Here is a 72,089-nt window from a genome sequence, read left to right as displayed (position 1 = left end):
GTTTGTGCAGCTCTATATGGGGCAACTATCTGTATGGAGTATCTTATGGGGCCATAACGTTTGTGCAGCACTACATGGGGTAAATATCTTTATGGAGCATCTTATGGGGCCATAATTAACGTTTGTGGAGCATTATATGGGGCAAGTGTCTGTATGGAGCATCTTATGGGGTCATAATCAAGGTTTGTGCAGCACTATAGGGGCAAATATCTTTATGGAGCATCTTATGGGGCCATAATCAACATTTGTGCAGCATTATATTGGGCAAATGTGTCTATGGAGCATCTTATGGGGCCATTATTAGCCTTTATGCAGGATTATATGGGGCACATTTTAATATGGAGCATCTTATGGGGCCATCATAAACTTTATGGAGCATTATATGGGGCTCCTGATTCAATATGGATATTCAAAAACACTTAACCTACTGATGTCTCAATTAATTTTACATTTATTGGTACCTATTTTTACTTTTGACATTTACCGGTAGCTGCTGCATTTCCCACCCTAGGCTTATACTCGAGTCATTAAGTTTTCCCAGTTTTTTGTGGCAAAATTAGGGGGTCGGCTTATACTCGAGTATATATGGTATTTAGTATCACTGCATTCATAAAAGTCCAATCTATCAAAACATAAAATAGATTAATCCCACTGGTAAATGGCATAACGAGAATAAAAATCAATACATCAGAATTACATTTTTTGAATCCCTGCAACATTGCAATAAAATGCAATAAGAGATCAAAACATCGTATCTAGCCCAAAATGGTATTAGTAAAAACGTCAGTTCAGGTTGCAAAAAAATAAGCCCTGACACTGCCCATATCCGGAAAATAGTAACTTACAGACACTGTCAGGTTGGTGGCGTTATACTGACTAAAATGATACCTGGGTTGATGAAATCCGCTTTGTGGTTGTTGTTTAATCTTTATTTTCAGCTTTGAGTTAATGATATGCTTGGGCTTCAGAGCGACCTGTGGTGCTCTGCTTACATATTCATCTGTAATTGTTTCTGACAAGTCACTGATCCCTTAATGACCTTCCCCTTAGTTTACATAGTGAATATTATATATTTTAAAAAAAAAATCCTTTTCTGCAGGTAGGTGCCGGTGGTGGCGCCTGCACTCACCATGATCGCATCCATATTGTGCATGTAATTATTATTTTTGATGGTTGATAAATTCCTAAAAAAATTTAGAAACAGTTTGTAAATGGTGCCAACCCCACTTGTGAACCGATAGCTGCTACTGTGCAGCCGGCAACGGCGCCATCTTGCTAGAGAAAAAAAAAGGCTCCTCCAAGATGATGCCGCCGGCATCTGTGCAGTAACATCTATTGGAACGCTGATAGCTGCTACTGCACAGGCGCCGGTGGCACCATCTTGCTCTAGATTAAAAAAATTGTCTCCATTAAGATGGCATCGGCTGCGCCTGTGCAGTACATCTATCGGTGATACAAAAGATGTTACTGAGCAGGTAACAGCAGCCCCATCTTGGAGGGGCATTTTTTTCTGTATCAAGATGGCGCCTGCGCAGTAGCAGCTATTGGATCGCCAATAGCTGCTACTGCACATGGCCGCTGACATTTTCACATTGATTTATTTATTTTTTTCGAAATTTATAGATACCATCAAAAATAATAATTACAAGCACAATATGGATGTGATCATGGTGCAGCACAGGCACCGCCACCCCATCTGCCTGCAAAAGCGGATTTAAAAAAAAAAAATATATATATATATATATATATAACATCTATTATGTAAACTAGAGGGATCAGTGACCTGTCAGAAGAAGCCATACTGGTGAATACCTACACGAAGACCCCCCACAGGCTGCCCTGGGGCGCGAGCATATCATTAACTCAAAACTGAAAATAAAGATTAAACAACAACCACATGACGGATTTCATCAACCCGGGTATCATTTTAATCAGTATAATGGCGCCGACCTGACAGTGTCTGTAGGTTACTGCGCACAGTCCTGCTGACAGATTTCTTTTCAGGAGTTAAGGAAACATGCTATATACAAAATATATACAGTACATTTCAAATTGAAAAGCTAAAATGTTTTTTTCGCTGTTTTTCACATCAAGTTTGCTAATGACTGAGAAGTTATACCAAGTCAGTGATTAAGAAGTATGTAAAACTTTATTGCTGCAAGCCAGAAAAGTATAATACTGCAATTGTTAAATGACTATTTCATTTATGTCCTCATTCCAGGAATTTCTTCTGTATTCCATGCATAACATACTGTGAAAATTAATTATTATCAGCAAGTAATAAGTAAATGATCTATTGAAATTCTTTATTTAGATTTCCAATAACATAAAAATATAAATATATAAAAAATTTTAAAGTTGAAGAAAAGGGGTGGGCAAATGTTCCATTTCGGCTCTCATTAATGTTAACAACTTTGCCATGCTAAGGAAACCCCAGTAGAAAAATATGGTAGGCACTATGTGATATTTTGTGGATTGAGTGCTCAATGGTAGACAGATTCCAATTAGCATAGAAAATAATACGGCACATTCAAATTCAAATATGATAATGTATTTATTTCATTTTCAGCAATAGGCTTGTATGGCAGAAAGGTCCAGCATTTCGGTTACATGACCTTGTTCACGGCCTACAAAAAATGCTTATTCATTATGCACATAAATAAATAATAACTGCTAATTCCATGACAGCCAATCAAAACAAATAAATTCACAGACAAAGTATAATTCTATGTCATGATTGCAAAAGGAATTCACAGAACATGATATTAAATAAATATATATATATATCCAAATGCTTGCATAGTAAATCAGAGCATTATATTAATATTAGAGAACCGCACAATAAAGTTAAAATAAAATAGAGATCAGAAATGAACTTAAAAACACAGGAGCCATGATGAAAGTCATGTGACCGATACATTGGTCTTTTTCCACCACCGACCCATTGGTAAATATGAAATAAATACATTATTTTATTTTAATTTATCCAAACTTAGTCCATACCTCTCACTTGTTGTCATCGAAACACTGCTATCTGCAGCTCATATGCTTTGACCTCATATGCTTTGACCGACCATGCACGCATGCGCAGCTTGTGTCCCGTGAGTCTTCTGCCTCCTGTTTCTCTATGCGGCTGACATGTCAGGTCACATGACCCTGCCCTGATGCTGGCGGTCACATGACGCGGGTGTCAGAGACTTCTGAGTTCCTCCTGGCTGTGCATGCGGCAACTTCCCCCGAGTCTCTGCCTTTTGGCCACCTATCATATTTATACCCCTCCAGTTCATTTGAGCATCACCCCCTGACCAAGGATTTTGTTCTGAAACGCATGTAAAAGGGGGTGTGCACCGAACTTGAACAAGGACCACTATCTGGCAACCATTGCTGCTTATCCACATTCCCTCTCCTTATACACAAAAAGAAAAATCTTCTGAATATTTACTATCTACTGTTATCACTCATTGCTTTTTGGAGAGGCCTCATGTGATGCACAATCATCCACCATATAGTGAACTTTTGTCAAATGGCACATATGATAGTAATAATGAGATTACTGTGGTCTTATATAACAGCTATTTCACATTGTATGTTTTCTGTGGTCCCCCTTCAAATTAACCCATATACCTCCATGTATATTCCTGCTTTTATTATTCCTTTATATTTCATTATTGTGTTTCTCTTGTGCAGGGACTCTGATGAGTACAGTGCTAACTATTGCCACCCATTGTCTAAATAAAGGTGTTTTATATTATAACTAGATGGCAGCCCGATTCTAAAGAATCGGGAGTCTAGAATCCATATATACTTTATTTATTCAAATGTAAGAATAATACAATTAATAAATAATAGTAAGAAAGAACAAAAATAATAGGCAGTATATGGAGAAAACACCAAACAAAAGTTCAAAATTGGTGTGGAGCTTGAAGAGCAACGTCACTGGGCCCGCCTCCACGCAGTAGAAACTTGCTGTGAGGTAAAAATTCAAAAATCACACCAAAATGGCGGGCGGAGTGTGTCACAGTATGGCACGTTTCTGATTGGTCGCTCGCAGCAGGCGGCAACCAATCAGACACTGGACACTGTTGACGTCACTTATCTCCGGACATTAGCTCCGGACATTAGCTCCGGACATTATCTCCGCACATTAGCTCCGGACATTAGCTCCGGACATTAGCTCCGGACAAAGCCATGGAAGTTGGCACAAATTGCAGGAAGTAGTATTCTAGGCAATTATATATTAGATATTTTGTCCCACATTTATTCTTCTGATCCATGTTCAGTGTCCTTCTTTTGGGTTTCTTTCTTCTTATTTGAATTTGGTAGTGCTGTGGTCTTTTCTATACCAAAGAAGCAGTGACCATTGCTTCCAGCATGTATGAGCAACACCACTGGGCCTCTAGAAATCTTGCAGATGCTGATGGCTTCTGATAGGACTTGACAACACTAAAAGCCACAAATCCTGCTCTAATGAACTTCGACATTCCAAAGACCAAGGCTCTCTGTCCAGCCCAGAAAATGTAAGAATAAAAACTATATACCGTGCTCAGTATAAATGAGTACATCCCAACAAATTTTTCAGAAAATCTTTAGTTTCCTTTCAGAATCAACATTTTCTATAGGATATCATACTACAAAATACTCCTACAAATGTAGGCCATTGGTTACAAACAAGATTTGTCAAAGATTTGTCATTTTGTACACTCAAAAAACTCATTTTTACCTACAAAATAATTAAAGTCCATGTTGCAAATCTAAAGCTTAGATTAAACAAATCTAATTACCAAGAATTCAACCACAGGTCTAATTATTTATTAAACTGGTATCCAGTAGCCAGTTGACTATAAAAGGGTGTTACTTAACATAGAAAACCCCTTTGCATTTCATGCTTTCAACAATGGCACCAAATGGAAGAAAAATGTCACGTGACCTGAGAAAAACAATACTTTTTTCCACAAAAAAAGTTGAAGACTACAAGAGATCAGCAAAGCTTTAATTAGTCAAAAGACTGTAGAAACAGTTAGACAAAAATAGTAAACTGGAACGGCAATCATTTCACAGAGACATACAGGCTGAACATGGGTGTTAAAAACAAAACAGGCAATTGTCTATGCTGTGAAGATAGGAGATGTGCAGGATCTGAAACAATGGATACTGGAAGCCTGTGCTAGTATTTCTTCTGCGGTGTTGCTATCAGTGTGTGAAGAGTGGGAGAAGAGGGTTGCATTGACAATCCAACACAATGGGCAGCAATTTGAACACATTTGCAGGATTCATTTTTTCCCAAAACAACGGATTGCGACGGATTGCTAAAAACGCAAGTGTGAAAGTAGCCTTAGAAACATCAGCCTTTCTATTATATATCTATAGATATATCTATCTATAGATATATTTATAGATAGATATATCTATAGATACATAGAAAAAAGAGAATTAGAGCAGCACAAAGAAAAAGTCCGGGTTCAGAGCCCCCCAGGCAAATACCAAACCTCAATTATAAAAAAGAAAAGATGGAGGCAGCACACCGTTTGTAGTGAAAAAGAGCTTATTTAATCAGCCCAGAAAGCGACGTTTCGGTCCCAAAAGGAACTTTTCTCAAGCCTATAGATACATAGATGTATCTATCCATATATCTGGCTGCTTTCACACATTAGGTTTTTGCCATCAGGCACAATCCAGCGAGTTTTGAAAAAAACATATCTGGCGGAAAAAACGGATCCGGAAGAAAAAAACGGATCCGGCGAAAAAAAAACCAGATCCGGCGGAAGAAAACTGATCCGGAAGAAAAATACTGATCCGGCGGAAAAAAACGGATCCGGGAGAAAAATCAGATCCAGCGGAAAAAAACGGATCTGGTGGAAAAAAAACAGATCCTGCGGAAAAAACAGATTGGTGGAAAAAATGGATCCAGCTGAAAACAAACGGATCTGGCGGAAAAAAAACGGATTCATTTTTTTTCAAAACTCGCCCAATTGTGCCTGACGGCAAAAACCTGATGAGTGAAAGCAGCCGTATATATGGATAGATACATCTATGTATCTATAGATACATATATCTATGAATACATCTATAGATACTGTAGATAAATCCTTAGATAAGAAAGGTCGATGTTTCTAAGGCTACTTTCACACTTGCGTTATAAGCAATCCATCACAATTCGTCGTTTTGGGAAAAACACGGATCCTGCAAATGTGCTTGCAGGATGCGTTTTTTACCCATAGACTTGTATTAGCGATGGATCGCGATGGATGGTCACACTTCGCATCCATCGTGCAACGGATCCGTCGTGTTTTGGCGAACCGTCGGCACGAAAAAATGTTCAAGTGAAGGTTTTTTTGTCCGTCGCGTCCGCCATTTTCTACCTCGCATGCGCTGCCAAAACTCTGCCCCCTCCTCCCCGGACTTCAGAATGGGCAGCGGATGCGTTGAAAAACTGCATCCGCTGCCCACGTCGTGCACAAATTTCACAACGTGCGTCAGTACATCGGCCCGACGCATAGCGACGGGCCCGTACCGACGCAAGTGTGAAAGAGGCCTTAATGAGTGTTAAATTAAAAAAAACGGAACAAAACGGCGTGGGCTCCTGCGCAATTTTCTGCGCCAGAGGGGGAAAGCCGACGGCCGGGGGCCGATATTTGTAGCCTGCTATGAATATCAGCCCGCAGCTGTCTGCGTAGCCTTTACTGGCTATTAAAATAGGGGGGACCCCCCAAAAAATGACGTGTGGTCCCATTTTTTGGACCCACTACATCGACGACATATTCCTGATCTGGCGTGGTACACCATCTGAACTTGAATTATTTTTTCAGTCTTTGAACAATAATGATTATAACATACATTTGACTTATAATTACAGCTTTCAACAGATTGAATTCCTCGATGTCTTGGTCAAAAGGGACCCCAATGGTCTTCTACTCTCGGATGCCTTCCGTAAGGATACAGCAGTGAATGCTGTCCTCCATGCCAGCTCCTCTCATCCACCCCATGTTATCAATGCAGTGCCAGTGGGTCGGTTTCTTCGGATTAGAAAAATATGTCCTACCATGGCGGATTTTGAGTGTCGTGCAATGGAAATGAAACCAAGGTTCTTGGAGAGGGGATACAGCAAAAGAAGCATAGGAAAAGCATACAATCGAGCAAGGAATATGGATCGCCACCAACACTTATACTCCTCTAATAAAAAAGCAGCAAGTAATCAGGTAAGACTGGTAACGACGTACAATTCTCAATGGGGGAAGCTCTTTGAAAGTGTAGAAAAGCACTGGCCAGTCTTACTTGCGGACCCAGTGCTAAAACAATACCTGTCCCAGAAACCCTCACTTACTGCACGAAGATCAAATAATTTGAGGGATATACCAGTTAGGAGTTTCTATGCACCAAAAGAGCGCTCCCAATTATTTTCGTTGCAAAAACAACAACCAAGGCCTCCATGGGGCAGCAAACCATGTGGAAGGTGTGTGGCGTGTCCCAATATGGATACAGCAACTGATTTTGTGTCTTCTGATGGATGTAATTTCAAAATCACGCATACAATAACATGCACCACAAGTGCAGTTATTTATTATGCTTATTGTACATGCACAAAAATCTATGTGGGTTTGACAACAAGAGCTTTGAAAGTGCGCATTAGAGAACACGTTAGAGATGCTCTTGCTGCGAAAGATGAGGAGAATTTGGAGTCATTAAAAAGTATTCCTAGACATTTTAAAGAGCACCATGCATGTGATCCCTCCCTTCTCCACATTAAGGGCATTGACTGTATCCCTGTAAATCCACGGGGGGGGGGGGGATGGTAATGTGAGTTGGATCTTGGCTCAAAAAGAATCACGGTGGATTTGGGAATTAATGGACCCTTAAACCAAATGGGTTAAATGAGACTTTGATTTTTGCGCTTTTTCTTTGAGTGGTCGTTTTTATGTATTGGTTTCATTGATCTTTTTATGTTTTAATTTTTATGCTGATTTTAATTATGTATTGCTATATTGCAGCCACCAGTGAGTTTCCCCTCTATGAATTTGGGATGAATCTTGACGAGTACAGGAAGATCCCTCTCATCTTGATGCACTTTATTGCACCTGCACTTTATATGTAATTCTCTATGCAATATATCTAAAATGTGTTCTGATATGTACGTCTGTCTGGGTATTTTTTGCCCTATGATGAGTACATCCTTCATAATGTGGTGTGAGGCAGTGACTCATGTCACAGCTAGGGGTCGCTGCGTGTTCTCCCCAGGTTGTGCATGCAGACGGATGAAGTCCATAGGTGTGCATGGGAGTCACGGATTTCCGGTCCGGGTTATCCATGTGGCTGAAGGCCACAGGTTTGTGTGTGTTAAAAGCCCTGCAGTAAGAGGTATGGGTGTGTCTGGTGTCAGGTGTACATCAGTGTCAGTCTGGTGTCTGCTGGTGTGAAGAGCAGAGGTCTGCAGAGCGCTGGCTGAGTGCATGGAGGCACAGGCCAGCGGAATAGCCTGGCACCCGCAGCATATATAGTGATGCAAGTCGTCCATGGTACTGGTCTCGGATGTGGACAGTCCTGTGCCCGAAAGAGTCAAATGTGGACAGTCCTGTGCAAGGAGGTGGATGTCCTGTACTCGTAAGAGATGGGTGTGGGTAGTCCTGTGCACAGAGGTGGATGTCCTGTGTCCGAAAGAGGATTAGCATGTGTAACGATTGCAAACAGGCGGATATGGTGCCCGGCTGCTATCTGGAGGATATCCTGGGCTGTGTAAGGCTGTGTGAGTAAAGAGACTGTAAGAGACTGTGATACAGTGATGCAGGACACTCACAGGAACCAGTCGGAGGGGGCTGGCATGTGTAGTGTCTGCAACATATGAGGCTGTGTGTTTGGAGACTGTAATATGGCGTGCGGTCACCAAGGGAAACTAGACAAGGGAACTCTGGCCTGTTTAGGGACTGCAAATCTAAAGTCATAGGCTATGTATTGCTATGAACTGGTGTGAACTGAACACTGATAATATACACTGAAGTTATATGCATTTGTGTGAACTGAACTTTAATGCTATGAGAAAACACATTAAAGAGACTTTTGTGTTTGAACTTTGTGGGTCACTGCCTCTTCACTGCGTACGATGCTACCGCATCCTTACAGTGGGAACTGACACCTGCTTATGATTGTCATTAGGCATTCTGGCGGTTAATGACCCAAAAATGAAAAATAACCAACCTTGTGCCCTTTAAAAATAAATTTATTTTTTTTAGCCTATAATTACCTTTAAAAGAAGTAATTCCCTCATAAGTAATGACATCAATGTCTTTGCTATAGAGGAACTGCCCTCACACTTTTACGACATGAAGCAGAAATTGTGCTGAACTAGGGAACCCAAAGTATCTGTGTAAGCTGTAACAATAGTTCCAGTACCAAACAGCAGTTAGGGTACTGTTGGCTCACATTGAGGTTTGTGTGACTCTCAAAAGATATGCCTCCTCAGACCATCACTGAAACACACGACCAAACAGATCATGCCAGGTGATGCTGCTGCAATCAGCATAAGCTTCACCACGGCATCTCCAGACTTTTTTATTTCTGTCAGATGTCCCCAGTGTTAATCTGCTCTTATTTCTGAAAAGAATAGGGCACTAGTAGCTGACTTGCCAATTTTGGTGTTTTTTAATGTGAATGCCAATTAAAATATTTGACACTGGGCTGTGAGGCTAGCTGCCACTAAAGAATGTTAAGTGCTCATTCCACCATCATGGATAGGTTGGTCATAAACATGTACATCTGTGGCACACTGGAGTTAATTTTGTAGGTCTGTGGCATGACTCCTCTTTTTCTTCTTCTTCGCACAAAGGAGTAAATATTAGGCAGGACTGCTGCAGGGTTGATGCATTTCTGCAGTTCTGTCTGACTCTCCTTATCTAATGGTAATGGTATCTGTTTCATGCTCTTGGGACTATGTTTGGAGATAAAGCAAACCTTCTTGTCATGGCCCAAAAGCCTGTGACATTCTGGAGGAGCTTGCAATCCTGTGCAATCTGAATGGGCTGCACATACTACTTCATACTACCAGTAGTGACAAGGACACTAGCAAAACGCTAAACTAGGTAAGATCAGGAAAGAAAAGGAGAGGGTAATAATTTGGGGTCACCCCCTGCATTAGGTTCCCATTGCATTAATGGGTTAGCGCTAACGGACAGCGTTGCATGGCGAAAATGTCGCAATTAACGTCGTGCAACGAGTCCGCTAGTGCACCCATTGACAGCAATGATATTTCTGCCTGTAGCGCATCGCTAGCGCGTGCCATTTTTGGCAAAATAAACATTGCGTTAGCGCAATCCGCTAGCGCTATGCGCTTAACAGATTGCCCTAATGCAATGGGAACCTAGCCTTATTACCATTCTAGGTTTTGAAGTCATAATGTTACCTCTCTAGTGAACCTGTTGTCACTTCATATGCAATAAAGCAGGTGAAAGTAATTCACAATCGCAGACGTTTCGTAACTTGGTAGAGTGATATACTTGAAGTTTAAATGACTTGGGGGTTATACTACGATGGGCAAGTGTTCCCTGGAACGTTTTGTGTACTTTTAGACTTTTTTTCAAATGTATTTCAAACACATACTTTTTGACTGTTTGAAAATGTATTTCAGGGAACTGGCAATCGTATACCCTGTTCTTTTTCCGGAGCCCATAGAAGTGTAAGATACCAGCATAACAAAATTAAACTTCTAGCAATCATTTTTTATCATCTAAGGTAAATAAACATTCGCCTTTCAGTCATTCATTAGATAAGGATCAGTTCCCCAGTCAAACAGCTCTAACGGCTTGAAAAGAGAAACATTTTATAATCTTGACATCAGCGGTATAACATAAGCTTTGTTATCTTTTCTGCCCCTCATTGGTTGCACAGGGAGAGTAATCTGAGAGATTCATGCACAATATTGTCTTTTTTTTAGCTCATGGACACTATTCTTAGCAAAACTTGTTTAAATGTCAAATTATGCTGCCTGGTAATTAGCAGAGACGTATTTGGTGTTCATGCTGCCCTAGGCACTACTAGTAAATTCGACTAATGGTATGAGCATACGTCTTTTTCAGATGGATCTCCAATGTAAAAATGACTTACTGTTCATATGTTCAGTCTTTTGAGCTTCTTTTAACTGCTTCAGATTTCCATTAAAGTGAAGCGGTTAAAAAAAAGTGACCAGTCCACTCTTCGTGGAAAGCTGTCTGAAACAAAGTCATTTCTAGCTTTTTTCTTCCTGAGGCGAAATTGAAATGGTGCCCATGCCTAAGGTGCAATGTAAACCTTCTGTGAATAAATGTCATTTTTTTTTATTTTCACTTTTATGGTATGCATGGTAAAAGTTACCTATGTACGATTGAAAATAATATACGATACTTAGCTAACATGTTTTTTGATAAAAAAAAAATAGTAAGCCAATAGTAAGCCACCCCACCACTCCATGGTGATTGTAATTGGGACAGTCTTAACTCTAATATTAAAAACCTTACCGTTAGTCAAGCGACATTCATGTGGATAAGAGCTGAGAAGGACTGGGCCCAACTAGTGGACTAGTAGTGCCCAGCTGAAAGGAAAAGCAGGCCACTCCTTTATATGCACAAGATGCAAACAGACAGAAAAAAATAGTTCAGTGGCCGGTGTGAATGTGCGCTTGCACACTGCATGCACACTAGTTTATAACCCAGTTCATATCTTTGGTTTTTATCTTAGTACGATTACACCAACATCAAATTTTCACATTTTTTTTCTTTCTGCCAAAATAAAATTTTTGTTTGTGATGCCATTTTTGAGAACTGTAACATTTTTATTGTTCTATCCATTACGCTTATTTTTCGCATGTTGATCTGACATTTCTATTTATAAATATTTGGGGTATACAGTATAAGACAATTTGATTACTTTTTCTGCATTTTTCTAGGAAAGTGACATGACAAAAAGACAGTTATTAGCTTTTTGATTGTTTTTTTCTCCTATCTGTGTTAATTGTATTTATATTCATACTGAACAAATCCCATGCTGCCCCTTCTCCCTACTGAGCCCCATATGCTGTCTCTTCTTCCTTCCAAGCTGCCCTCTCTCCATATTGAGTCCACCCCATGCTGCTTCTTCTTTATATTTAGTCCAATAAATGCTTTCCCTTTTCCATTCGAAGCCCCATGCTGTCTCTTCTCCATACTGAACCTCACAATAATTTTCCTTCTCCATACTAAGCCTACTCTATGCAGACCCTTCAACATAAAGAGCTCAACTCATGCTCCCCCTTATCTATACTGAGTCCCGAAACCTGAACACTGCACCTTCTCCATACTGAGCCCCTCATGATGCCTTCTCTCATAATAAGCCAATGTTGGCCACTGTGGTTGTCCCTTCTCCATACTGAACCAACCCCATGCTTCGCTTTCTCCATACTGAGCACACCACATGCTTCTTTTCCATATCGAGCCCACCCCATGCTGCCCCTTCTAAATACTGAGTCCTGCATGCTGAACTCTCTCAATACTGAATCCTCCCTTTGCTGATCATTGTCAATACTGAGCACCCTTCTCTATAAAGAGGTGGTGATGGCGAACTCAGTCGAGGGGTTCAAGAGAGGCCTGGATGTCTTCCTGGAGCAGAACAATATTGTAACATACAATTATTAGGTTCTGTAGAAGGACGTAGATCTGGGGATTTATTATGATGGAATATAGGCTGAACTGGATGGACAAATGTCTTTTTTCGGCCTTACTATGTTACTATGTTACTATGTAACATCTACTCTATGCTGAACCCTCCATGATTCCACTGCTCCCTAATGATCCCTCTCTATTCTTATCCTTCTCTATACTGAGTGCAAAGGAAAAGAAAGGGGTAGATACTGTATGTAATTCATTATAAAAAAAAAAGGTGGCGTCATAGAGAGGAGGGCAGTTTAAATATGGTAGTCAACAAATCAAAACAGTCCCAGACGATGGGTGTGTGCGTGTGTACCAATCATCGTACGGGGGCATGGTCAAGGTCAGGGACAATCCGCAGCTTCAGGGAACCACGCCACGCCACGTCACCGGAAGTGTCGGGGACATGTGGGAGAACACATGACCCGGAAACATCAGGCACGACAGCGTGGATGAAGGAGGGACAAAATGCAGTAGGGTAAGTATAGACCGGAGTTGGAGGGGGCATGGTGTGACGCATGGGGAATATGACACTGAGGGGCAACCATGGAGACCACATCATGCACCCATGGCAACGGGAACACATGGAGGAGCAAGTGACCCGGCACCAGAAAGCATAAAGACACAGCCCAACAAGGAAAATCCAAGGCAACACTGCCACACATGCATGCCGCCATCTCCAAGTCGGATAGTGATATAGATGGAAGGGAAAAGTGGGGTGACATGTAATGGTGAAGTAAAAGGGGATAATGTTGCAAAAATAACATGTCATAAAAGGAATGGGATATGAACATGGAAAAATGGACATGTAAATAAATGGAAGGAAAGGGGTAGGTAACTGCAGAATATGAACAGAGATGGGAAAATAGGGAAATAACAAAAATATATATTGGGTAAAACATTAACTACACACCATAAATGAGAGTATATATTGTAAAATAAGAGATTTTATTAAAAACCAAAAATAACGACACACAGTGGTCAGGGAAAGGGAATACAACTTTCAGGGGTGCACAGTATTCAAGGTCCAAGTCCATTTGGTCTCACATTGTGCAAGTTTTCACTAATGTTGCTACCCCTGATTTTGGTAGTTATTTTATCAACTAGATGGTGGCCCAATTCTAACGCATCAGGTATTCTAGAATATGTATGTATGTATATAGCAGCCACATAGTATATAGCACAGGCCGCGTAGTATATACAGTCATGGCCAAAAGTATTCACACCCCTGCAATTCTGTCAGATAATATTCAGTTTCTTCCTGAAAATGATTGCAAACACAAATTATTTGGTATTATTATCTTCATTTAATTTGTCTTAAATGAAAAAAACACAAAAAGAATTGTCCTAAAGCCAAATTGGATATAATTCCACACTAAACATAAAAAAGGGGGTGGACAAAAGTATTGGCACCCTTTGAAAAATCATGTGATGCTTCTCTAATTTGTGTAATTAACAGCACCTGTAACTTACCTGTGGCACCTAACAGGTGTTGGCAATAACTAAATCACACTTGCAGCCAGTTGACATGGATTAAAGTTGACTCAACCTCTGTCCTGTGTCCTTGTGTGTACCACATTGAGCATGGAGAAAAGAAAGAAGACCAAAGAACTGTCTGAGGACTTGAGAAACCAAATTGTGAGGAAGCATGAGCAATCTCAATGCTACAAGTCCATCTCCAAAGACCTGAATGTTCCTGTGTCTACCGTGTGCAGTGTCATCAAGAAGTGTAAAGCCCATGGCACTGTGGCTAACCTCCCTAGATGTGGACGGAAAAGAAAAATTGACAAGAGATTTCAACGCAAGATTGTGCGGATGTTGGATAAAGAACCTAGACTAATATCTAAACAAGTTCAAGCTGCCCTGCAGTCCGAGGGTACAACAGTGTCAACCTGTACTATCCGTCGGCATCTGAATGAAAAGGGACTCTATGGTAGGAGAACCAGGAAGACCCCACTTCTTACCCCGAGACATAAAAAAGCCAGGCTGGAGTTTGCCAAAACTTACCTGAAAAAGCCTAAAACGTTTTGGAAGAATGCTCTCTGGTCAGATGAGACAAAAGTAGAGCTTTTTGGGCAAAGGCATCAACATAGAGTTTACAGGAGAAAAAAAGAGGCATGGCATTCAAAGAAAAGAACACGGTCCCTACAGTCAAACATGGCAGAGGTTCCCTGATGTTTTGGGGTTGCTTTGCTGCCTCTGGCACTGGACTGCTTGACCGTGTGCATGGCATTATGAAGTCTGAAGACTACCAACAAATGTTTCAGCATAATGCAGGGCTCATTGTGAGAAAGCAGGGTCTGTTCTGAATTCTGTTATCGAACTCCCTCCTGTGGTCATGAATGGTACTTCGGCGAGTTCTGTCCATGGACTCCCTCTGGTGGCTGTGAGTGGAGCTGCTGCTTCTGAGGTTCCTTCCACAGGTGACTTAGTTTATTCTTTGGCTGGCTGCTCTATTTAACTCCACTCAGATCGTTACTCCATGCCAGCTGTCAATGTTCTTGTACTGGTTCAGTTCGCTCTTGGATCTTTCTGGTGACCTGTCTACTCCAGCAGAAGCTAAGTCCCTGCTAGTTAATTATTTGTTCATTGTTTTCTTGTCCAGCTTGCTATCATGATTTTGCCTTGCTAGCTGGAAGCTCTGGGATGCAGAGTGGCACCTCCGCACCGTGAGTCGGTGCGGAGGTCTTTTTGCACACTCTGCGTGGTTTTTTGTAGTTTTTTGTGCTGACCGCAAAGATACCTTTCCTATCCTCAGTCTGTTTAGTAAGTCTGGCCTCCTTTGCTGAAACCTGTTTCATTTCTGTGTTTGTGACTTTCATCTTAACTCACAGTCAATATATGTGGGGGGCTGCCTTTTCCTTTGGGGAATTTCTCTGAGGCAAGATAGGCTTTATTTTCTATCTCTAGGGCTAGTTAGCTCTTAGGCTGTGAAGAGGCGTCTAGGCAGAGTTAGGTACGCTCCACGGCTATTTCTAGTGTGTGTGATAGGATTAGGGGTTGCGGTCAGCAGAGCTCCCACTTCCCAGAGCTTGTCCTGTGTTAGTTTAACCATCAGGTCGTTCCGGGTGCTCCTAACCACCAGGTCCATAACAGTGGTCTCCCTCAGAGGTCATGGGTCTTCCAGCAGGACAATGACCCAAAACACACTTCAAAAAGCACTAGAAAATGGTTTGAGAGAAAGCACTGGAGGCTTCTAAGGTGGCCAGCAATGAGTCTAGACCTGAATCCCATAGAACACCTGTGGAGAAATCTAAAAATGGCAGTTTGGAGAAGGCACCCTTCAAATATCAGGGACCTGGAGCAGTTTGCCAAAGAAGAATGGTCTAAAATTCCAGCAGAGCATTGTAAGAAACTCATTGATGGTTACCGGAAGCGGTTGGTCGCAGTTATTTTGGCTAAAGGTTGTGCAACCAAGTATTAGGCTGAGGGTGCCAATACTTTTGTCTGGCCCATTTTTGGAGTTTTGTGTTAAATGATCAATGTTTTGCTTTTTGCTTCATTCTCTGTTGTGCTTTTTCATTTAAGACAAATTAAATGAAGATAATAATACCAAGGAATTTGTGTTTGCGATCATTTTCAGGAAGAAACTGAGTATTATCTGACAGAATTGCAGGGGTGTGAATACTTTTGGCCATGACTGTAGGTGTACTACACGGCCTGTGGTATATACCATGTGGCTGCTATATACATACATATATATTGTAGAATACCCGATGTGTTAATATAGGCCACGCAGTAAATAACACAGCCCACGTAGAATATAGCACAGCCCACACAGTATATAGCAGCCACACAGTATATAACACAGCCCACGTAGTATGTAACACTGGCCACGTAATATATAACACAGCCCACGTAATATATAACACAGCCCACATAGTATCTAACAGTGGCCATGTAGTATATAGCACGCAGTATAGAACACAGCCATGTAGTATATAACACTGTCCACGTAGTATATAGCAGCCATGCAGTATATAACGCAGCCCACGCAGTATATAACACTGGCCACGTAATATATAGCACAGGCCACGCAGTATAGAACACAGCCCACATAGTATCTAACACTGGCCAGGTAGTATATAGCAGCCACGCGGTATCTAACACAGTCCACGTAGTATTTAGAGGTGTGGGCACCATATCCCTGTTAAAAAAAAATAATTAAAATAAAAAATAGTTATAAACTCACCCGGCGGGATCCAGCGTAGATCCAGCGAACCTCTGGCGATGCGCGCGGTTGCCGCCATCTTACGTTCCCAGGATGCATTGTGAAATTACCCAGATCACTTAGCGGTCTCGCGAGACCGCTAAGTCTTCTGGGTAATTTGCAATGCATCTCTGGGACCGGAAGATGGCGGCCGGCGCGAGCGCATCGTCGGACTACGGAAGGTGAGAAGAGCAGGTTTGTTTTTCTTTTTATTATTTTTAACCATAGATCTTTTTACTATTGATGCTGCGTAGGCAGCATCAATAGTAAAAACTTGGTCACACAGAGTTAATAGCAGCGATAACAGAGTGAGTTACCCTCGGCATAACGTGGTCCGTTACCGCTGGCATTAACCCTGTGTGAGCGGTGACTGGAGAGTAGTATGGAGCGGGTGCTGACTGCGGGGAGTATGGAGCGGGCGCTGACTACGGGGAGTATGGAGCGGGCGCCGAGCACTGACTGCAGGGGAGTAGGGAGGGACTAATCGGACTGTGGCCATCGCTGATTGGTCGCAGCAGCCATGACAGGCAGCTGCCGAGACCAATCAGCGACTTGGATTTCCATCACAGACAGAGGCCGCGACCAATGAATATCCGGGACAGACAGACAGACGGAAATGACCCTTAGACAATTATATAGTAGATGCCCCGAACCTTGAACTGAGAAAAATCACAATTATGATGAGTTTGAAGCGCCTTGGAATTGTTTTCAGGGCAGTGATGTTGTTCTCGTTTTCTGCTGCCGAAACACCGAGAACATGTTCATGGATACGTACTTTCAATTGTCTTTTGGTAAGGCCTGCATATATCTTAGGCATGGACACGTCGCAAAGTAGATTACTTAGTTGTGCATGTAATATGATGTTTGATCATATACTGTATGTCCGTGAGCCACTAGAGTTAGTGAAAGTGTTGATCTGTTCCACATTTGGACAGGCTACACATCCAACACAAGGAAAACGGCCAGTAACAGGCTTGGAGAAATCATCCAGAAAGGTAGCTAAAGAGGCTGCTGACTAGTGGCTTTTTACAAGATGGTCACATAGATTACTGGCACAACAAAATCTAATCTGAGGTTTGTCAGGCAAATATTTGGACAAAATAGGATCGACCAAAAGACTAGGCCAGTATTTTGCAAGGCATTGTCTCATGTCATCAGCTTGGGCACTGAATTTAGTAAAACATTGGACTTGATTATTGGTTGTTGTGAATTCCGTTCTTGGACTCCCTCCGGTGGTTGTAAATGGCACTTTTGTGAATTCTGCCCTTGGGCTCCCTCTGATGGTTTTGAGTGGAACTGCTGCTCCTTGGGTTTAGCTTTAGCAGCTGCTTTCACTAATCGTCTCTCCTGGCTCTGCTATTTAACCTGGCTCTAGTCTTCAGCCTATGCCACTTGTCAATGTTCTCTGGCTGGATTCACATCTCTGCTTGGATTCTCCTGGTTTCCTGACCAGTTCTGCTAAGATAAGTTCTGGCTTTGCTCATTTCAGTCCACATGTTGTGGACTTATTGTTCTGTGCATTCTATTTTTGTCCAGCTTGTCATTATGGATTTTTTCTGTTAGATGGAAGCTCTGGGAAGCAGATTTACCCTCCACACCTTTAGTCAGGTGTGGAGATTTTGTAAACTCTGTGTGGATTGTTTTGTAGTTTTTATACTGACCGCACAGTATCCTTTCCTGTCCTATCTATCAAGCTAGACTGGCCTCCTATGCTAAAATCTGATTTCATCTCTGCGTATGTTATTTTCCCCTCCTCTCACCGTCAATATTTGTGGGGGGCTATCTTTCCTTTGGGGATTTTCTCTGAGGCAAGATAGGTTTCCTGTTTCCATCTTTAGGGGAAGTTAGATCTTAGGCTGTGCCGAGGGGTCTAGGGAGCGTCAGGTACCCCCCACGGCTATTTCAAGTTGCGCTGCTAGGTTCAGGGTCTGCGGTCAGTACAGATACCACCTCCTTCAGAGCTTGTCTCATGTTGTTCCTAAACCACCAGATCATAACATTGGTATCGCTGTTATGAACAGGTAATTCAGAACCACAATGGACATTGAAGTTCAGAGCACACAAAGTGACCTGACAATTACCAAAAACAAAGGACGAGCTCTGAGACGTGGGAACTCTGCTGACCGCAATCCCTAATCCTAACACACCACACTAGAGGTAGCCGTGGATTGCGCCTAACGCTCCCTATGCAACTCGGCACAGCCTGTGAAACTAACTAGCCCTGAAGATAGAATAATAAGCCTACCTTGCCTCAGAGAAATTCCCCAAAGGAAAAGGCAGCCCCCCACATATAATGACTGTGAGTAAGATGAAATACAAACACAGAGATGAAATAGATTTAGCAAAGTGAGGCCCGACTTACTGAATAGACCGAGGATAGGAAAGATAGCTTTGCGGTCAACACAAAACCTACAAACAACCACGCAGAGGGGCAAAAAGACCCTCCGCACCGACTAACGGTACGGAGGTGCTCCCTCTGCGTCTCAGAGCTTCCAGCAAGCAAGAAAAACCAATATAGCAAGCTGGACAGAAAAAATAGCAAACAAAAAATAACACAAGCAAAACTTAGCTTATGCAGGAAGACAGGCCACAGGAACGATCCAGGAGGAAGCAAGACCAATACTAGAACATTGACTGGAGGCCAGGATCAAAGCACCAGGTGGAGTTAAATAGAGCAGCACCTAACGACTTAACCTCACCACCTGAGGAAGGAAACTCAGGAGCCGCAGTACCACTCTCATCCACCAAAGGAAGCTCATAGACAGAACCAGCCGAAGTACCACTCTCGACCACAGGAGGGAGCTTGGCCACAGAATTCACAACATATCGCGTTCCCTGACAGAGTAGAGAAGTTGATTGCGTGAGAAATGTTTAGCTCTATGAAAAACTCTCTTAACCATACGGTGGCTGTAACCACGGTCATAAAATCTAGACCTAAGGTCCTGGGCCTGTATTTCAAAGTCTTTATCAGAAGAACAAATTCTCCAGAGACATAGAAATTGACCTGTTGGGACCCAATTGATCATAAAGGATGGATGCGCAGATGAGGCCTGTAAAAGCGAATTAGCAGAAGTGGATTTGCAAAATATATCCTTCTGTAGGGTATGCCACGTTTGATTTTGACATCAAGATAGTCAATGGAAATCTGATCAGCATTTTAAGTCAGATGGATGTTAATGATGTTTTTATTGAGTAGAGATGAAGGATGCCAGTGACTCAGAGGTGCCCTGCCAGATCAAGAAGATGTCATCAATGTACCGATCCCAAAAGAGGATGCAATACATCAATGACAGCCAATCTGACAGGAAGAGGTCTCTCTCCCTTAGCCCCAAGAATAGATTGGCATAGGATGGTGCAAAGGCTGCACCCATCACTGTTCCTTGGAGCTGCTGGTAGAATGACCCATTGAAAGTATAAAAGTTGTGGGATTGGGTAAATTTCAACAGTTGAATAATAAAGGATGACATACAGTAGATGTGGAAGTGTTGGAAGATGCCAAGAAAATTTTTTGTAGCCTGTATACAATCAACATGGCATATGTGAGCATACAGGGATTCGACATCACATGACAAACAGTGTATTGTCCCCAATATGTAATCCGTCAATCTTCTTCAGAAATGTCGTATCTATTGTGTGAGAGGGAAGGCACTCCACCAAGGGTTGAAGTTTGACATCTATAAATTTATTCACATTCTCAAAGTAGTTGCCTGTACCGGAGAGAATAGCTCTACCTGGTGGTGTCTCTTTGTCCTTATGTATCATCAGCAATAGATATAGAGTGGGGATTGTAGGTTCTGAAACAAGCAGCATTGAAAATAGTTCTCTAGAGATAATACCATTGTCTTTGACCTGTGTGAGTAAATTATGAAGTTGTGTACAAAAATTGGTGGAAGGGTTGTATGTGAGTTTCTTTCAGCTATAGTGCAATGGACACTATTTAAACACCCTCAGGGTTATCAATGAAAATAGCTTGGAGGATATCCCAATATTAAAATGTAACTTTTATTAATAAGATTAAAACCTGGACAAGCAACCAAAATAACACACAACCAAAAAATCAAACGTGCTCATGTGAATCAGTGCTCAAAAGTTAAAAATGGTTCGGTCTCACCAATGATTATGGACGAGTAGTCACAATAATATTCTTCTCAGTCTCCTTTGATGAGAGTTGGTAGTCCAAATATTGGGATAGGGGGTTAGGCGTAGGGTTATTTCTTTCCTTCCCTGTCATGTCCCGTTATGACTCCTGTCCTCAAAAGGACAGGCCCCAAGTGATCCCTAACTATGGGCATCACCAATAAGAAGACATGTTCAAAATTCTCCCAATGCGTTTCATATCCAATAGCAGAGACTCATCAGGGGAGTAAGGGTACCGTCACACATAACGATATCGTTAACGATATCGTTGCTTTTTGTCACGTAGCAACGATATTGTTAACTAAATCGTTATGTGTGACAGCGATCAACGATCAGGCCCCTGCTGGGAGATCGTTGGGGAAAGTCCAGCACATCGCTGAATCGGCGTGTGTGATGCCGATTCAGCGATGTCGTCACTGGTAAGCAGGGTAAACATCGGGTTACTAAGCGCAGGGCCGCGCTTAGTAACCCGATGTTTACCCTGGTTACCGTTGTAAATGTAAAAAAACAAACACTACATACTTACATTCCCGGTGTCTGGTCATGTCCCTCGCCTTCAGCTTCCCGCACTGACTGGTGAGCGCCGGTCAGCCGTAAAGCAGAGCACAGCGGTGACGTCACCGCTGTACTTTACGGCCGGCGCTCAGTCAGTGCTGGAAGCTGAAGGCGAGGGACCTGACCAGACACCGGGAATGTAAGTATGTAGTGTTTGTTTTTTTACATTTACAACGGTAACCAGGGTAAACATCGGGTTACTAAGCGCGGCCCTGCGCTTAGTAACCCGATGTTTACCCTGGTTACCCGGGGACTTCAGGATCGTTGGTCGCTGGAGAGCTGTCTGTGTGACAGCTCTCCAGCGACCAAACAGCGACGCTGCAGTGATCGACATCGTTGTCGGTATTGCTGCAGGTCGCTTAGTGTGACGGTACCTTAAGGCAAAAGAAGGTGCCAATAGGGCACTATAGGTATTCAAGTAAATGTCCATGCATATTAGGGGTACCCCTGGGTCAGAACCGGCCCTATGTGTCTGCGGCCTAAAGTGAGTCCCGCTTCATATCATGTGGACTGGATTTTCCTGTTGGAGCGAGGAAATATTGTATATGCATATATATATAAAGAACAGACACACCTTCACATTTAAAGATTTTGAAAATTGTGCATTCACACTGAAGGCATCAAAACAATGAATTAACACACGTGGAATTAAATACTTAACAAAAAAGTGTGAAACAACTGAAATTATGATCTTATATTCTATGCTCTTCAAAGTAGCCACCTTTTGCTTTGATGACTGCTTTGCACACTCTTGGCTTTCCCTTGGTGAGCTTCAAGAGGTAGTCACCGGGAATGGTTTTCACTTTACAGGTGTGCCCTGTCAGGTTTAATAAGTGGGATTTCTTGCCTTATAAATGGGGTTGGGACCATCAGTTGTGTTGTGCAGAAGTCTGGTGGAAACACAGCTAATAGTCCTACTGAATAGATTGTTAGAATTTGTATTATGGCAAGAAAAAAGTAGCTAAGAAAAACGAGTGACCATCATTACTTTAAGAAATGAAGGTCAGTCAGTCCGAAAAATTAGGAAAACTTTTAAGTGTCCCCAAGTGCAGTGGCAAAAACCATCAAGCGCTACAAAGAAACTGGCTCACATGAGGACTGCCCCAGGAAAGACAGACCAAGAGTCACCTCTGCTTCTGAGGATAAGTTTATTCGAGTCACCAGCCTCAGAAATCGCAGGTTAACAGCAGCTCAGATTAGAGACCAGGTCAATGCCACACAGAGTTCTAGCAGCAGACACATCTCTACAACAACTGTTAAGAGGAGACTTTGTGCAGCAGGCCTTCATGGTAAAATAGAAGACACAAAAAGAGCACAGCGAGGTCAAAAATACTCTGTTGTAAAGAAGTCACAGTAAATGAGCAAGTGCTAGTCAAAAAATGAAAAAATACAGGGTATTTAGTTAATACTTTTTTTGCAAAAAAATGTATATTAAGCTGCTCCACCAATCGCCAAGGTATACCCATAATAGAGCAGTCCTATCTAATGTATATATTCCCTATCTGATGTATTTAAAAACCTGATCATCTGTATAGTACCTGTATAAGCAGGGTTCAGAGAGAAAATATCCATGTGGACATGCAGGATGGAACAGCTTTAGTGCAAATGGCCCACAGAAGAGTGGTGGACTCCCCAGTCTTGTAGAAACAAGAGAACAGTTATAGAACCAAAAACGCATGGGCTACTTGCACAGTGAACAAGTCTGTAGAAACCTGTTCACACCACCAAGAAACTTGAAGACACAAAAAGAGCACAGCGAGGTCAAAAATACTCTGTTGTAAAGAAGTCACAGTAAATGAGCAAGTGCTAGTTAAAAAATGAAAAAATACAGGGTATTTAGTTAATACGTTTTTTTGCAAAAAAATGTATATTAAGCTGCTCCACCAATCGCCAAGGTATACCCATAATAGAGCAGTCCTATCTAATGTATATATTCCCTATCTGATGTATTTAAAAACCTGATCATCTGTATAGTACCTGTATAAGCAGGGTTCAGAGAGAAAATATCCATGTGGATTTGTATTTGGTTCTATTTTTGCTTCATGGTAAAATAGCTGCTAGGAAACCACTGCTAAGGACAGGCAACAAGCAGAAGAGACTTGTTTGGGTTAAAGAACACAAGGAATGGACATTAGACCAGTGGAAATCTGTGCTTTGGTCTGATGAGTCCAATTTTGAGATCTTTGGTTCCAACCACTATGTCTTTGTGCGACGCAGAAAAGGTGAATGTATGGACTCTACATGCCTGTTTCCCACCGTAAAGCATGGAGAAGGAGGTGTGATGGTGTGGGGGTGCTTTGCTGGTGACACTGTTGGGGATTTATTCAAAATTGAAGGCATACTGAACCAGCATGGCAACCACAGCATCTTGCAGCAGCATGCTATTCCATCCGGTTTGCATTTATTTGGACCATCATTTATTTTTCAACAGGACAATGACCCCAAACACACCTCCAGGCTGTGTAAGGGCTATTTGACCAAAAAGGAGAGTGATGGGGTGCTACGCCAGATGACCTGGCCTCCACAGTCACCAGACCTGAACCCAATCGAGATGGTTTGGGGTGAGCTGGACCGCAGAGTGATGGCAAAAGGGCCATCAAGTGCTAAGCATCTCTGGAAACTCCTTCAAGATTGTTGCAAGACCATTACCGGTGACTACCTCTTGAAGCTCATCAAGAGAATGCCAAGAGTGCGCAAAGCAGTCATCAAAGCAAAAGGTGACTACTTTGAAGAACCTAGACTATAATGCATAATTTCAGTTGTTTCACACTTTTTTGTTAAGTATATAATTCCACACGTGTTAATTCATAGTTTTGATGCCTTCAGTGTGAATGTACAATTTTCATAGTCATGAAAATATAGAAAAATCTTTAAGTGAGGTGTGTCCAAACTTTTGGTCTGTACTGTGTATATATATATATATATATGTACAAAATATACGTACATTTTTTACTTACGCCTTATTCTTTCTTAATGTCTCAGTAATTTTCATATTTTTTAACTATTTTATCATTATCTTTTATTTTATTATTTCCCTATTCTGCCATCTCTGTGAATATTCTGCATTTACCTACACACTGTACATGATATATGAGTATATATATATTTTCTAAAGGACACAGATGTGTATTTCTCACAAGTCATACTGATGGTCCGTGTGGTGTGAGAGGTTTTCTTGCACCCATACACTTTCATTGGCGATTCGACAACGGATGATGGGAGCTGCCCCATAGATTAACATTGGTCCGAGTGCTATGCGATGTTTTATCTCTTAGCACTCGTCCTTATTATACGGTAGTGTGACTCCAGCCTAAGGGTAAGTTCACATAGGGCGTTTTTCTGCAGCAAAAACTAATCTTCTTGGCAGGAAAGAAGCTGCGTCTAAAACGCAGGTTTAGGTGCATATTTGGTGTTTTTCGTGCATTTTTTTTCTCTTTGTCCTTGCTAATGTCCTTGAATCTTCAGTAGCAAAAAAGCAGCAAATAATGATACCTGCATTTTTGCTGCGTTTTTTCAACACCCATTCAAGTCAATGGGTGAAAAACGCTGGAAAAATGCTGAAAGAAGTGACATGCTCTATGTCCAAAAATCGCAGCAAAGCACAAAATACTGATCACACAAAAAACCCAATGTGTGTGCATGAGATTGCTGAAATCTCATAGGCTTTGCTGGTACTGTAAAATCAGCTGAAAATTAGCATAAAAAAGCAGCAATATAGAGCATCAAAAACGCCCAGTGTGAACTTACCCTTAGGCCGGGATCACACACAGCGAGATACGGCAGAGTCTCGCAGGTTAAAACCCAGCTCTGGCACCGGCACTCCGGAGCGGAGCGTGCGGCCGCGCAGCAATACATGGAGCCGCACGCTCCGCTCCGCTGTGACGGTGCCAGAGCTTGGTTGTAACCTGCGAGACTCGGCCGTATCTCGCTGTAGTGTGACTCCGGCCTCAGAGTGATTTTTGGCCGTGTGGCCGGTGTTGTAACCACTATCGCAGTCTATCCCCAGGTCACTGTTGCAGATTTCAAACTTTGCTATGCAAAAGGGTGAAATGTACAGGTTAGGCCACATTCAAATGTCTGATTTTTTGCTTGCACCGAGTGGTCCGTGGAAAATTTTGGAGAAATGTCTGATTTTCATCTGAGGGTCGGATCAAAATCAATAACGCACGTTAATGGGTTTGTGAAAAAAAATCGAACTGCACTTCAATGACATCTGATTTTCACAGACTGTCAGAATAATGAAGGTGTGGAGACTTTTTTTAAAAAAAATAATTCTCCACGTATGAGCAAAATAACACTCGGACCACACTCTGATCAGAATAATCTGTCCAATATTCTCGTACATGAAAAACAAACGAGGCCTAATCCGCAGCAACTTTCTCCTCTACAGGTGCCCTAATGACCGGCTCAGGAAATGTTTTCAACTAATTCACGTTCCATACTGGATCTAAAATGATATTTGTTTCTCCAAATTCCCTCGCGGTCTGGGTCCTCTGTCCTGCTGTACCAGGCCGGGACTCGTTTTCTACAAGGTTATTATACTAGTTGTTGGTATGTATACCTCTTCTCACATGTAATGGAATAAATGGCGCTATAATAATAAATACTGTGACCCTGACTGACGCCACACACGATGGCGGGAGGGTCACACGCACGGTCTCCACACTGCAGGCACATTACTGCTTGCTGTGTCAGGACAGGACTCAGCCAGTGCTAGTAATATACATAACAATGCATCAGACAAGGGGAAGGGCTCTTCCTCTGCAGCATCACAGCACACACTCTGCTGCCCAGACACAAAGCATTCTGGGATTTGTAGTAGAAGTCACTTCCTTTGGTAATCTCTTCCTGACTGTGATGAGGGAAGATACTGCTGTGCCTGGTGTTTGTGCAGCTACGTAAGTTTCCCAGAGCAGAGATTCTCCAGGTAATGTCCCATGCTGGAATACTGGGCCATAGCTGACAGTGTCTGTGTGTGTGACAGGCAGACACAGTGTGCTAACAAGGCTGCACCTCTTGTAGCTGGGGGCTTCCTGGGAGGGGGCAGCTGCTGGCCTCACTGACACAGGTGGGCTCCTCACTTACCCTATGCTTACAGAGAAATGTCAGGTGCTCTTATTAATCTGTACAGTATCACCTTAGGATTAACTTTAACCCCTTTACCATCTCGGGGTTTTGCGTTTTGTATTTTTTATTGCTCTCCTTCCCAGAACCAAAACTTTTTCTTTTATTATTATTACTTTTCTGTTAGTATGGCCATGTGAGGGCTTGCTTTTTTTGTGGGACGAGTTGTACTTTTGAACAAAACTATTGATTTTACTATATCGTGTACTGGAAAATGGGAAGATAATTGCAAGTGTGGTGAAATTGCAAAAAAAGTGCAATATATATATATATATATATATATATATATATATATATATATATATATATTTTATTTATTTATTTTTTTTTTTTACTGTGTTTCCTAAATGCTTAAACTGACCAGCCATTCTGATTCTCCAGGGCCTTGGAAGCTTGCAGACACCAACCATATATAGGTTCTTTTTAACTTCTGTGGTTGAGGGGAGGGGGGAAGACGGCGCCACTTTTTGTGATCTGGGGCTGGGTGAAGGCTTCTTATTGGCGCACTGAGGTGACATTTTTACTGAAACCATTTTGGGGTAGATATGTTGTTTGAATTGTCCTTTTATTGCAATGTTGTGGCAACAAAAAAGACAGTACTTCTGACATCTTAATTTTTTTTTTCATTACGCCACTTATCGATCAAATTAATTATTTTTATATATTGAACGTGGCGATCCCAAACGTGTAATCTTTCTTATTTTAAATGGGGGGGGGGGAAAGGGGTGTAAATTGAATGTTTATATTTTGAAAAAATTCTTATATTTTTTTTAACCTGTTACATGCTTCAATTGTTTCCTTAGGAGACTAGAAGCTGCACTCATCTGATCGCTTGTACTACACATAGCTCAACTGCTGCCATGCTATGTGTAGCAAAAAATCATCATCTGCTATGAGGGCCAGCCCGGGGTGGCACTCATGGCAGATCGGTAATGATAACCACAGGGGTCTCCTGCAGTCCCCAGCTTGTCATGCCAACCCATTGGTGCCCTACAATCATATGACTGGCGCCGATGAGCTGAGCTAACAATTCTCATCCTGTTTGTGTGAGTTAAATGGCGCTCTCGGAGATTGACAGCAACATTTAACAGGTTAACAACCAAGCGTGGATTGCAATTTCACCAGTGGTTGTTAGGGACACGTGACAGCTGATCAGATCAGCTGTCATATGCTGAAAAAGGTATAGCATTGGAGCCCGCATCAAAAGGAGGTGATTTATAACATGCCTCTTAGTGATGAGCAAATATACTCGTTACTCGAGATTTCCCGAGCATGCTCAGGGGTCCTCCGAGTATTTTTTAGTGCTTGGAGATTGTTTTCTTCGCCGCAGCTGAATGATTTACATCTGTTAGCCAGCTTGATTACATGTGGGGATTCCCTAGCAACCAGGCAACCCCCACATGTACTTATGCTGGCTAACAGATTTAAATCATTCAACTGCGGCAAGAAAAACTAAATCTCCGAGCACTAAAAAATACTCGGAGGTCACCCGAGCGTGCTCGGGAAATCTTGAGTAACGAGTATATTCGCTCATCACTAATGCCTATATGTATAGGGGTTGGAGTAGATGTAAAAATATCTTTTTACATAAACATCCAAATTACTCTTTATCGTTTTTCCTGTTTAGTGTCCTCACGACAGAAGTGCCCCTACATCAGATAGTAGCTACCACATGGTTATCTTAAAGGGGTTGTTCATAAGTCTTTCTGACAAATTATGGCAGAGAGAGGTGCACGGTTTGTCACGATTCCCCTGGTCTAAGTTGTATACTTGAAGTAATGTGCTGTCTAGACATGTTCAGCTCATCTTAAAGGGAACCTGTCACCCCCAAAATCGAAGGTGAGCTAAGCCCACAAGTATCAGGGGCTTATCTACAGCATTCTGTAATGCTGTAGATAAGCCCCCAATGTATCCTAAAAGATGAGAAAAAGAGGTTAGATTATACTCACCAAGGGGCGGTCCCGGTCCAGATCTGATCCGATGGACGTTGCGGTCCGGTCTGGGGCCTCCCATCTTCTTACGATGACGTCCTCTTCTTGTCTTCATGCTGCGGCTCAGGAGCAGACGTACTTTGTCTGTCCTGTTGAGGGCAGAGCAAAGTACTGCAGTGCGCAGATGCTGGGCCTCTCTGACCTTTCCCGGTGCCTTTGCACGGCAGTACTTTGCAGACAGAGAACGCCGGAGCCGCAGCGTGAAGAGGACGTCATCGTAAGAAGATGGGAGGCCCAAGACCGAACCGCAATGCCCATTGGACCAGAACCGGATCGGGACCGCCCCTGGGTGAGTATAATCTAACCTCTTTTTCTCATCTTTCAGGATACATCGGGGGCTTATCTATAGCATTCCAGAATGCTGTAGATAAACCCTTAATTCTGGTGGGCTTAGCTCACCTTCGATTTTGCGGGTGACAGGTTCCCTTTAATAGAAGTGAATTGAGAGAAGTCAGATTAACCTATATGAGGTCATGCACACAAGTGGAAATGGCCACCCTTTAACTCTTTCACGACCTTGCCCTTTTCCATTTTTGCGTTCTTTTTTTGCTCCCCTCCTTCCCAGAGCCAAAGCTTTTTTTATTTTTCCGTCAATATGACCATGTGAGGGCTTGTTTTTTGCGGGACAAGTTGCACTTTTGAACGACATCATTGGTTTTAGCATGTTGTGTACTAGAAAACGGGAAAAAATTCCAAGTGCAGTGAAATTGCAAAAAAGTGCAATCCCACACTTGTTTTTTGTTTGGCTTTTTCATAGGTTTGCTAAATGCTAAAACTGACCTGCCATTATGATTTTCCAGGTCATTATGAGTTCATAGACACCAAACATGTCTAGGTTATGTTTTATCTAAGTGGTAAAAAAAAAATTCCAATGTTTGTAAAAAAAAAAAAAAAAAAAATTGCGGAATTTTCCAATACCCGTAGCTTCTCCATTTTTCGTGATCTTGGGTAAGGGCTTATTTTTTGGGTGCCAAGCTGACGTTTTTAATGATACCATATTGGTGCAGATACATTCTTTTGATCGCCCGTTATTGCATTTTTTTTTTTTTTCGTTTTGCCATGCTTCAATAGCCTACATGAGAGGCTAGAAGCTGGCATAGCTGGATCGGCTCTGCTACATAGCAGTGATCATCAGATCGCTCCTATGTAGCTGAATTACAGGCTTGCTATGAGCGCCGACCACAGGGTGGAGCTCACAGCAAGCCAACATCAGCAACCATAGAGGTCTCAAGGAGATCTCTGGTTGCTATGCCGATGCATCGCTGACCCCCGATCATGTGATGGGGGTCGGCGATGCGCTCAATTCCGGTCGATGGCTGGAAGCGCCAGTTAAATGCCGCTGTCGGCATTTGACAGCGGCATTTAACTAGTTAATAGCGGCGGGTGAATCGCGATTTCACCCGCCGCTATTGCGGGCACATGTCAGCTGTTCAAAACAGCTGACATGTCCCAGCTTTCAGGTGGGCTCAGCGCCAAGGGATGAAGCTGATTTAAAGCCAACCTATCAGCAAGACTGTGCTACAGACACTGTCAGGTTGGTGCCATAAAACTGATTAAAACGATACCTTAGTTGATGAAATCCGTCTTGTGGTTGTTTAACCTTTATTTTCAGTTTTGCATTAATGAAATGCTCGTGCTCCGGGGCGGTCTTCATATGGTGCTATTCATCAGTATGGCTTCTGACAGGTCACTGATGCTTCTCTGACCTGCATCCTATTTTAGGCAATGCATATACTATTGTGGGCTTACAAAAAAAAAAATTACATCCAGCAAAATGGGGTGGCGCCTGCGCAGTAGCTTCTGCACTATTATATGTATTATTAAACTGGAGGGCAGGTCATTGAAGGATCAGTGATCTGTCATAAGCCCATGCAGATGAATATATAAGCAGAGCACCACATGAAGACCCCCCCCCCTTCCCCTCCCCCACAGGCTGCCCCCGAGCATGTGCATATCGTTAAGGCTGGGGTCATACTTGCGTGTGCAATGCGAGAAACTGGCACGAGTCTCTTGCATCAATACCCGGCACTGCCACCGGCACTCGGGATAGAAATACATGCAGCCGCATTCTCTGGTCCTGAGTGCCAGCGGCTATGCCAGGTATTGATGCGAGAGATTCGTGCAAGTTTCTCGCATTGCACACGCATGTGACCCCGGCCTTACTGAAATCTAAAAAAACAGATTAAACAACAATCACAAGATAGATTTAATTAGTATAACGACGTCCATTTGACACTCTGTAGGTTACTGTGCACACAATCCTGCTGACAGGTTCGCTTTAAGGCCATGTTCACACGTTCCTGATTTCCATCCTTTTTTTTTCTGCACTAAAAACCGCAGCTCTTGGCAGAAAACGCAGGTCCTTTTTTTGATGCGTTTTTTGATGCGTTTTTTTATGCAGTTTTCTATGCAGAGTCTGTGTGTTTTCTAGGGAGTTTTTTAGGGTTAAAATGGCTGAAAATACCCTACCCCTAACCCTACCCCTAACCCTACCCCTATTCTAACCTTAGTGGAAAAAAAAAAAAAAATTCTTTATTTTTTTTATTGTCCCTACCTATGGGGGTGACAAAGGGGGGGGGGGGGGTAATTTACTATTTTTTTATTTTGATCACTGAGATAGGTCATATCTCAGTGATCAAAATGCACTTTGGAACGAATCTGCCGGCCGGCAGATTCGGCGGGAGCACTGCGCATGCGCCCGCCATTTTGGAAGATGGCGGCGCCCAGGGAGAAGACGGACGGACGGACACCGGGAGGCCGGGTAAGTATAAGGGGGGGAGATGAGGGCACGGGGGGGCGTCGGAGCACGGGGGGGTGGCATCGGAGCATGGGGGGGTGGGATTGGGGCACGGGGGGCAGCCACACTGCAGCGGTTCTGCACCACAAACCGCAGTAAAACCCGCAGATATATTTTTCATCTGCGGGTTTTACTGCAGGTTTGACCTCACAATGGAGGTCAATGGGTGCAGAACCGCTGCAGTTTTGCAAAAAGAAGTGACATGGTACTTCTTTTTTACCGCAGCTATTCAGCGCGGCTTTTTTTCCCGATTCCCGCATCATGTGCACAGTGGTTCCTGTTTTCCATACAGTGTACTGTACCCTGCATGGAAAACAGCTGCGGAGCCGCAGCGGCAAAATCGTGGCGGTTCCGCAGTAAGAAAAACAAAGAAAACTAATCTATCCAATAAACTTTATTAAACAAAATAAGGATAAAAGACTGACACAACACCCAGACCCCTCTAAATGGGGGTGGGTCAATTAAAAAACCTGGCCCAAAAAGATTGTAAAGGGCAAAGGGTGGGAGGGACAACGGGGCCGATAGCAAAAACCCTACACGTCCCTACAAATATTCCCTGCCTGTCTGCGGAGGTTCGCACCCTCTTGGACGCAATATGGCGCCCCCGCTCACCGTCGACTCACCCTTAAGGCCCTATAAGTCCCTCTACATGTATAAAGATACTATACCACAAACAACACCCAATACATGGCCTAACCAAACTCGGGACCAAAAAAAGAGAAAAAACACCAGGTAGTGATTCACCAGTAAAGACAAACGGTCTGACCGTACCAATCCCTAATGCTAAAGTATAACGCCTGAAACTAAGGCTAATACACCCTAAGGAGTCCCTAACCGAGTCTCCCTACCTGTCAGCGGAGGTTGGCACCCTCTTGAACGCAAATGGCGCCCCCGCTCCTCGGCGGCTGCCCCTATTAACCCTGGCTGAATCCCTAAAAGAAGATATATCGGGATACTAAATACGGGTGGTGCCTTAGGGGCTATACTAGTGACCCAGATAAATAGGTCCCTAAAGATAAAGCAAATAGCAACAATACTTAAACCAATGCTTGCACGGCAATAGGAAAGATGTATATAACAGCTTAACGAATACAACTATATTATGATCACAGTTGGTAAAGTACTCGTATGCAAATACAATGGTTGCGGGGAAAAAAAAAAAAAAAAAACACACAACTGGTGAAAAACATATAAACTTAAAAGGCCTGAAACACTTATCTGTGTTCAGGTCTCGCCTCTACGCGTTTCCCCCCCATGATGTGGTTCCTCAGGAGGCATATGGGAAAAAGAGATTCTGTGTGAATAGATCACATCAGAGATACATGTTGTGCCTGCAACCAGGCACAACATGTATCTCTGATGTGATCTATTCACACAGTATCTCTTTTTCCCATATGCCTCCTGAGGAACCACATCATGGGGGGGAAACGCGTAGAGGCGAGACCTGAACACAGATAAGTGTTTCAGGCCTTTTAAGTTTATATGTTTTTCACCAGTTGTGTGTTTTTTTTTTTTTTTTTCCCCGCAACCATTGTATTTGCATACGAGTACTTTACCAACTGTGATCATAATATAGTTGTATTCGTTAAGCTGTTATATACATCTTTCCTATTGCCGTGCAAGCATTGGTTTAAGTATTGTTGCTATTTGCTTTATCTTTAGGGTCTGACCGAGCTATAGGGACCTATTTATCTGGGTCACTAGTATAGCCCCTAAGGCACCACCCGTATTTAGTATCCCGATATATCTTCTTTTAGGGATTCAGCCAGGGTTAATAGGGGCAGCCGCCGAGGAGCGGGGGCGCCATTTGCGTTCAAGAGGGTGCCAACCTCCGCTGACAGGTAGGGAGACTCGGTTAGGGACTCCTTAGGGTGTATTAGCCTTAGTTTCAGGCGTTATACTTTAGCATTAGGGATTGGTACGGTCAGACCGTTTGTCTTTACTGGTGAATCACTACCTGGTGTTTTTTCTCTTTTTTTGGTCCCGAGTTTGGTTAGGCCATGTATTGGGTGTTGTTTGTGGTATAGTATCTTTATACATGTAGAGGGACTTATAGGGCCTTAAGGGTGAGTCGACGGTGAGCGGGGGCGCCATATTGCGTCCAAGAGGGTGCCAACCTCCGCAGACAGGCAGGGAATATTTGTAGGGACGTGTAGGGTTATTGCTATCGGCCCCGTTGTCCCTCCCACCCTTTGCCCTTTACAATCTTTTTGGGCCAGGTTTTTTAATTGACCCACCCCCATTTAGAGGGGTCTGGGTGTTGTGTCAGTCTTTTATCCTTATTTTGTTTAATAAAGTTTATTGGATAGATTAGTTTTCTTTGTTTTTCTTGGTTTAATACTAATTTGGATTATCAGATATTATACTTTCTACGGTTCCGCAGTAAAAAACGCACTGTGTGAACATGGCCCAAGGCTTTTGCGACCATGTGCCGTTTTTCAAATCTGGGAAGTTGCGTTATGTGCCAATAACATTGCACTGTTTCTACATATCCCAGTGATTGAGATCAGTATTTTTTTTTTTTCTTCTATGACACCACGATCACATATTGAGATTTTTGAGCTTGTCAGCCAACACCAGGAGTGGGTGATAAACACAGAAATGGGTACGTGTTTCTATTATACTTTTTCTCTGATTGTTCCTCTCCTGGTTTTAGTTTACAAATATTTAGGTTAAAAAACTGACCAAATACTCCCTGTGTGGAGGAGGCTTAGGGTATGTTCACACGTTCCTGATTTCCATCCTTTTTTTTTCAGGACTGTTTTTTAAAAAACTGCAGCTCTTGGCAGAAAACGCAGGTCCTTTTTTTGGTCCTTTTTTTGTCCTTTTTTGATGCGTTTTTTGATCCTTTTTTTGATCCTTTTTTTTTATGCAGTTTTCTATGCAGAGTCTGTGTGTTTTCTAGGAAGTTTTTTAGGGTTAAAATGGCTGAAAATACCCTAACCCTACCCCTACCCCTACCCCTACCCCTAACCCTACCCCTAACCCTACCCCTAACCCTACCCCTAACCCTACCCCTAACCCTACCCCTAACCCTACCCCTAACCCTACCCCTAACCCTACCCCTAACCCTAACCCTATTCTAACCTTAGTGGAAAAAAAAAAAAAAAATCTAAATTTTTTTATTGTCCCTACCTATGGGGGTGACAAAGGGGGGGGGTGTCATTTACTATTTTTTTATTTTGATCACTGAGATAGGTTATATCTCAGTGATCAAAATGCACTTTGGAACGAATCTGCCGGCCGGCAGATTCGGCGGGCGCACTGCGCATGCGCCCGCCATTTTGCAAGATGGCGGCGCCCAGCGAGAAGACGGCCGGACGGACACCGGGACGCCGGGTAAGTATAAGGGGGGGAGATTAGGGCACGGGGGGGGGGCATCGGAGCACTGGGGGGGGCATCGGAGCACGGGGCGGTGGGATTGGAGCACGGGGGGGCGGGATCAGAGCACGGGGGGGCAGCCACACTCCGCCCACGCACTTCCGCCCGCTTCCCCGCACTTCCTGCTGCAGCGGTTCTGCACCACAAACCGCAGTAAAACCCGCAGATATTTTTTTCATCTGCGGGTTTTATTGCGGGTTTGACCTCACAATGGAGGTCAATGGGTGCAGAACCGCTGCGGCTCCGAAAAAAGAAGTGTCATGGCACTTCATTTTTCCCGCAGCTATTCAGCGCGGCTTTTTTTTTTTGATTTTCCGCATTGTGGGCACAGCAGTTCCTGTTTTCCATAGGGTACAATGTAATGTACCCTGCATGGAAAACAGCTGCGGACCCGCAGCGGGAAAATCGCGGCAATTCCGCATGAAAAAAAGGATCGTGTGAACATGGCCTTAGTCTCAAAAATTTATGTCAATAAGTTTTTCTTTTAGGCCGGCGTCACACCTAACGTATGAATACGGTCCGTTTTTTACGGCTGAGATACGCAGAAATGTTCCTGAAAAGTGATCTGAATGTCACCTGTATCTCAATTGGGTTCAGATCTGGTGACTGTGGAGGCCAGGTTATCTGGCGTAGCACCCCGTCACTCTCCTTCTCGGTCAAAAAGCCCTTACACAGCCTGGAGGGGTGTTAGGGGTCATTGTCCTGTAGAAAAGCAAATGATGGTCCAACTAAACGCAAACCAGATGGAATAGCATGCTACTGCAAGATGCTGTGGTAGCCATGCTGGTTCAGTATGCCTTCAATTTTAAATAAATCCCCAACACTGTCACCAGCAAAGCCCCCTACACCATCACACCTCCTCCTCCATGCTTCATGGTGGGAACCAGGCATGTAGGGTCCATCTGTTCACCTTTTCTGCATCGCACAAAGACACAGTGTTTGGAACCAAAGATCTCAAATTTGGACTCATCAGACCAAAGCACAGATTTCCACTGGTCTAAAGGTGCCTTCACACTCAGCGACGCTGCAGCGATACCGACAACGATGTCGATCGCTGCAGCGTCGCTGTTTGGTCGCTGGAGAGCTGTCACACAGACAGCTCTCCAGCAAGCAACGATCCCGAAGTCCCCTGGTAACCAGGGTAAACATCGGGTTACTAAGCGCAGGGCCGCGCTTAGTAACCCGATGTTTACCCTGGTTACCAGCGTAAACGTAAAAAAAAAACCACTACATACTTACCTTCTGCTGTCTGTCCCCGGCGCTGTGCTTTCCTGCACTGACTGTGAGCACAGCGGCCGGAAAGCAGAGCGGGGATGTCACCGCTGTGCTTTCTGGCTGGCCGGCGCTCACAGCCAGCGCAGAGAAGCACAGCGCCGAGGACAGACAGCGAAGGTAAGTATGTAGTGTTTGTTTTTTTTACATTTACGCTGGTAACCAGGGTAAACATTCGGTTACTAAGCGCGGCCCTGCGCTTAGTAACCCGATATTTACCCTGGTTACCAGTGAAGACATCGCTGAATCGGCGTCACACACGCCGATTCAGCGATGTCTGCAGGAAGTCCAGCGACGAAATAAAGTTCTGGACTTTCTGCAGCGACCAACGACATCACAGCAGGATCCTGATCGCTGCTGCGTGTCAAACTGAACGATATCGCTAGCCAGGACGCTGCAACGTCACGGATCGCTAGCGATATCGTTCAGTGTGAAGGTACCTTAATGTCCATTCCTTGTGTTCTTTAGCCCAAACAAGTCTCTTCTGCTTGTTGCCTGTCCTTAGCAGTGGTTTCCTAGCAGCTATTTTACCATGAAGGCCTGCTGCACAAAGTCTCCTCTTAAGGCTTTGTGCACACGTTGCAGATTTTTCGCGTTTTTTCCGCGTTCTTTTTGCAATTTTTTTGCTATAAAACCGCAAAAAAAGCATACATTATGCATCCCATCATTTTTAATGAATTCCGCAATTTTTGTGCACATGATGCGTTTTTTTCCACGAAAAAAACGCATTGCGGTAAAAAAAACGCAGCATATTCATTAATTTTGAGGATTTTTTGTGGATTTCCCACTATATAATGCATTGGGAAATGTCTGGAAAAATCCGCAAAAAAATGCACCAAATCCGTAGTAAAAACGCGCAAAAAAACGCATACAGATTTCTTGCAGAAAATTTCCGGATTTTCTCAGGAAAATTCTGCAAGAAATCCTGAACGTGTGCACATAGCCTAACAGTTGTTGTAGAGATGTGTCTGCTACTAGAACTCTGTGTGGCATTGACCTGGTCTCTAATCTGAGCTGCTGTTAACCTGTGATTTCTGAGGCTGGTAACTTGGATAAACTTATCCTCAGAAGCAGAGGTGACTCTTGGTCTTCCTTTCCTGGGGTGGTCCTCATGTGAGCCAGGTTCTTTGTAGCGCTTGCTGGTTTTTGCCACTGCACTTGGGGACACTTTCAAAGTTTTCCCAATTTTTCGGACTGACTGACCTTCATTTCTTAAAGTAATGATAGCCACTCGTTTTTCTTTACTTAGCTGTTTTTTTTCTTGCCATAATACAAATTCTAGCAGTCTATTCAGTAGGACTATCAGCTGTGTATCCACCAGACTTCTGCACAGCACGACTGATGGTCCCAACCCCATTTATAAGGCAAGAAATCCCACTTATTAAACCTGACAGGGCACACCTGTGAAGTGAAAACCATTCCCGGTGACTACCTCTTGAAGCTCAGCAAGGGAATGCCAAGAGTGTGCAAAGCAGTCATCAAAGCCAAAGGTGGCTACTTTGAAGAACCTAGAATGTAAGACATAATTTCAGTTGTTTCACACTTTTTTGTTAAGTATATAATTCCACATGTGTTAATTCATAGTTTTGATGCCTTCAGTGTGAATGTACAATTTTCATAGTCATGAAAATACAGAAAAATCTTTAAATGAGAAGGTGTGTCCAAACTTTTGGTCTGTACTGTATATGTACATGCATTCATGCATGCATACATACATTTGATTTTATAGCGGTAGTGCTAGTTAAATTACTGTATATACTCGAGTATAAGCCAACCCGAGTATAAGCCGACCCCCTAATTTTGCCACAAAAAACTGGGAAAACTTAATGACTCGAGTATAAGCCTAGGGTGGAAAATGCAGCAGCTACCGGTAAATTTCAAAAGTAAAAATAGATACCAATAAAAGTAAAATTAATTGAGACATCAGTAGGTTGTGTTTTTGAGAATCCATATTGAATCAGGAGCCCCATATAATGCTCCATAAAGTTTGATGGGCCCCATTAGATGCTCCATATTAAAATATGCCCCATATAATCCTGCATAAAGGGTGATAAGGGCCCCATAAGATGCTCCATGGAGATATTTGCCCTATATAGTGCTGCACAAGCGTTATGGCCCCATAAGATCATCCATACAGTCACTTGCCCCATATGCTTTTTGCGCAATAAAAAAAAAAAAAAAATCACTTACTCTCCTCTCGTCGCTCAGGACCCCCGGCACTTTCAATATTCACCGCTCCTCGTTCTGGTGCGGCTCCATATTCAGCACTGACGTTCACACAGAGGGTGCGCACTGACCACGTCACCGCGCCCTTTGACCTGAGCGTCACAGCCAGAGGACGCTGAAGACGGAGCCGCCCTGGAACGAGGAGCCGTGAATATCGCGCAGCGCTCCCCTCCCACCTACTCCTGGCGCGGTCCCTGCACGTCCCTGCCTCTTTCGGCGCTGCATCTTCTTCCTGTATTGAGCGGTCACATTTACCGCTCATTACAGTAATGAATATGCGGCTCTAAGTTCAGAACCTAATCAAAAGAGAATGGAGAAAGCCAGAAAAAAGGGGATCCCTACCACCAGCCTTTAAACGGAGATATCCCTTTGACAACCCCTTGGTGAGCACGTGGGATAAGGCACCAAAATTAGACGCAGCGGTGGCTAAGGTTTCTAAAAAATCTTCTATTTCCTTTGCTGACATGGCTTCTTTGAAAGATCCACTTGATAAGAAGGCAGATTCGTTTCTTAAAGGGACTTGGGAGATGTCGGCTGGTTCTCTAAGACCGGCAGTAGCTGCAACATGCGCAGCCAGATCGATAATCTAGCTGGACCAACTAGAATCTAAGCTAGAAGATGAAGCCTCTAGGGAATCCATGTTAAAATCCCTGCCGACAATCCAGAATGCCGCTGCTTTTCTGGCTGACGCGTCCGCAGATTCTGCAAGGATGGCAGCTAGGGCTGCAGGGTTATCAAATGTGGCGCGCAGAGCTCTATGGCTGAAGTGTTGGCCTGGCGACATTCAGGCCAGATCCCGTTTTTGCTCTATCCCGTGCGAAGGAGAATACCTGTTCGGGCTGGTTCTAGACGAACTTCTGGAGAAGGCCGGAGACGAGAAAAAGAAATTTCCCAGTCTACCGACCACCTCTTATAGGCGTCCTTTCATGGGGAAAAGGTTCTTTCGCAGAAGGCCAGCCAGGGATCAGGGCAGGGATGATATAAAGAAAAAAGGTACCGGATTCATGTTTGGAGGTGGGGGACGTCAGGAACCATCCCGTGAGATCAAAAAGCCACCCCAATGACTAGTCGCCCCGGTGGGAGGTAGACTGTCTGCCTTCTACCCAGCCTGGTCCAAAATTTCCAATAGCAATTGTATTTTGGGGATAATAGCTACGGGTCTACGGCTAGAGTTCTCCACTATCCCCCATACTTTCTTCAGAATTACCCCGCTCAGGTCCTCTCCAGCAGAACAGGTGGCCCTGGAAATGGAAATTCACAACCTGCTCAATAAAAATGTCCTATCAGAGGTTTCGGAGGGAGAATGGGGTAGAGGATACTACTCTCCTCTGTTCCTAATACGTAAACCGGACGGCTCCTTCAGAACTATTATCAACCTTAGGGCTCTTAACCTTCTGATCGTACAACCATTTAAAATGGAGACTGTTAATACCGCAATAAAATTACTGTTGAAAAACTGCTTTATGGTGGTGTTAGATTTAAAGGACGCCTATTACCATATCCCCGTTTATGCAGGCCACCAGCGATTCCTTAGGTAGCGGTCCAGTTAGATGGGGTGGTCAGACATTTCCAGTATAGGGCCCTCCCTTTTGGCATATCGGTCGCCCCCCGGGTATTTACTAAAGTCATAGCTGAAGTCATGGCCCACCTACATGTGTCTGACATTCTGGTAATCCCCTACCTTGACGATTTCCTTATCGAAGGTAAAACAGCGGATCACTATTTAGAGCAATTACAAAAAGTAATGTCTGTCCTGGAGCGACTGGGATGGTTACTAAACATCAAAAAGTCCCGGTTACAGCCCATGAGGGTGCAGCGATTCTTAGGCTGCGTGTCCACGTTCAGGATGGCCGGCGGTATCGTCGGAGCTGCTTTGCCGCTCTGCGGTAAGCCCCGCCCCCTTTCTGGGACGCGATGATGCCGGATGTGTTCACAGCACACATCCGGCATCATCGCTCCCCACCATAGGGCCCTGTGCTATATCTTGCGGCGACGCAGCGTCGCCGCAAGATATACGGACATGCTGCGATCTGAAAAGATGCGCAGCATGTCCGGAGTCGCAGGGCCGCCGTGTGCGTGTTACCACACATAGTGGAGACGGGATTTCATTAAATCCCCTCCACTATGCTGTAACATCTGGACGCTGCGTGTCTGACGCTGCGGCTCTATGCAGCGTCAGACACACAGCGTTTCCTGCACGTGGACACATACCTTTAGGCCTGACCTTGCATTCCCAGGATCAGGAATGCTGTTTACCTCACAAGAAAATAGATCGCCTGCACCTTCAGGTCCTAAACGACTCCAATAACCCCACCATGTCGCTTAGAAAAGCGATGTATCTATTAGGCTCTCTCATCCTGCATTCCCATGAGCCCAGTATCATACAAGGAAACTTCAGGGCAAGGTATTATTACAACAAAAAATCTTGGGGGGGTCACCTAGAGGGCCAACTGACCTTGTCCCAAAACACTATTGTATCCCTCGAATGGTGGCTAGACCAAAATAACTTGTCCACGGGGGTCCCCTGGGAATATAACGTAACCCGTGTAATCACCACAGACGCTAGCCCTTCTGGTTGGGTGGCTCACATGGGTGAAATTATAATCCAGGGACTTTGGGACCATCTTCAGACGGTAATGTCCTTTAACCTGAAGGAGTTATCGGCTGTGGAACAGGCAGTTAAAAGACTCCTTGTCTGTCTACAGGGCCACCACGTGTGGATGTTCTCCGACAATCGGGTCACCATGGCATATATCAATCATCAAGGCGGAACCCGTTCCAAATCCCTGATGAGCGTGGCAGATCGTCTGTTCCAGCTAGCAGAGCAACACTTTCTCGTTAACTGCTCTTCATATAAGAGGGATAGAAAATACTACGGCGGATTACTTAAGCCGCAACACCTTGAGGCAGGGAGAATGGTCCCTAAACGACTCCATCTTCAACCTCATTGTGGAAAAGTGGATTAACAGCTTTTCTATAGGACACCGGTGCGTATTTCTCGCAAGTCACACTGATGGTCCTTGTGGTGTGCGAGTTTTTCTCGCACCCATAGACTTGCATTAGCGTATTTTGGGCGTGATACGGTTCAATCGCAGCATGCTGTGATTTCGTACGCACGTATAATACGGCTGAGAAAACAACAGATGATAGAAGCTGCACCATAGATTAACATTGGTCCGAGTGCTAGGAGATATATATATTCGAGTATAAGCCGAGATTTTCAGCCCAAAAAAATGGGCTGAAAGTGCCCCTCTCGGCTTATAGTCGAGTCATGGAAGGCGGCGGGTGAGGGGGAGCGACGCCTGTCAAATACTCACCTGCTGCCAGCGCTCCTGACGCAGTTCCTGCATGTCCCACGGTCTTCGGGCGCCTGCAGCATCTTCCCCTGTTCAGCGGTCACTGCTACCGCTCATTAAAGTTATGAATATGGACTCCACTCCCATAAGGGTGGAGCCGCATATTCATTACTGTAATGAGCGGTAACATGTGACTGCTCACTACAGGAAGAAGCTGCCGCTCCCAAAGACCGTGGGACATGCAGGGACCGCGTCAGGAGTGCTGGGAGCAGGTAAGTATGTCATATTCACCTGTCCGCGTTCCACCCGTTGGGCGCCGCTCTGTATTCCCATCCTCTTGCTGTGACTGTTCAGGTGAGATGGCGCGATGACATATTAGTGTGCGCGCCACCCTGTGCCTGAACAGTCAGTGCGGAGAGACGGGACGCTGAGGAGCAGCGACGAGAGGTGAATCTATGGGGCCATAACTGCATGGAGCATTATATGGGGCCTTAACTGCATGGAGCATTATATGGGGCCATAACTGCATGGAGCATTATATGGGGCCATAACTGCGTGGAGCATTGTATGGGGCCATAACTGCATGGAGCATTGTATGGGGCCATAACTGCGTGGAGCATTGTATGGGGCCATAACTGCGTGGAGCATTGTATGGGGCCATAACTGCGTGGAGCATTGTATGGGGCCATAACTGCTTGGAGCATTGTATGGGGCCATAACTGCGTGGAGCATTGTATGGGGCCATAACTGCGTGGAGCATTGTATGGGGCCATAACTGCGTGGAGCATTGTATGGGGCCATAACTGCGTGGAGCATTGTATGGGGCCATAACTGCGTGGAGCATTGTATGGGGCCATAACTGCGTGGAGCATTGTATGGGGCCATAACTGCGTGGAGCATTGTATGGGGCCATAACTGCGTGGAGCATTGTATGGGGCCATAACTGCGTGGAGCATTGTATGGGGCCATAACTGCGTGGAGCATTGTATGGGGCCATAACTGCGTGGAGCATTGTATGGGGCCATAACTGCGTGGAGCATTGTATGGGGCCATAACTGCGTGGAGCATTGTATGGGGCCATAACTGCGTGGAGCATTGTATGGGGCCATAACTGCGTGGAGCATTGTATGGGGCCATAACTGCGTGGAGCATTGTATGGGGCCATAACTGCGTGGAGCATTGTATGGGGCCATAACTGCGTGGAGCATTGTATGGGGCCATAACTGCGTGGAGCATTGTATGGGGCCATAACTGCGTGGAGCATTGTATGGGGCCATAACTGCGTGGAGCATTGTATGGGGCCATAACTGCGTGGAGCATTGTATGGGGCCATAACTGCGTGGAGCATTGTATGGGGCCATAACTGCGTGGAGCATTGTATGGGGCCATAACTGCGTGGAGCATTGTATGGGGCCATAACTGCGTGGAGCATTGTATGGGGCCATAACTGCGTGGAGCATTGTATGGGGCCATAACTGCGTGGAGCATTGTATGGGGCCATAACTGCGTGGAGCATTGTATGGGGCCATAACTGCGTGGAGCATTGTATGGGGCCATAACTGCGTGGAGCATTGTATGGGGCCATAACTGCGTGGAGCATTGTATGGGGCCATAACTGCGTGGAGCATTGTATGGGGCCATAACTGCGTGGAGCATTGTATGGGGCCATAACTGCGTGGAGCATTGTATGGGGCCATAACTGCGTGGAGCATTGTATGGGGCCATAACTGCGTGGAGCATTGTATGGGGCCATAACTGCGTGGAGCATTGTATGGGGCCATAACTGCGTGGAGCATTGTATGGGGCCATAACTGCGTGGAGCATTGTATGGGGCCATAACTGCGTGGAGCATTGTATGGGGCCATAACTGCGTGGAGCATTGTATGGGGCCATAACTGCGTGGAGCATTGTATGGGGCCATAACTGCGTGGAGCATTGTATGGGGCCATAACTGCGTGGAGCATTGTATGGGGCCATAACTGCGTGGAGCATTGTATGGGGCCATAACTGCGTGGAGCATTGTATGGGGCCATAACTGCGTGGAGCATTGTATGGGGCCATAACTGCGTGGAGCATTGTATGGGGCCATAACTGCGTGGAGCATTGTATGGGGCCATAACTGCGTGGAGCATTGTATGGGGCCATAACTGCGTGGAGCATTGTATGGGGCCATAACTGCGTGGAGCATTGTATGGGGCCATAACTGCGTGGAGCATTGTATGGGGCCATAACTGCGTGGAGCATTGTATGGGGCCATAACTGCGTGGAGCATTGTATGGGGCCATAACTGCGTGGAGCATTGTATGGGGCCATAACTGCGTGGAGCATTGTATGGGGCCATAACTGCGTGGAGCATTGTATGGGGCCATAACTGCGTGGAGCATTGTATGGGGCCATAACTGCGTGGAGCATTGTATGGGGCCATAACTGCGTGGAGCATTGTATGGGGCCATAACTGCGTGGAGCATTGTATGGGGCCATAACTGCGTGGAGCATTGTATGGGGCCATAACTGCGTGGAGCATTGTATGGGGCCATAACTGCGTGGAGCATTGTATGGGGCCATAACTGCGTGGAGCATTGTATGGGGCCATAACTGCGTGGAGCATTGTATGGGGCCATAACTGCGTGGAGCATTGTATGGGGCCATAACTGCGTGGAGCATTGTATGGGGCCATAACTGCGTGGAGCATTGTATGGGGCCATAACTGCGTGGAGCATTGTATGGGGCCATAACTGCGTGGAGCATTGTATGGGGCCATAACTGCGTGGAGCATTGTATGGGGCCATAACTGCGTGGAGCATTGTATGGGGCCATAACTGCGTGGAGCATTGTATGGGGCCATAACTGCGTGGAGCATTGTATGGGGCCATAACTGCGTGGAGCATTGTATGGGGCCATAACTGCGTGGAGCATTGTATGGGGCCATAACTGCGTGGAGCATTGTATGGGGCCATAACTGCGTGGAGCATTGTATGGGGCCATAACTGCGTGGAGCATTGTATGGGGCCATAACTGCGTGGAGCATTGTATGGGGCCATAACTGCGTGGAGCATTGTATGGGGCCATAACTGCGTGGAGCATTGTATGGGGCCATAACTGCGTGGAGCATTGTATGGGGCCATAACTGCGTGGAGCATTGTATGGGGCCATAACTGCGTGGAGCATTGTATGGGGCCATAACTGCGTGGAGCATTGTATGGGGCCATAACTGCGTGGAGCATTGTATGGGGCCATAACTGCGTGGAGCATTGTATGGGGCCATAACTGCGTGGAGCATTGTATGGGGCCATAACTGCGTGGAGCATTGTATGGGGCCATAACTGCGTGGAGCATTGTATGGGGCCATAACTGCGTGGAGCATTGTATGGGGCCATAACTGCGTGGAGCATTGTATGGGGCCATAACTGCGTGGAGCATTGTATGGGGCCATAACTGCGTGGAGCATTGTATGGGGCCATAACTGCGTGGAGCATTGTATGGGGCCATAACTGCGTGGAGCATTGTATGGGGCCATAACTGCGTGGAGCATTGTATGGGGCCATAACTGCGTGGAGCATTGTATGGGGCCATAACTGCGTGGAGCATTGTATGGGGCCATAACTGCGTGGAGCATTGTATGGGGCCATAACTGCGTGGAGCATTGTATGGGGCCATAACTGCGTGGAGCATTGTATGGGGCCATAACTGCGTGGAGCATTGTATGGGGCCATAACTGCGTGGAGCATTGTATGGGGCCATAACTGCGTGGAGCATTGTATGGGGCCATAACTGCGTGGAGCATTGTATGGGGCCATAACTGCGTGGAGCATTGTATGGGGCCATAACTGCGTGGAGCATTGTATGGGGCCATAACTGCGTGGAGCATTGTATGGGGCCATAACTGCGTGGAGCATTGTATGGGGCCATAACTGCGTGGAGCATTGTATGGGGCCATAACTGCGTGGAGCATTGTATGGGGCCATAACTGCGTGGAGCATTGTATGGGGCCATAACTGCGTGGAGCATTGTATGGGGCCATAACTGCGTGGAGCATTGTATGGGGCCATAACTGCGTGGAGCATTGTATGGGGCCATAACTGCGTGGAGCATTGTATGGGGCCATAACTGCGTGGAGCATTGTATGGGGCCATAACTGCGTGGAGCATTGTATGGGGCCATAACTGCGTGGAGCATTGTATGGGGCCATAACTGCGTGGAGCATTGTATGGGGCCATAACTGCGTGGAGCATTGTATGGGGCCATAACTGCGTGGAGCATTGTATGGGGCCATAACTGCGTGGAGCATTGTATGGGGCCATAACTGCGTGGAGCATTGTATGGGGCCATAACTGCGTGGAGCATTGTATGGGGCCATAACTGCGTGGAGCATTGTATGGGGCCATAACTGCGTGGAGCATTGTATGGGGCCATAACTGCGTGGAGCATTGTATGGGGCCATAACTGCGTGGAGCATTGTATGGGGCCATAACTGCGTGGAGCATTGTATGGGGCCATAACTGCGTGGAGCATTGTATGGGGCCATAACTGCGTGGAGCATTGTATGGGGCCATAACTGCGTGGAGCATTGTATGGGGCCATAACTGCGTGGAGCATTGTATGGGGCCATAACTGCGTGGAGCATTGTATGGGGCCATAACTGCGTGGAGCATTGTATGGGGCCATAACTGCGTGGAGCATTGTATGGGGCCATAACTGCGTGGAGCATTGTATGGGGCCATAACTGCGTGGAGCATTGTATGGGGCCATAACTGCGTGGAGCATTGTATGGGGCCATAACTGCGTGGAGCATTGTATGGGGCCATAACTGCGTGGAGCATTGTATGGGGCCATAACTGCGTGGAGCATTGTATGGGGCCATAACTGCGTGGAGCATTGTATGGGGCCATAACTGCGTGGAGCATTGTATGGGGCCATAACTGCGTGGAGCATTGTATGGGGCCATAACTGCGTGGAGCATTGTATGGGGCCATAACTGCGTGGAGCATTGTATGGGGCCATAACTGCGTGGAGCATTGTATGGGGCCATAACTGCGTGGAGCATTGTATGGGGCCATAACTGCGTGGAGCATTGTATGGGGCCATAACTGCGTGGAGCATTGTATGGGGCCATAACTGCGTGGAGCATTGTATGGGGCCATAACTGCGTGGAGCATTGTATGGGGCCATAACTGCGTGGAGCATTGTATGGGGCCATAACTGCGTGGAGCATTGTATGGGGCCATAACTGCGTGGAGCATTGTATGGGGCCATAACTGCGTGGAGCATTGTATGGGGCCATAACTGCGTGGAGCATTGTATGGGGCCATAACTGCGTGGAGCATTGTATGGGGCCATAACTGCGTGGAGCATTGTATGGGGCCATAACTGCGTGGAGCATTGTATGGGGCCATAACTGCGTGGAGCATTGTATGGGGCCATAACTGCGTGGAGCATTGTATGGGGCCATAACTGCGTGGAGCATTGTATGGGGCCATAACTGCGTGGAGCATTGTATGGGGCCATAACTGCGTGGAGCATTGTATGGGGCCATAACTGCGTGGAGCATTGTATGGGGCCATAACTGCGTGGAGCATTGTATGGGGCCATAACTGCGTGGAGCATTGTATGGGGCCATAACTGCGTGGAGCATTGTATGGGGCCATAACTGCGTGGAGCATTGTATGGGGCCATAACTGCGTGGAGCATTGTATGGGGCCATAACTGCGTGGAGCATTGTATGGGGCCATAACTGCGTGGAGCATTGTATGGGGCCATAACTGCGTGGAGCATTGTATGGGGCCATAACTGCGTGGAGCATTGTATGGGGCCATAACTGCGTGGAGCATTGTATGGGGCCATAACTGCGTGGAGCATTGTATGGGGCCATAACTGCGTGGAGCATTGTATGGGGCCATAACTGCGTGGAGCATTGTATGGGGCCATAACTGCGTGGAGCATTGTATGGGGCCTCTATGGGGCAATAAAGAACTGAATGTAGCATTGTATGGGGCCTCTATGGGGCAATAAAGAACTGAATGTAGCATTGTATGGGGCCTCTATGGGGCAATAAAGAACTGAATGTAGCATTGTATGGGGCCTCTATGGGGCAATAAAGAACTGAATGTAGCATTGTATGGGGCCTCTATGGGGCAATAAAGAACTGAATGTAGCATTGTATGGGGCCTCTATGGGGCAATAAAGAACTGAATGTAGCATTGTATGGGGCCTCTATGGGGCAATAAAGAACTGAATGTAGCATTGTATGGGGCCTCTATGGGGCAATAAAGAACTGAATGTAGCATTGTATGGGGCCTCTATGGGGCAATAAAGAACTGAATGTAGCATTGTATGGGGCCTCTATGGGGCAATAAAGAACTGAATGTAGCATTGTATGGGGCCTCTATGGGGCAATAAAGAACTGAATGTAGCATTGTATGGGGCCTCTATGGGGCAATAAAGAACTGAATGTAGCATTATATGGGGCCTATTTTGTATGGAGCATCTTATGGGGTCATAAAGAACTGAGTGTAGCATTATATGGGGCCTATTTTGTATGGAGCATCTTATGGGGTCATAATGAACTGAATGGAGCATTATATGGGGCTCTTGATTCAATATGGATATTCAAAAACACAACCTACTGATGCCTCAATTAATTTTACTTTTATTGGTATCTATTTTCATTTTTAACATTTACCCGTAGCTGCTGCATTTTCCACCCTAGGCTTATACTCAAGTCAATTGGTTTCCCAGTTTTTTGTTGCAAAATTAGGGGGTTCGGCTTATACTCGGGTCGGCTTATACTTGAGTATATACGATATATGTATATACAGCGCCCCAGGGTCCTGGTCGTTGCAGTAATGTCGCTCTGCCACTAAGGAGAGTGATGTTATGTCTGATTGCACTAAAGGAGTTCACCTGACCAGGTATCAGTCACACATTACACTTCACACTCCAGGGAGAGCAAAAGGCACTATGTATTAGGCCACTCCTCACACTCTGGTAAAACTGGGGGTTGGATAGGAACGCAGCCTGGGAGAGCTCTAGGGAGGACCTGCCAGGTGTGGGACCCTGGCAGGGACCTAGGAGAAAGGACAGAATGCTACGGAGCCGCGCCTGTACTACCTTGCGGCGGCATCCTAAGGAAGGACACGAAGCGGAGTATATTGTGGAGAAGTGAGAAACGAGATCACAGCACAAGGAGATAGAACCAGTAGGAGTCATGCCCCGAAATCGGCAACATCCTACTGAGGCGCGTAGCCGGTGGCCAGAATGCCGAGGAAGTAACTGACTCCAAGCATTACTTCAAACTGCGGCAGGACAGTTGATTACAGGTTGGCTGTCTACCTTAAATCACCTAAGCAGACATAGGGGGCAAACGTGGAGAGGGGCGTCTCTAGAGTCCCAGAATAGCTCTGAGCCTACCCGTCATACGGCTGCGTCCTAGCCAGATAAACTTGGGGGGACGGAGAAGAGAAAGAACTGATACGAGAGCTGTGAGGACTATCCCGTGGTGCTCAGCAGGGAAGGACTACAACACACAGGCGCTAGTTGGTAGGCAACTATTTCCACCTGCAAAGGGAACTCTGGATGTGCCTTCGGACCGGCTGGTCTCAGCCAGCCCTGTTAACAGTGCTCTGGATTGCGGATCCCGAAGCCTTCAGTAAAAAGGTAAAGAGACTGCAACCCTGTGTCCTCGTTATTAACCGCACCTCACATCATCATCACCTACACTTCTGGAAAGCCCTGGGGATATACTTCACCTGTGGGAAGGTATACCATCTAGCTGCCATAACACCACCCCAGTGGGCCCCAAGCAGCGTCGGTCACCCTGACCGAATACCACAGGTGGCGTCACGAAACCTTGACAAACTTACCATTTTCTCCTTCGTCTCATTGGGGGACACAGGACCATGGGTGTTATGCTGCTGTCACTAGGATGACATTAAGCAAATAAACAAAAAAGTTAACTCCTCCTCCACAGTATACACCCTGCGTTGGCTCTCTCGTGAACCAGTTCTTGCTTAGCGTCTGTAGGAGGCACTAGGGTCTGATTTCAGACCCCGATTTTCTGATTTTATTTTTATTTTTTTCATCTTTTTTTCCATGGATTAGACGGGCGAAGGGGCCTTTCAAGGTCCCGATCTCCCAAAAACTTCAAGAGGCGGGAACGCGGAGTGTCGCCTCCTCGTACCCCCTCCTGCAACGCCAGCCTTAGCTCTTATCGGGGCGACGGATTCCTTTAATGGGTCCGCTCTCCCCACACCAACAACGGATGGGAACATGGTGTGTCGCCCCCTTTCGGAGCCAGGACTTCTGCCGACCTGCGAAGGCGCGATTGATCCCCCAATGAGGTGAAGGAGAAGCACTCTTGTGGCTTTTGTGTGGCCCCACTGCACCACCACTGTGAGAAAGCGGCTGGTGTCAGGGATTCATCGAGCCCTCTCCACCTCCCTATCAAAGGGATGGTGGATTGAGGAGAGCCGGCGTGATTGATGTTTGCCGTCTGTGGCCCAGTGCTCCTGACTCGGATCGCAGTGAGTACAGCCATTCAGCGGGAGGGAGGACTCCTTACCTCCCTCCCCATGTCCCTGCGTTTATGCCCAGGTCCCCGGGGGGGAAGGGGGTTCGGCACAAAGTCCTAGGCCCTGCCCTAGGTTCCGCCGCGGCCTTTATTACACCATGGCATTAACCCCTCCGCTGCAGGTTTATATAATCCATACGCTGCAGGCACATCCCTGCAAGATTTCATGAGCCTTTTGCAGTATGTTTCAATCAAAGGCTAATAAAAAGGCGGATAAGGCGCACATGGTGATCTATGCCTCATGTACCTCATGCAAATGTTTCCCTACTGCGTAAGCATCCTAAACCTCTCTGCACGGACTGTGAGGCTTCAGGCTCTCAGGAGACCCCCGCTACTGTAGAACACAGCGGTGCCAGCCCCCCTGAGTAGGCTTCCTCTTTGACACAGTCCATGGCTTCTCTCGCCAAGGCCCTAGAATCCTTTTGTGATTCCTCCTCAAGCCAGTGCATCTCCTTACCCCCTGTAGAGGGTTCCTCAGCCGCACACAGCTCGTCAGGTTGGGGCCGGATGGCTACGCAGGGTACTCATTCCTCTAGAAAACGTACCCGTGACACTTCCCCACAGAACTCTGATGTTTCTTCATCCGCTAGCTCTGTCTCGTTCCCCTTCACCAGCGGTTTACAGTGAGCACAACTCAGAATATGAATCCGATGTGGCCCCAGACCCGGATTCCCCTGAGTTCCAGGAGTCTATTGATTCCCTCATCGAGGCGGTTAATCACACTCTGAAAATAGACGAAGAAGCAGGTACTAATCAGGATCACCAAGTGTCCTTTAAATGAACAAAACTGCCTCACAAGTTTTTTGCCAATCATCCTGAATTTACGGACATTATCAAAAAGCATAGAAATCGCCTGGATAAGCGCTTCACGGGCCTAAATCCACTAGAAGCACGGTACCCCTACACACCGACTCTGAGACAGGAATGGTTTGAGTCCCCTACAGTAGATCCACCTATATCGAGACTCGCTTCAAAGACTCTTCTGTCTTTGGCGGATGGATCTTCCATTAAAAATCCCACTGATCGTCAGATTGACAACATGGCCAGGTCGGTCTTCGAGGCTGCTGGAGCCACTCTATTACCTTCATTCGCCACTACTTGGGTAGCTAGAGCTATGGTAGCCTGGGCCGAGGCCATAGTGAAATCTAATAGGGACAATAGCTTGCCGCCCGATGTGTCCAGCCTTGCCTATCAGATTGGCCGAGCAGGGGATTACGTAGTTCATGCCTCCCTAGATGCACCTAATTGTGCCGCACTTGCGGCCGCTAACGCCGTGACCATCAGGAGAGCATTGTGGCTCCAAGAAAGGCGGGCAGACTAAGCTTCAAAGAAATCCTTGACTTCACTGCCATATCAGCACTGGTGCCTCTTCGGAGATAAAACTCAATCAGATTATCTCAGACGCTACCGGCGGAAAAAGCAAATTCTTCCCTCACCGTAGGCCTATTCGCCCCTTTTGGAACCATTCCCAGGTTCGCTTCCGAACTTTTCGCGGTACCACAACTGGTCTTCAACTGCTCCCGCTAGCTCTTCTCGCCCCCCACGCAGAGGCAGGGGGTCGCAACCTTCCTTCAGACCTTCTAATTCTTGGAGAAACAGATCTCCCCAATCCATACCTAAAAGTGCCCCTTCCCAAAAATTCTCTTCTCAATGACTCCTGGCCGTGTCCGGTGGACACAGGCAGGGTAGGCGGCCATCTAATTTTGTTTCGCCAAGTATGGTTATCGGTCATTCACGACCAGTGGGTCAGAGACCTCGTGTCTTCCGGATACAGGATCGAGTTAATTCCCCCCCCCCCCTCCGACGCGCTTCTTCCAGTCCTGTCTTCCAAAGTCCAAAGCGCAAGCAGTTCTTTTACCAGGCCTTACAAGTCCTCAGCAACAGCACAGTTATCGTTCCGGTTCCTCCCACAGAAAGGTTCAAGGGCTTCTACTTGAACCTGTTTGTGGTCGCCAAGAAAGATCCATGCATCCCATTTTGGACCCGAAGTTGTTGAACAAATTCCTCTCAGTGCGCCACTTCAGGATGGAGTCCCTACGCTCTGTTGTCGATTGATGCCAGGTATTACCCTTTTTCCAAAGAAGCGACAACAAAGACGCATATCTTCACATCCCAATCTTCGAAAGTCATCAAAGATTCCTGCGCTTTGCGGTTCGAGACTATCATTTTCAATTCACTGCTCTGCCCTTTGGGATCGCCACCGCCCCCAGGGTGTTCACAAAAGTCATGGCTGCCGTCATGTCTATCCTACACTCCCGGGGCGTGGTGATTCTTCCATATCTGGACGATCTTCTCGTCAAAGCTCCATCTTATCGGGCTTGCCAAGGGAGCGTCACTGTCACCATCGACACTCTGTCTCATCTAGGTTGGCTGGTGAACATGGAGAAATTGTCACCAGTTAATCCCAGCGAGTCCCCTTTTTGGGGATGATCTTGGACACTTCCCTAGGGTTGGTAATTCTCCCTCCGGAAAAGATTTTCTCTCTAATCCGGGGATCCTAATTGCTATCTCTGGGCCGCTCTCACTCCCTGCGGTTCGCCATGCAGGTACTCGGGAAAATGGTGGCATCTATCAAGGCAGTGCCGTTTGCACAATTTCACTTTCGTCCCCTGCAGCAGGCCTTGATCTCAGCATGGGACAAGAATCCAGCCTCCCTGGGTCGCCTCTTTCGCCTGGCACCCAGAATCAGGTGATCTCTCAGGTGGTGGACTACAATGTCGTCTTTGAATCAGGGAAGGTCCTTCCTCCCAGTTCACTGGCTGGTAGTGACCCCCGCTGCCAGTCTCCTCGCATGGGGAGCAATCTTTCGTCACCACACGGCTCAGAGACGTTGGTCCGCTCAGGAAGCCAACCTTCCAATCAAAATCCTTGAGATCCGAGCGATAACGCTGGCTCTTTATCGTTTCCATCACCTCTTGGCGGGACATCCCGTCTGGATCCAATCATACTATGTAACGGCTGTGGCGTACATTAATCGCCAGGGAGGCACGCGCAGCAGAAGAGCGATGACCGAGGTTTCGCAAATTCTACAATGGGCCGAGGCAAATCAATCACTCATTTCCGCAGTTTACATTCCGGGGGTAGAGAATTGGGTGGCGGACTTTCTCGGCCGCCAGGGTCTCTTCACCCGGAAGCCATTCACGGGATTTTTCCAGCGTTTCGGCACTCCAGATGTAGACCTCCAGGCTGAATGCCAAGGTTCCGACATTTGTAGCCCGATCCCGCGATCCGTTAGCCATCGGCTTGGATGCCCTAGTACTCCCATGGAGCCAATTTTGTCTCCCTTACATCTTTCCGCCTCTTCTGCTGATCCCAAGGGTCATCCGAAAAATCAAAGCGGAAGGCGTTCTGGTGATCCTTGTTGCTCTGGACTGGCCTCACCGAGCTTGGTACGCAGAGCTTATGCATCTCGTCGACTATGTTCCCTGGAGGTTACCGGATCTGCCGGACCTTCTCACCCAGGAACCCATTTGCCACCAGAACTCGAGAGTTCTGAGTTTAACGGCCTGGCCATTGAATCCTGGATTTTTGCCCAAGCCGGGTTCTCCCGTAAGTAGCATCTACCATGATCAACACTAGGAAGCTTGTTTCCATGAGTATTTACGATTGCGTTTGGAGAACTTTTTTCGCTTGGTGTAAAGATAGGGGTCTTTCCCTGTTGGTGTTTTTCACCCCCTCCATTCTGGAGTTTCTCCAAGCTGGTCTGGGTTCAGGCCTAGCGCTGGCCTCTCTCTCAAGGGCCAGATCTCGTCCCTCTCTGTCCTTTTCCAGCATCGGATAGCTTCCAAGCCTTGGGTTAGGACCTCCATGCAAGGAGTTTTGCATCTTGTCCCTCCGTACAAGATGCCTTTAGAACCTTGGGACCTTAACTTGGTCCTCAGTGCCTTACAAGAGACTCCCTTCAAGCCATTACAGGATGTTTCCCTCTCTCTTCTTTCATGGAAAGTTACCTTTCTGGTGGCCATAACATCCATCAGACGGGTTTCGGAACTGGTGGCCTTGTCGTGCAAGCCTCCGTCTTTGATTTTCCACCAGGACAAGGTGGTGCTCAGAGCGACCCCGTCCTTCTTACCTAAAGTCGTCTGGTCTTTTCATCTTTTCATCCATCGTACTGAGAAAGCCCTTCACACTCTGGACTTGGTGAGGGCTCTCAGAAAGTACATTTCCAGGACGGCGTCTTTTTCGCAAAGCTGATGCCCTTTTTGTGCTTCCGGATGGTCACAGAAAGGGGTTACTTGCCTTAAAGGCCACGATAGCCAGATGGCTTCGTTCAGCGATCCAAGAAGCTTACCGTGTCAAAGGCCAGCCTATCCCTGCTGGGATTAAGGCACAATCCAGTCGGTCAGTGGGGGCCTCCTGGCCCATTCGGCACCAGGCATCTGCAAAGCAAGTGTGTAAGGTTGCGACTTGGTCCAGTCTTCACACGTTCGATAAACATTACAACATTCATGTTCAAGCCTCCTCAGATGCGGCCGTCGGCAGACAGATTCTGCAATCAGCAGTTTAGCATCTGTAGGCCTCATTTAATCACTTAATTTTTTCAGCATTGGGTGCGTGAGGCTTCACCTGTTGTGATGTTTTCCCACCCAGGGGCTGCTTTAGGACGTTCCATGGTCCTGTGTCACCCAATGAAGCGAAGGAGAAAGAGAGGGATTTTTGTGTACTCACCGTAAAATCCTTTTCTCCGAGCCAATCATTGGGGGGGACAGCACCCACCCTGTTAGCCCGTTGGCTTGTAGTCTTTATTGGTTTTGACATACTGCAATTCTGTTTGTGAGCTCCTACTGCTTTGGCACCGAACTGGTTCACGAGAGAGCCAGCAGAGGGTGTATACTGCGGAGGAGGAGTTAACTTTTTTTTGTGTATTTGCTTAGTGTCCTCCTAGTGGCAGCAGCATAACACCCATGGTCCTGTGTCCCCAATGATTGGCTCAGAGAAAAGGATTTTACGGTGAGTACACAAAAATACCAGTTTTTTTCCACTGAGATGTTGTTTTAGCCCCAAGTTTTAATCTTCAGAAGGGATAATGGGAGAAAATGAACAGTACATTTTTTTTTTTTTTTTTGTATTAGTAGTTGGATAATAACTATCTAGGTTTGCCTATTAGATTTGGGATGGCACTCCATATTGTCTTTCCCTTATGGGTTGGCTAGATCTTTAAAACAATGGGGATCAGACTGGTGTAACCCCATCTTCTAATATCTTTTTTTGACCATTGTAACCCTATTCCCTGATGTTTGTTATCTTGGCAAGCAAATGCATTAATTTATTGATATTACAGTAATATAGGGAAATTAAGGGTCAGTGAGCGGGGGGGGGGCACCACTGCACATTTATTAGTGTCCCATCCTCCATGGTTGGGGGAAGAAATTTTAGGGATATTGCTCGCCTGTTTTTAACCGATGAGTACCGTATTTTTTGGACTATAAAACTCACTTTTCCTCCAAGAGTGTGTGATTGGGGTGCGTCTTATAGTCCAGATGTCCTTAATCTGGCTGAGGTGGGGAGGCGGTGGAACAGTGGGTCACAGGAGGCTGGAGCTGGCTGCTGCAGCTAACACTGTGCTCACTGCTAAAGAAAAATGAATATTCACTCCTGTCCACGCCCATGGTCGTGGAATGGAGTGAATATTAATTTCTCTTTAATAGCGGGCACAGTGTTAGCCGCAGCAGCTGCCCGGCTTTTGAGTGTGCTGATTACTTAAGGCAATGAATATTCACTGCATTCCACTCCCATAGACGTGGAATTCAATGAATATTCCTTCCCTTTAGTAGCAGCACAAGTGAAAACACTGCAGCTTTAGAAACGCAGCGGCTAACATTGTGCTTGTTAAAGAGCAATGAATACTCACTGCGCTCCACGCACACAGTCCCGGCGTGGAGTACAGTGAGTATTCCGGCAGCTGTCCTCGGCGGCTTGTAAGCAGCTCATGATGTCACTGTCATGCGCTGCTTACAGGCATAAAGCAGCTGCTGGCAATGGAGCAGGACTCTGCGAGGGCAGGCAGGGAAGGTAAGAATTTGTTTGTTTTTTGTTTTTATTTTCCTGCTGGGGCCATGCATACCAGGATAGGGAAGGGGCCAATCATGCCAGAATAAGGATGGGGCCATGCATACCAGGACAGAGATGGGGGGCTCTGCATACCATGATGGGGATTGTGGCCATCCATACCAGGATAGGGATAAGGGCTGACCTGCAGTACCACAACAAACCAGTGAATAGGTGTGGAGATCTTTATTAAAGGAAGCAACCATGTTTTCTAGTGCTAGTAACTCTTTAAATATTACATACTTTGCTTATTTATTTTTTTAATCTACCTAGGTGATAAAATGTAGCCATATGTATCTGTTAGTTCTGTTTACAATAAAATAACCTTATTTTCCAATTCCTTTTTTACAGAAACCACCTTCTTATTCAGGACTAAATGGCTTTCTCTGGACCAACCTGGAACTTTTCATCTGTGCTGATATCCCTGATTTTCCTGCTTCCTGGTGTGGAAGCAATGGATGAAGGAGATGCAATAGCAATGCTGCTTGGAGTGGTTATTGTGGCCATTGGATTATGTGCTTGTTTGGGGTACTATGCTAGAAATCGAGAACGGCACTACTAAGAATTTTTGTATTTTGAGTTTATACAATTATTGTTTGGAAGCTTTCTCTTTTTTTTTTTTGTAAATGAGCTGCCGGCGCAAATAGTCATATCTCTTTCTGATATGAATATTAAATGCGTTACACCATAAAATATTTATTTTGTATCGGTCTTTTCTCTACATTATTAAATTAAACCCAGAAAGGTATTAGCATGTGTAGAATTTGCCATAATGTGCTTTATTACAAAGCTCTTTTTAACATGAAGTTTAATCACTTGTGGTGTTTAACCCCTCTCTGACCTTAGACATACTATCCCGTCTAGGTGCCCTGGGCCTATTTGATCCTCGACGGGATAGTACGTCATAGCGATCGACCGCGCTCACGGGGGGAGCGCGGCCGATGGCGGCCGGGTGTCAGCTGACTATCGCAGCTGACATCCGGCACAATGTGCCAGGAGCGGTCACGGACCGGCCCCGACACATTAACCTCTGGCACACCGCGATCAAATATGATCGCGGTGTGCCGGCGGTATAGGGAAGCGTCGCGCAGGGAGGGGGCTCCCTGCGGGCTTCCCTGAGACCCCCCGCAGCAACGCGATGTGATCGCGTTGCTGCGAGGGTCTCCTTACCTCCCTCCCTGTAGCAGGCCCGGATCCAAGATGGCCGCGGCATCCAGGTCCTGCAGGGAGGGAGGTGGCTTTCCAAGTGCCTGCTCAGAGCAGGCGCTTGGTAAGCCTGCAGTGCTCTAAGTCAGATCGGTGATCTGTCAGAGTGCTGTGCAAACTGTCAGATCAGTGATCTGTGATGTCTCCCCTCCCCCCCCCGGGACAAAGTAAAAAAGTTTAAAAAAAAATTTTCCAAATGTGAAAAAAAAAAAAAAAAATCCATAATATTGAAAAAAAAAAAAAAAAAAATATATATATATATATTTATATATATTCCCATAAATACATTTCTTTATCTAAATTAAAAAAACCAAACAATAAAAATACACATATTCAGTATTGCCTGACCCCACCTATAAAACTATTATCACTAGTTAACCCCTTCAGTGAACACCATAAAGAAAGAAAAAAACCACGCTTTATTCTCATACCGCCAAACAAAAAGTGGAATAACACGCGATCAAAAAGACGGATATAATAACCAAGGTACCGCTGAAAACGTCATCTTGTCCCGCAAAAAAAGAGCTGCCACACAGAATCATCAGCGAAAAAATAAAAAAGTTATAGTCCTCAGAATAAAGCGATGCAAAAATAATTATTTTTTCTATAAAATAGTTTTTATCGTATAAAAGCGCCAAAACATTAAAAAATGATATAAATGAGGTATTGCTGTAATCATACTGACCCGAAGAATAAAACTGCTTTATCCATTTTACATGTAATCCCTTAAAACAATAGCTTTATTATAAATATTATAAAAATACCAAATCCCGGTGAAACACAAAAAACATATATATGAGAAAAAGATCTATTTGTGCACCTGTCCTGACAAATAGCCCTACACTTAGCTGCTATCCCTTCCTAACAGTGGAGGTTGGCACCCTGACAGAACGAATTGGCGCCCCCACTCGGCGGCGGCTGACCCCGGCTCACCCTGTTAAATACCTAACAAACTATAGGTGGGAAAACAATGAGCTAGTAAAAGGAATGAAGGAAGGTGTAAGGTAATAGGCTAAGGTGCACAACAAATATCAAAAATAAACCCCCATGTACAGAAACTTGCAACAAAGCTTAGTATGTGTACTGCATACAAATACCAGTCCCAACATACAATTGCTCAACTCGTAGCGTGCCGGCTAGAGGCCACTAGATATACAGATGCAGCCGGCACTGCAAGAGGTTGCAAACTAAAGCAAAGTAACATTGGTAGCAGGCGTAGGTAAAATAACCTAAAATAATCTGGTTCAATATAACAACAGACTGTTTATGGCAAAAAATTCTTTAAACAACCTCAAGCAGCATGTGCCAGTAGTACAGAAATGGATAATAAGTGATACAACATGTAATCCATCTCAGACCATGTAACAGATAGTATTAACGTCTGGTTAAAAGACTTATCACCAGGCACTAAGCTGCAAATAAATCACCATTATCAGCAATGTACAGTCTCTGCATGCTAGTATGGATAATATACAAGGTAGCCAGAGGAGGGTATTAACCCTGATCTACTTAGCTTCCAAATAATCGCCCCGACGCGTTTCCCCGTTAGACGGTTCCTCAGGAGGCAGAGATATCATAACCAGTGGGATATGGATGCAGGCGCCATGATACCTAGGCAGGTAATAAAGCTATTGTTTTAAGGGATTACATGTGACACAGTTTGTAATTTTCCCTGATTTTCTTTATTTATTATTTTATCCATTTTACCAAACGTGGAACGGTATAAACGCCTCCCCCAAAAGAAGTTCATGAATAGCTGGTTTTCGGTCATTCTGCCTCACAAAAATCGGAATAAAAAGCGATCAAAAAATGTCACGTGCCCGAAAATGTTACCAATAAAAGCGTCAACTCGTCCCGCAAAAAACAAGACCTCACATGACTCTGTGGACTCAAATATGGAAAAATTATAGCTCTCAAAATGTGGTAATGCAAAAAAATATTTTTTGCAATAAAAAGCGTCTTTCAGTGTGTGACGGCTGCCAATCATAAAAATTCGCTAAAAAACCCGCTATAAAAGTAAATCAAACCCCCCTTCATCACCCGCTTAGTTAGGGAAAAATAAAAAAATTAAAAAAAATGTATTTATTTCCATTTTCCCATTAGGGTTAGGGATAGGGCTAGGGTTAAGGCTACAGTTAGGGTTAGGGCTAGGGTTGGGGCTAAAGTTATGGTTAGGGTTGGGGCTAAAGTTAGGTTTAGGGTTGGGGCTAAAGTTAGAGTTAGGGTTTGGATTACATTTTCGGTTGGGAATAGGGCTGGGATTAGGGTTAGGGGTGTGGTTAGGGTTACCGTTGGGATTAGGGTTAGAGGTGTGTTAGAGGTGTGTTTGGATTAGGGTTTCAGTTATAATTAGGGGGTTTTCCACTGTTTAGGCACATCAGGGGCTCTCCAAACGCGACATGGCGTCCGATCTCAATTCCAGCCAATTCTGCGTAGAAAAAGTAAAACAGTGCCCCTTCCTTTCCGAGCTCTACCGTGTGCCCAAACAGGGGTTTACCCCAACATATGGGGTATCAGCGTACTCAGGACAAATAGGACAACTTTTGGGGTCCAATTTCTCCTGTTACCCTTGGGAAAATACAAAACTACTGTTTAGGTACATTAGGGGCTCTGCAAATGCAATGTGACGCCTGCAGACCATTCCATCTAAGTCTGCATTCCAAATGGCGCTCCTTCCCTTCCGAGCCCTCCCATGCGCTCAAACGGTGGTTCCCCCCACATATCGGGTATCAGCGTACTCAGGACAAATTGGACAACAAGATTTAGGGTCTAATTTCTCCTGTTACCCTTGGAAAAATACAAATCTGGGGGCTAAAAAATCATTTTTGTGGGGAAAAAAAGGATTTTTTTATTTTCTCGGCTCTGCGTTATAAACTGTAGTGAAACACTTGGGGGCTCAAAGTTCTCACAACACATCTAGATAAGTTCCTTGGGGGGTCTAGATTCCAATATGGGGTCACTTGTGGGGGGTTTCTACTGTTTAGGTACATTAGGGGCTCTGCAAACGCAATGTGACGCCTGCAAACCAATCCATCTAAGTCTGCATTCCAAATGATGCTCCATCCCTTCCGAGCTCTCCCATGCGCCCAAACAGTGGTTTACCCCCACATATGGGGTATCGGCGTACTCAGGAGAAATAGTACAACAACTTTTGGGGTCCATTTTCTCCTGTTACCCTTGGTAAAATAAAACAAATTGGAGCTGAAGTAAATTTTTTGTGAAAAAAAGTTAAATGTTCATTTTTATTTAAACATTCCAAAAATTCCTGTGAAACACCTGAAGGGTTAATAAACTTCTTGAATGTGGTTTTGAGCACCTTGAGGAGTGCAGTTTTTAGAATGGTGTCACACTTGGGTATTTTCTATCATATAGACCCCTCAAAATGTCTTCAAATGAGATGTGGTCCCTAAAAAAAAAATGGTGTTGTAAAAATGAGAAATTGCTGGTCAACTTTTAACCCTTATAACTCCCTAACAAAAAAAATTTTGGTTCCAAAATTGTGCTGATGTAAAGTAGACATGTGGGAAATGTTACTTATTAAGTATTTTGTGTGACATACCTCTGTGATTTAATTGCATAAAAATTCAAAGTTGGAAAATTGTAAAATTTTCCAAATTTTCGCCAAATTTCCATTTTTTTCACAAATAAACGCAGGTAATATCAAAGAAATTTTACCACTATCCTGAAGTACAATATGTCACGAGAAAACAATGTAAGAATCACCAGGATCCGTTGAAGCGTTCCAGAAGTTATAACCTCATAAAGGGACAGTGGTCAGAATTGTAAAAATTGGCCTGGTCATTGACGTGCAAACCACCCTTGGGGATAAAGGGGTTAAAACTGAATAGATTGCCACTATTGCATTTGCGTCCCCTTTTTAATTTTTTCTTTTATCTAGCACTGGTTCACAAAAACTGATGTGTATGAGCTTTTACTACCATAGCAATTGTTTAGGCTTGCTGCAAGCGTCAGCTGTACCTTTTTTAAATTCATGGCTGCATCAGGAAGTGTAATGGATATGAGCTTAAGTAATTTTAATAGCAGTCCAATGTTAGTACAAAAATAGCAGATGTTTCGGTCCTAAAGACCTTTCAGTGTACTAAAAAGTAAACAAAATAAGTATACATTAACTAAAGTATTTGCATCCAAAAATAGATACACGTCAAACAATGATATAGGAAGATATAGAAGCCTTATGACTAGAGTTGAGCGACTTTTTTTTCGGATCGAGTCGGGTTTCGAAAAACCCGACTTTGTCAAAAGTCGGGTCGGTTCGGGTGAAATCGGCTGATTATTACGAAAAGTCCGGGGCTGACTGAAACACGAAACCCAATGCAAGTCAATGGTGATTCAAAGTCGGCAGTGAGTGGAGGACAGGAAAACACCGACAGTGCCCATTTTAATGCCAAAAACATCAATTCTTATTACTTAAGCTTGTCAATCTTAATTTACTTTATAATAATAGTTAGGCATTGAAAACAGGGGCTCATTTGGCTAAAGTTGTGGGGGGTAGGGCTGGCTCATGATTTTCGTGGGCCCAGGAAACGCGAAATACGTCACGGCGGTGGAGCAGGGAGAGGTAAGTATTTCAACTTTGCAAGTGCTGTGATCCTAGCAAGCAGGGGGGGCCCACTCGTTGGCACTGGCACAGGGCCCCTCATAGTACGGCGGTGTGTTTGACAGCGGGTGGCGCCTCCCACTGGCATAGACACTTTTGCGTACTATGAGGGGCCCTGTGCCAGTGACGTCGCCAACGAGTATGCCCCCCCTCCCCTCACCTGATGAAGGAACCTGCACTTTCATCTGCACCTTCCTCTTTGTCCCCATGTAAGGTGGTATAGTATGCGGGAAGGGGAACCTGACTTTCAGCAGGGTCAGATTCTGGCTGTGTAGAGTGCAAGGGGAATGCAGTGGTCTGGGTTAATGTACCAGCAGACTCATCTAGCAGTGACTGGGCAATGGGCAGGATGAGGCGGAAACACAGATATAGGCCCAAATAATAAAGTAGGTTAAATGCAGTTCAAAATTGGTAACAGGACTAAACAGGCGGCATTGCTTTGTTCAGTGGTGGACAACTGTAATGAGTGGCAGACACAGTTAGTAGGCCCAAATAATAAAGTGGGCTAAATGTCTGCCAAAAAATTGTTTATAAATAAACAGGTGGCATAGCTAGGTACAGGGGTGGGCTCCTCTGCTGAGTAGCAGACAGTGGTAGTAGGCGCAAAGTATTAACTGGTCTAAATGGAGGCCAGGGCCTCTGTATATGTTAATTATCATCTATCATTTCAACAAATTTGTATTGGCAGTGCCATTGAAGGATTTAACAGCACAGACTACACAGTGGTGGAGCAGGGAGAGGTAAGTATTGCAAGTGGTAGAGCACTGTTCGAGCTGGGGGGGGAACACTCTCGTGGGCGGCGGTACTGGCACAGGGCCCCTCATATTACGACGGTGTGTCTGACGTTGGTTGTGCACCACCACCGTCAGAGACACTTCGTTGTACTATGTGGGACCCTGTGCCAGTGCCGTCGCCCAAGAGTGGGCCCACCCACCTGTCCAGGCAAACGGCACTCGCACGGGTGCTTGCGCCAGGTGGTGACCACAGCCCTGTGGGGGGAGTCAGCCCATTTAGGGAGGTATAAAAAAGGTCTATGGTGGACATTCAGCAGCTTCAAATGGCGGAATTGGAGAAGTCAGTAAGAGGAGGCCAAAAGCAAGACATTTTTCAGGCAAGCTACGTGTCAGCAAGGGACGGTGGGGCAAAATAATTTGAAATCCATGATTGGTTCATTTTAATGAAGGTTAGATCATCAACATTCTGGGTAACCAGACGTGTCCTTCTTTCGGTCAGTATTGAACCAGCAGCACTGAAGACTCTTTCTGATGGCACACTAGCAGCAGGGCAAGCGAGCTCCTGTAATGCATAGTCTGCCAATTCAGGCCAGGTGTCTATTTTAGATGCCCAGTAATCAAAGGGGAATGACCTGTGAGGGAGAACATCGATAAGGGAGGAAAAGTAGTTCGTAACCATACTGGACAAATGCTGTCTCCTGTCACTTTGAATAGATGCAGCACTACCTGTCGTGTCAGCGGTAATTGCGAAATCACTCCACAACCTGGTCATAAAACCCCTCTGTCCAACGCCATTTCGGATTTGTGCACCTCTAACACCTCTGCCATGTTGCCCCCTACGGCTCGTGTGAGAACCATCATCGCCGCTGTGTGCTGGGAATGCCTGAACCAAATGGTCTACAAGAGTTGCTTGTTTGGTAGCCAATATTTGCTCAAGGTTCTCATGTGGCATGATATTTTGTAATTTTCCTTTGTGTCGTGGATCCAGGAGGCAGGCCAACCAGTAATTGTCATCGGTCATCATTTTGATAATGCGGGGGTCCCTTTTTAGGATACGCAAGGCATACTCAGCCATGTGGGCCAATGTTCGAGGTGTCAATTCACTGCTTGTGCTGGGCTGAAGAGCACTTTCTTGCAAATCAACATCACTTGTGTCCCGCAAAAACCCTGTACCTGACCTTGCAACGCCTCCTGTTTCTATTGCCCCCTGAGAAGCATCCTCCTCCCATAAATATTCATCCCCATCATCCTCCTCCTCCTCTTCGTCCGCCACCTCGTCCAGGAGAGTTCCCTGAGCAGACAGTGGCTGACTGTCATCATGGCTTCCCTCCTCCTCAGCTGCAGACGCCAGCTCCTTAATGTGCATCAAACTTTGCATCAGCAGACGCATTAGTGAGATACTCATGCTTATGATGGCGTCGTCTGCACTTACCAGCCGTGTGCAATTCCTCAAAACACTGAAGGACTTGACAGAGGTCTTGTAGCTTCGACCACTGCACACCAGACAACTCCATGTCTGCCATCCAACTGCCTGCCCGTGTATGTGTATCCTCCCACAAATTAATTACAACACGCCTCTGTTCGCACAGCCTCTGAACCATGTGCAGTGTAGAGTTCCACCTTGTTGCAACGTCGATTTATTAGGCGGTGCTGGGGAAGATTCAGCGATCGCTGATGGTTCAGCATACGGCTGGAGTGTACGGGCGACCGGCGGATGTGCGAGCAAAGTCTTCGCACCTTCAGGAGCAGGGCTGGTAACTCCAGATAATTTTTGAGGAAGCACTGCACCACCAGGTTCAAGGTGTGAGCCAGGCAAGGTATGTGTTTAAGTTCTGAAAGGGCTATGGCAGCCATAAAATTCCTTCCATTATCACTGACTACCTTGCCTGCCTCAAGATGTACACTGCCCAGCCATGACTGAGTTTGTTGCTGCAAGTACTCGGCCAGTACTTCCGCGGTGTGTCTTGTCGCCCAAACACTTAATTTCTAACACAGCCTGCTGACGCTTACCACTAGCTGTTCAATAATGGGACACCTCATGTGCAACACTGGCAGCTGCGGATGGAGTGGTCGTGCGACTTCGCTCTGTGGACGAGCTTTCGCTTCTGGAGGAGGAGGAGGAGGGGTGGCGAACGCCTACAGCCAACTGTTTCCTAGACTATGGGCTAAGATGGGCTAGGCAAAACTGTCTCACTATGGCTGTCCCCAGTGGACCCTGCATCCACCACATTAACCCAGTGCGCCATGATGGACATGTAACGTCCCTGGCCACGCCTACTGGTCCATGCATCTGTTGTGAGGTGCACCTTTCCACTGACTGCCACAGTGCATGGACAATGCGGTCTTTGACATGCTGGTGGAGGGCTGGGATGGCTTTTCTCGCAAAGAAGTGCCGACTGGGTAGGTCATAGCGTGGTACTGCGTAGGCCATCAGGTCTTTGAAAGCTTCACTTTCAACCAAGCGTTAGGGCATCATCTCTAACAAGATTAGTATAGCAATGTGGGCGTTCAAACCCTGTGTACGCGGATGAGTACTTTCTTTTCCTAACGAGAGTCTCTTGTAGGGTGAGCTGGACTGGAAAGCTGCATATGGTGGAACTAGTGGTGGTGGACATGGCGGATTGAGAGAGGGTTGGTGATGGTATTCTTGATGTTGGCCTACATACAGTGTTTCCTACCAATAACCTTGTGATTCCCTGACTGCTTTGGCCTTGCGACGATACCTCCACATTTGCTGCTGGTGGTGTCCTAACCGGTGGGCTTACAGTTAGGAAAGCAATGTAGCGTTGCTGACTACCTTCATTCTGAGCAGGTGCACCAACGGTACGGGACGTTTGGTAGTTAGTCCAGGCTTGTAAGTGCATGCGGGTTAAATGTCTAAGCATGCACGTTGTATTTAAATTTTGGAGATTCTTCCCTCTGCTAAAGGTCTTTGAGTACTTTTACAGATAACTTTTGACTGATCATTCGGATCTTGGTTAAAAAATTGCCACACTACACTCTTCCTACTATGGAATACCTTTTCAGGCATTGCACTCTGTGCTACTTTCACCGGATGGCCACGCTGTCCTAAAACTGTTTTTGTTTTTGACAAACGTTTTTGGCCTGATACGGGCCTGCCTGGTGACAGCTGTTGCGATGTAGATGGCTGCTGCGGATCATCCTCCTCCGCTTCTGAGCTACTAGCAGCAGCACCCTCTTCCCCCAATGGCTGCCAATCTGGGTCAACAACTGGGTCATCTATCACTCAATGTCATGTGCACCTTCCTCTGTGTCACCATGTAAGGTGCTATAGCGTTCGGGATGGGGCACCATAGTCTCACCAGGGTCAGATTCTGGCTCAGTACACTGCGAGGGCAATGTAGTGATCTGAGTCAATGGAACAGCATTATAATCTAGCTGTGGCTGTGCATCAGTGCACTCCATGTCCGATTCATCTTGTAATGGGCAGTTAACAATTTCCCTTTCTAACCCAGGCACGGTATGTGTAAAGAGCTCCATGGAGTAACCTGTAGTGTTGCCTGACGCATCCTTCACTTTTGGTTTGGGTGAAGGACACAAGGAAACGTCTTGTTCCTGACGACTCGCTGCTTTTATATTTGGAACTTTGTGAAGAGGAGGCAAAAGAGCTAGAGGCTGAGTCAGCAAGGAAGCCAAAACTGTTTCCTGCTGCTCCGGCTTTAAAAGCTGTTTTCCTACTCACAGATAAGGGAGCCTTCGAGGCCTTGTGTAGCCAGACGATGCCGCTGGCTCAGCACCTCCAGCTTTAGGTGCTATTGTGCTTTTGCCACTATCACCACCAGCAGTACCAGCTGGCAACCACCGCCCACAGGCTCTTCCACTAGACTTCCTCACTTTTTGGAAAATCTAACCAAAATAACAACCGTTATATGGTACTGTAAAACAAGGTAGAAGGTGTATATAAACTTGTTGAGAATTTAAATCTCCCTTTTTTGAGGGGGAGGGAGACTGAACCAAAACTCGGCCCTCTGCATAAAACAACACAATGTAAGTGGCAGAAAGTGGCTGGCTGATATACGACAAATTAACAGGACTGAAGTATATCCACTTTGTGAGAATTTGAATCTTACTTTTTTTGGGGGGAGACTGAACCAAAACTCAGGCCCTGTGCATAAAACAACACAATGTAAGTGGCTGGAAGATATATGAAAAAATACAAGGACTGTAGTACAATTTCAGTCTCCCTACAATGAGCTCAGGAAAAGTATGGCAGCAATAAAAAGAACTGCTGCACACAAAAGTGTGGACAAATAAACAAGATAACTGTGCAGAAAGGAGCAACAGGATTTTTGCTTTTAAAAAAGCAGTTGGTTTGCACAGCAGCGTGCAAACAGCAATGCAGCTATCAGGGAGCCTTCTAAGGCAGCCTAATAAGCTACAGAGCTGAAGCACAAGAATATAGCCTCCACTGTCCCTGCAAAAAAATGGTGGTGTTGGACAGTGGAAATCGCTACAGCACAAGCAGTTTGGGGGTTAATCTTCCCTCCCTAACTATATCCCTTCTTCTGATGAAGCTGCACCAACCTCTCCCTATGCTAAGATCGGCAGAAGTAAGATGGCGGTCGGCGTGCATGCCCCTATATAGCCCCTGTAACACTGCAGAAAGCAAGCCAATCACTGTCATGCCCTTCTCTAAGATGCTGGGGACCGAGACCTATGTTATCACGCAGCCCACACTCTGCGTCCTCCTTCATTGGCTGAAAAATGGCGCTGAAAGCGTCATATGAAACGTGATTTTTGCGCGCAGATTGGCGACCTCATGGCCAATCCCACACTAGGGTCGGGTTTCATGAAACCCGACTTTGCTGAAAGTCGGCGATTTTTGAATTTGTCTGATCCGTTTCGCTCAACCCTACTTATGACATTTCTATATTTGGGATAATGAGCTATATATTTAAATATGATTAATGATCACAGTGTCCTCCCTTCCCTTTTCTCTGAGCAGTTGGGAAGGTTTTCTCTTGGTACACTACTACTGTCTATTGATCATAGAGGGCACTATAGGTACCGTATATACTCGAGTATAAGTCGAGATTTTCAGCCCATTTTTTGGGGGCTGAAAGTCCCCCTCTCGGCTTATACTCGAGTCATACCCGGGGGTCGGCAGGTGAGGGGGAGTGGGGGCTGTCTAATTATATGTGACGCCCAGGAGACCGGGGTACCCAGCACCGGACCAATGGGGTCTGTCTCTTGAGGGAGATGTCACGGGTGGCTTGACCCGGTGCTGTGGCCTCAGGCAATGCACAGTGTAAGGGGTATCATGAGGGAACAGGCACTTACTTGATCAGCAGCAGGTTCTCTCAGCGTTGATGATCCTGATCCTGGATAGATGGCTATTGTCCAAATGAAAGTCTGAGGCACTGAAACGTTTAACCAGTTTACTTCAACATAAAGGGATTTACAACCAGTCCTGTCACCGGAGTCTGTATGGGAACTCTGAGTTACTTTGACCCTGCCGGGGTCTTCGCCTCTAAAAGTACGCAGTTTCTGTGTGGCCCTGCTGCTGTATGTGAACTGGCTGCCGGCCCAATCTGTCCCCTCCGGGTCCTGGTTCGACGGGCAACCCGAGTCCTTTTATCGGCTTACCCCCTCCAGGAGTACCGCTGAACTCTGTGTCTGTTGCTGCGTCCGGCCCTAGTGAAGCTGATATCACCTCACGTTTTTCCGGTTGCTGTATTATATATAATGAATACAGCCACAGATCCGGTATCCGTCTTTGCGCCTGTTCTGGGTAGTAATTAATGCTACCCGGTTCTCACAATGTCCCTTTTCTCTGTCCCTTTTCTCCTCAGGCCGGTGATTTGGGCCTGGAAACCGTCATAGGGCTGTTAGAAATTCAGCTGTATGACCTCTCACTTTCAGCTCCTTAGCCCAACTGCCAGTTTTTCTCTCAGACCAGAATGGATCAAGGGGAGTCTCTAGAGCTCCCCCTTCTGGCCCGATGTGGTAGTGCAGTTTTGCTATCTTAGTACTTGTATTTAGTGTCAGTAACTATTTTTGTGGCAAATACCCCTAGGGGTGCCACATTCCCCCTTAGTTAAGAACAGAACTCCGGGACTGTGGGACGATAACATTTTGAAATAACAATTAATATGTACAGTGTCTTAAAAATGAAAAGTTACAAAAACCACTCAAGGAAACAAAAATAGAGTTCTGTAAAAAGTCACTTCAAATAGTGTCCATTAATACAGTTCTATCCTTGAAGGTACTAGGAAAGGCACTGCACTTTGTGTCCAAGAATTTAGTTCCATTTTTCCAACGGAGTTACCAATATAAAGTCTAAAGAAAGTTCAAAAAGAGCAAAAAGCAAAGTTCAAAAAGCAGTCTTTCCGGAGCTTTGATTTAGTGCCTCCGGGCTGATAAAAAGTTCAAGAATATGCAATAAGTTCATACAGACAAGTCTCTGTAGGTACTGGGCTTAAACGTTGCGGAATGATAACAATGACTATAGTTTTATAGTTGGTAATCCGCATACCTGGCCGGTAATTGACCCTGGGTACTACGCTGTGATCTACGTAATAGCGGTATCTCTTCATGTGGTGTACTACTGTCTACTGCGGATGTAGTATCTGCCCGCCCTGCTAAAGATAATTCCACGACTATGGAGTTGGCAAGTCCACCGTGAATGGGATTACTCTGATCAGGAATCTGTTCTTCCTGGCCTGGAACCTCCTGTAGTACGGGGTCAGCCTCTTCCTGTCTTGGGACTTCTGGTATTGGGTTCGGTGTTGGGTAAAAGGCCACCATGGGAACCACTACTGCACCATGGTATGTTAGTAGGGTTTTGGGAAAGTCTCCTATACAGGTGTGATACATTTCCTCTTCTTTTTCCTTTACTGGTTGGACCTGCATGGGTTGAATAACTTGTGGTTCTGGCTGGACAACTTCTGGCTCTTTCAATGCTTCCGGACATAATTTAAGATTGTCTCTTGACACTAGTACAGATGTTAAGCCTCCGTTTTTGCTAATGAGACACATTTTAGGATTATCCATTCTTGTTGGTAAAACTGTGTAGGGTACGGCTTCCCACTGATTGTCTAGTTTATTGGTTCGACGATTTCTCTTGAGCACTTGGTCACCCGGTCTTAATGGGGTCGCTAGAGCATTCTGGTTGAAAGTTCGCTCTTGTCTTTCTCTAGTTTGCTGAAGGCTTCTTTCCACACTCTCTTGCACTTGGCGATACTGCTTTTGCCGTATGATATCCCAATTGGAGTCTTGAACTTCTGCGTCTGGTTTCAGAATTCCCATTTCTAGATCGATTGGTAATTGGCCGGGTCTTGCACGCATAAGGTAAGCTGGGGTGCAGTTGGTGGAGCTCACCGGGACATGATTATACAGATCCACCAAGTCAGGCAATTTCTCTGGCCATTGATTCCTTTCTGTCTCAGGTAAAGTCTTTAGTAGGTCTATTACAATATGGTTCATCTTCTCGCATAAGCCGTTTGTTTGTGGATGATAGGCCGTCGTTCGGATCTTTTTGCAACCATACATATTACAGAATTCTCTGAAGATCTCTGATTCAAAGGCTGTACCTTGGTCGGTGAGAACCTGTTCCGGATATCCATGGGGTCTACAAAAGTACGTTTGGAACGCTTTGGCTGCTGTTTTTGCTGTCAGATCTTTTACGGGTACTACTACTACAAGGCATAGACATAGCCGGAGCTTGGTGTCAACTTCACGTGGTCCATGGCTACAAGTTCAAGTGGTTGTTTGGTGATTATGGGCTGCAGTGGTGCTCTTTGGTTCTTTTGATCGTTTCTTCTGAGGTTGCACGGGCCACAATTTCTGCACCACTGTTCGATTGATTTTCTCATCCCGACCCAATAAAATCTTTCTCTTAGAAGTACTTCTAACTTTTTCCAACCGAAGTGACCAGCACCATTATGGTAAGCTTCGAGGACCATCTTGACATCTTGTTTAGGCACGATAATTTGCCAAACCAATTCATGTGTTTTTGGATTGGTGTACCTTCTACAGAGCTTCCCTTGATACAGGAACATTTTGCCTCTCTCTTTCCAGAGTTGATGCGTCTCTTCTGGGGCATCCTCATCGGGATATGCACTTTGCTCAGTCAGCAGTTCCTTCACCAACTTCACAGCCGGATTGCTGTCTTGGGTGTCAGCCCATCTATGGTGTGCTAACGGATTAAAATTCACCTCTTGTTGTTTCTGATAGGTACTTGACTGATGATGTTTTGCCTTGGGATGATGGAAGGCTGGTAGTTCAATTTCTTCAAGCTCCCCCGTTTCTTCTTCTACATCTCTCAAGTGTGGCATCCGGGATAGGGCATCGGCATTTCCATTCTTGCGACCTGCTCGATACTTGATTATGAAGTTGTAATTAGATAACCGGGCTATCCATCGCTGTTCTAACGCACCTAATTTGGCTGTGTCCAGATGGGTCAACGGATTGTTGTCAGTATAGACAATAAATTCTGCAGCGGTCAGATAGTGTTTGAAACGTTCAGTCACAGCCCAAACTACTGCCAGTAGTTCCAATTTGAAGGAGCTGTAATTTTCTGAATTTCTTTCAGTTGGCCGGAGCTTTCTACTTGCAAAGGCGATGACTTTCTCCCGACCTTCTTGCTTTTGTGACAGCACCGCTCCTAGTCCCACATTACTGGCATCGGTGTAGAGGATGAAAGGTTGATGGTAATCTGGGTATGCCAGAACCTCTTCTCCGGTTAGTGCCTTCTTTAGTTGTTCAAAGGAGTCTTCCCTTTCGTCGTTCCACTGAAAAGGAGGGTTTCGGTTTGAAGGTTTCTTCGTCTGCCCTACCAAGGTGTCTTGCAAGGGTGCTGCCAACTTGGTAAATCCTTTTATAAATCTGCGATAGTAACCCACCAATCCCAGGAATTGTCTCACTTCTTTTGCGCTGGTAGGTCTTGGCCAATCCCTTCTGGCGCTTATTTTCTTGGGATCTGGTGCTACTCCCTCCGAACTCACGATGTGTCCCAGGTACTGTACCTTTGGCTTGAGAAGGTGACATTTGGATGGCTTGACTTTCATGCCATACCTGGATAGGGCTTCGAACACTTCTGCCAGGTCTATTAAGTGTTGTTCGTAAGTCTTTGAGTAGACGATCACATCATCTAGGTACAGGAGGACTGTCTCGAAGTTCTTGTGTCCGAGGCAGCATTCCATCAGCCGCTGGAAGGTACCGGATGCATTGCAGAGTCCGAACGGCATGCGATTAAATTCACATAGACCCATTGGTGTGGTGAATGCCGTCTTTTCCTTATCTCTCTCAGCCACAGGGACTTGCCA

The 72,089-nt window shown here is 45.5% G+C and overlaps 1 protein-coding gene across 2 annotated transcripts; it reads left to right on the top strand.

Moving 5' to 3' along the window:
• Positions 1-26,331: 26,331 nt before the first annotated feature.
• On the top strand, positions 26,332-56,939 carry SMIM30 (small integral membrane protein 30). 2 transcript variants are annotated; one of them, XM_069764811.1, is made up of 2 exons: positions 26,332-26,470; positions 56,596-56,939. In XM_069764811.1, the coding sequence occupies exon 2, from the start codon at positions 56,621-56,623 to the stop codon at positions 56,804-56,806; it is 186 nt and encodes a 61-aa protein (XP_069620912.1). In that variant the 5' UTR covers positions 26,332-26,470; positions 56,596-56,620; the 3' UTR covers positions 56,807-56,939. The 2 variants fall into 2 exon arrangements, with proteins under 2 accessions (XP_069620912.1, XP_069620913.1); XM_069764812.1 differs by having other exon boundaries at positions 26,333-26,441.
• Positions 56,940-72,089: the final 15,150 nt, after the last annotated feature.

This window comes from Ranitomeya imitator, chromosome 4 (assembly GCF_032444005.1).
Source record: "Ranitomeya imitator isolate aRanImi1 chromosome 4, aRanImi1.pri, whole genome shotgun sequence".
NCBI classification, from domain to species: Eukaryota; Metazoa; Chordata; class Amphibia; order Anura; family Dendrobatidae; genus Ranitomeya; species Ranitomeya imitator.
Note: the sequence above shows the minus strand (reverse complement) of the source record. Positions and strands in the feature narration are given on the sequence as shown.

Coding starts and splice junctions, on each gene's coding strand:
- SMIM30 (XM_069764811.1), top strand. CDS start 56,621: ATGGCTTTCTCTGGACCAACCTGGAACTTTTCATCTGTGCTGATATCC.